At 33.2% G+C, this 69814-nt stretch overlaps 7 protein-coding genes, 1 non-coding gene and 1 pseudogene across 15 annotated transcripts in view; 5 read left to right on the top strand and 4 right to left on the bottom strand.

Annotated features, from left to right (window-relative positions):
- Positions 1–3754, bottom strand: part of LOC110605810 — a 4242-nt pseudogene extending 488 nt beyond the window's left edge.
- A 19037-nt stretch (positions 3755–22791) lies between these two features.
- On the top strand, positions 22792–28289 carry LOC110606415 (serine hydroxymethyltransferase, mitochondrial). The gene is made up of 16 exons (XM_043953566.1): positions 22792–23079; positions 23206–23256; positions 23390–23476; positions 23626–23747; positions 23917–23993; positions 24398–24522; positions 24816–24908; positions 25494–25586; positions 25705–25902; positions 26098–26202; positions 26345–26410; positions 26557–26634; positions 27057–27168; positions 27257–27367; positions 27490–27669; positions 27993–28289. The coding sequence occupies exons 1-15, from the start codon at positions 22996–22998 to the stop codon at positions 27636–27638; spliced, it is 1551 nt and encodes a 516-aa protein (XP_043809501.1). The 5' UTR covers positions 22792–22995; the 3' UTR covers positions 27639–27669; positions 27993–28289.
- Positions 28290–29680: 1391 nt separating this feature from the next.
- On the top strand, positions 29681–32670 carry LOC110606414 (putative pentatricopeptide repeat-containing protein At5g52630). Of its 2 annotated transcripts, none has more exons than XM_043953351.1 (2): positions 29681–29976; positions 30313–32670. In XM_043953351.1, the coding sequence occupies exons 1-2, from the start codon at positions 29884–29886 to the stop codon at positions 32536–32538; spliced, it is 2319 nt and encodes a 772-aa protein (XP_043809286.1). In that variant the 5' UTR covers positions 29681–29883; the 3' UTR covers positions 32539–32670. The 2 variants fall into 2 exon arrangements, with proteins under 2 accessions (XP_043809286.1, XP_043809287.1); XM_043953352.1 differs by having other exon boundaries at positions 29684–29976; positions 30331–32670.
- A 339-nt stretch (positions 32671–33009) lies between these two features.
- Positions 33010–38060, bottom strand: LOC110606416 (CBL-interacting serine/threonine-protein kinase 8). The gene is made up of 14 exons (XM_021745215.2): positions 37681–38060; positions 37259–37321; positions 37069–37140; positions 36851–36958; positions 36694–36768; positions 36543–36596; positions 36332–36457; positions 35954–36043; positions 35427–35549; positions 34575–34694; positions 34086–34202; positions 33803–33859; positions 33632–33706; positions 33010–33452 (listed from the first exon to the last, which is right to left on the bottom strand). The coding sequence occupies exons 1-14, from the start codon at positions 37837–37839 to the stop codon at positions 33351–33353; spliced, it is 1341 nt and encodes a 446-aa protein (XP_021600907.1). The 5' UTR covers positions 37840–38060; the 3' UTR covers positions 33010–33350.
- Positions 38061–38236: 176 nt separating this feature from the next.
- LOC110606867 (protein odr-4 homolog) lies at positions 38237–45306 on the top strand. Of its 5 annotated transcripts, none has more exons than XM_043953356.1 (13): positions 38237–39215; positions 39304–39840; positions 40433–40967; positions 41052–41282; positions 41369–41464; positions 41583–41680; positions 41827–41955; positions 42343–42463; positions 43172–43256; positions 43339–43448; positions 44059–44204; positions 44569–44665; positions 44794–45306. In XM_043953356.1, the coding sequence occupies exons 3-13, from the start codon at positions 40887–40889 to the stop codon at positions 45085–45087; spliced, it is 1488 nt and encodes a 495-aa protein (XP_043809291.1). In that variant the 5' UTR covers positions 38237–39215; positions 39304–39840; positions 40433–40886; the 3' UTR covers positions 45088–45306. The 5 variants fall into 5 exon arrangements, with proteins under 5 accessions (XP_043809291.1, XP_043809289.1, XP_043809292.1 ...); XM_043953354.1 differs by having other exon boundaries at positions 40190–40967; XM_043953357.1 differs by having other exon boundaries at positions 40175–40967; positions 41592–41680.
- On the bottom strand, positions 38477–38549 carry TRNAA-AGC. Its single transcript has one exon. It is a non-coding gene; the product is annotated as a tRNA-Ala (tRNA).
- Positions 45307–46031: 725 nt separating the features above from the next.
- LOC110605860 (phosphoglycerate mutase-like protein 1) lies at positions 46032–50677 on the bottom strand. Of its 2 annotated transcripts, XM_021744526.2 has the most exons (10): positions 50280–50677; positions 50068–50129; positions 49867–49974; positions 49524–49603; positions 48497–48659; positions 48206–48280; positions 47983–48071; positions 46730–46849; positions 46566–46610; positions 46032–46482 (listed from the first exon to the last, which is right to left on the bottom strand). In XM_021744526.2, exons 1-10 carry the CDS (start codon positions 50458–50460, stop codon positions 46371–46373), a joined length of 1035 nt encoding a protein of 344 aa, XP_021600218.2. In that variant the 5' UTR covers positions 50461–50677; the 3' UTR covers positions 46032–46370. The 2 variants fall into 2 exon arrangements, with proteins under 2 accessions (XP_021600218.2, XP_043809293.1); XM_043953358.1 differs by lacking the exons at positions 48497–48659; positions 49524–49603.
- Positions 50678–59299: 8622 nt separating this feature from the next.
- Positions 59300–60976, top strand: LOC110606323 (transcription factor bHLH93). The gene is made up of 4 exons (XM_021745078.2): positions 59300–59998; positions 60102–60269; positions 60365–60532; positions 60663–60976. Exons 1-4 carry the CDS (start codon positions 59372–59374, stop codon positions 60747–60749), a joined length of 1050 nt encoding a protein of 349 aa, XP_021600770.1. The 5' UTR covers positions 59300–59371; the 3' UTR covers positions 60750–60976.
- Positions 60977–67960: 6984 nt separating this feature from the next.
- Positions 67961–69814, top strand: part of LOC110606761 (auxin-responsive protein IAA9) — a 4520-nt gene continuing 2666 nt past the window's right edge. Inside the window, exons 1-3 of one of the 2 annotated variants that reach the window (XM_043953463.1) lie at positions 67961–68129; positions 69270–69718; positions 69797–69814. The exon at positions 69797–69814 is cut by the window's right edge and continues 209 nt beyond it. In XM_043953463.1, coding sequence (XP_043809398.1) covers positions 69308–69718; positions 69797–69814 — 429 coding nt within the window. In that variant the 5' untranslated portion in view covers positions 67961–68129; positions 69270–69307. The remainder of the gene's footprint in view (positions 68130–69269; positions 69719–69796) is intronic. The other variant, XM_021745737.2, reaches the window with a different exon arrangement.

The following is a 69814-nucleotide window of genomic DNA, read 5'->3' as shown; positions in this document are numbered from 1 at the left end:
CGAAGAAGACACGATCGCTGGGGCAAGTCCAAGGACTGTTCGAGGGAAGGAGATTATCTTGACATATGTTTTCAGTTCTAGTTAGAAGCAACCATGCCACACAGAGGTTGATTGTTCCAGCTATAAATGGTGCCAATGAACTGAAACAACGAAATTCCAGCTGGGACTTAGATATTCAAGAGGATCTTCTTGCAGGGTCAAAGTAAAGAAAAAAAATATAATAATAATTACCTGAACAATAAACATGGATCTTGGAGGGATCTTCATGTAATGGCCTAGCTTGAAATCGCTAAGGAAGGAAACTGCCTGAGCCATGCTTATCAATCCATAAATTTTGAAGCAGACATTGGCAATAGGCCTTCCAGGGTATATACTTCCCATTATATACTCGGAGATGACGTTAATCCCTGGTGCCTGTGTACGTTGACAGAGCATGCACGATTAGTTAATTAGTTAACCTTTCAGGCTTTGATTGAATTAACGTTCTTATATTACCATATTAGTGGTGGCAGCGATTATGCTAACAGGAAGAGTAAAGATGAAGGCAAGGCCAGCTGCAAATAGCAATCCCCACCAAGGCATTTGGACATCCTTTTTCAGGAAGATGCAAAGTGCAAGGGAGACTACAATTGTCACAAAAAGCAGCACATGAAACCACCATGCAGGTATGTCCTTGTAGTTCTTCATTAGTCTAGTGTGAATATCTTCCTTTCCCTTATAAGAGGCCTTGTATCGGTCATAAATCTCCCTGCAAGAGACATTGAAAGGCAAAATGGTCCAAGTTATAGTTACACGAGAAATGCTAGCAATAATAAGTGATTGTCTAACACTCTCCTTTCTATTGAATAAATATTTATTATATTTTTCTTCTTAATTAATTATTATTAATTGATTATTATACTTTTCAACCAAGATAGAGATTATTAAACAGTCACTCCAAAAAGTGAATGTTGTTAATATTTCTTATATGTTAGAGAAAATTATGGCATACCTTCCATGGAACAAGGCCACGTGAGTAACAGTAGCTGCAATACCGGCAAATCCAAATCCGTAGATGAGAGCAAAGAAAGTGCTCAAATGGACTCTCCCATGCCGCTCATATTGTGCCAAATCTAACTCGAACTTGTCATTAACGATGGCTGTAAGATTGTACCTTGCACCTTGTGAGTCGAACAAATGAGAAGAAAATAATGGATATCTTTTGGCATCATATAGATTTAGACCCCAGAAAGCTACTGGGGTCACCACATACATGAGCAGGACAAGTCCTATGAACACATTTACAATTGCAAAAAAGGGAGTAAGGAGAGGGCTAGGCAAGAAGGAAGCTATTGTTGACCAGTCCTGCAGTGTGAGGGCACCAAGCCCTAGTCCTCTCATACCAGACCCTAGTTGCTGGGCAGTGACGGACTTGGGGAAAGCCCAGCATACCCAGGCCATGCACTGTAATGTTTGGAACAAATAACCAGGAACCAGGTACCAGATAAAGCTACATGTTAGTGCAATCACAAAGAATTTCACTCGCGATACACGGTGCTGGTTTTCTGTGTCTTCTTTTTCATGCGATGTCCTGCAAATTCAATAGAAGTATCGCATGAAGAGGAATCAAATAGGGATTTTCCCTTTTTTTTTTATTAATATGAAAGCATTAGTGTTAGCTACCACACACACACAGACAAAAAGGAATAAGAGAGAACGACTTAGTTTGTGAAATGTCCAAGGACTACAATCCCTGAGGTAATAGTACGGTGACTAAAATTGATTTAGATAAAACTTTACTAAAAGTAAAAAGGATGATGATCTAATGTCCGGCATTGGAAGGAGAGATTATATGAGATGATCTACATGAAGACAAATATTACCGGAAGATCACATGGAGGATGAAAGGGTGATAGCTCGGATGATTAGAGTCTTGATACTAAAATTTCATGCCAATTGGTATTCACAGTGTATTACATAGTTTTTCCATCTTAAGTACTCTAAGTCTTTAACTAAAAAGGGCAATTGACAATTGCTTTTGTACTTTCTTACCCAATAATAAATATTAGTTGTGAATTTCAGTAGCAGTACAAAATTCTTATTGACTCTAAAGTATATAAACATCTAATTAATAGTAAATTACTAATCTATTTTTATAAGTGGATTTACTATATTTTTAATATATATAACACATTTTTATTATTTAAATATATAAACTCAGGTTCCAGTAAATTTTTCGGCAATAAAATTTTCTCTTCAACTTTGGCTATCAAAATTTTCAATTAGGTTAGTCATATTTTTAGCTTTGAGAGGAAACAATCCTAAAATTCTAATAAAATTTAAATATATTTGCACTCAATTTAGTCAGAACTAAAATTTAATATTTCAATAATAAATTAATTTTAAAGTGATTTTTTTCCTCTAATAAATTTTTTTTTGTGAAAAAAATAATAATTTACACAAAAAAAATAATAATTTACTTCTTCTAATCTAATTAAAATACTTTCTGAAAAGTTAATTTTATAGAAAGTGATCAATTTAAACCAAATAAGGTCTTAATTAGTTGTAAAACCTATTTATACAACCGATTAATCATAAATTATTAATATATTTTTATAAGGGATATCATTTATAATAAATGTAGTAGTTGTTAATTGATTGAGTGTATACACTTAAATACAGGAAAGATTATTAAGATGGTATGAAAATTCTGATGCATTAATATACAAGTTATTAATATATTTTTATAAGTAGGACTTAATATTTTTATCTTACATGGTTGTTGCTGATTCCTAAGTATATATGCAAGAATTATCGAGATGGTAGGAAAATCTTTAACTACAAGAGAATGTTTGTACATCTAGCCAATCATAAGTAACTAATATACTTTTATAAATAGAATCTACCATAATTTTAACATAATCTAAGGTTATAGACTAAGTTTGAGGGCAACAAGGTGGGAGTGTTTGTGTTTGGCTACATTGATATTGATGCATACCAACACTCAACCAAAGTGATCTTGGCAATGAAATTGCTAAAACAGAAAATTAGAATGTCTAATGAAATCTAAAGTTTACGTGAAAAGTGAGATTTGAACAAGGTTTCCTGGCCACCACATGTGTGCTGGCTCCACGACGTATTTTCTCAAGAGGCCAGCCCAACCATATCCCAGAACCTGCACATGCAATGTCTTGACGAAATCACAAGACTATAGAAGAAAAGTATTAGAGACTAGAATCTGAGAGGAAATGGAGAAGATGAGAAGGACCTGTGTGCTGATGATAAGAATCCATGAAGAGAAAAATGAGATATTTCTGCCATAAAACGCCTTGATGATAGTAACAATCCCAACAGCCATAGCAGAACCAGTACCAAATGCACACCCAGCATTGGCAAATATAGAAATCAAAACATGCTCTTTCACGTTAAATGGACCTGGGTTAAGAGAGAATTCCCTAGCTCCGAACCCTGGAATAGTGAACCTTTTTTTAGGAAGAACAGCTGCCATGAAACGTCCTATGGGTAGAGTAGCCACCTGGACAGTGATCTGGGTGATGATGAGAGGCTCCGTTCGATAGGCGAAGAATTGGTTCAAGAAAGAAAGAAGGCAGCAAGAGAAAAGCCCCAAGAACCACATCCTGAAAGTCCACACTGGGAGAGAAGGGTCGTCGGTGTTAGGTACGGTTAAACGGACTTGCTCTATTGGAGATATTTCATCCTCATCGTCGGCGAGTTTCTTGCTTGGTGGAGAAGCTTCAATCTCCTGAGTTCCCATTCCGAGAAAGAGAAGAGATGGAGACGGGCGGGGGATTTACGCTGCGAAGTTGGGACTGCAGATTGATCACTTTGATCGACTTTGTGCGCAAAAATCTTATGAGTAGTCCATCTTAATTAATGAATGAAAAGTTTAAATCAATTTATTGTTTTGTTAATAAAACAAAATTTTGAGGATTATGCTTTAATTAATTGTTGATCTTTCAAAAATTTAATTTAACTTTCATGTATAAAATTAGAATTAGTTAAAATTTTTAGTTATAAATATAAATTAATGCAAATATATTTTTCATATTCTTAAAAATAAAAATAAAAAGTTTCAAATCTTATATTAAATGAAAAACGTTTTAAGCTACTTTTAAAAATTAAGACCATAATTTTAAACAAAAAAATGATAAAAATTTCTCGTATTTTACATGTATGGATTTGTTATTGGGTCAAGACTTTGAGTACATTCCTAATTTCAATGGATTAACTTCAGTATTAGACAAAAAAAAAAAAAATCACGGAACTTGCATATATATTCAAACCAACTTAATTTTTTAATAATTCATTAAATTATATTATTTTAAAAAACTGTTATTTAAGTTTATAATATTTTAATGATATAATTGTTAGAGATTTAACAAGTTGATTTGTAATTTAAGTTTTAAATCATTTTTAAATATACCAAACTCTTAATTTTTAAAAAAAAAATAAAAAAAAGGCTTTAACTTTCAAAATTTAGAGGAATCTCAATTTTTCAAAATTTTAAAGGAAGTACTATTTTTGTCAAAAACTTCAGAAGGGCCTATTATCCCTTGGCCTATAAGTAGATCTTGCCCTGTTTGGATCTCTCTAAGGAAGTAATTTAGACCACATGTTAAGGCTTTTACGCAAAAATTTACATGTCATTTCTTAAATGTATGATTCAAATATGTTTTTGTAAATTTCCAATATATACAATGCATTATTTTAAATGTGAATATTTTTATGAATAAGTACTATTTTTTATCACTGTCTTTACATAGTGTTTAGTTTAATTTTACGATTAAAATTATATAAAATTTAATTGAATTTTATATAATTTCTGTTTGGTGTAATTTTAAAATTGAAATTCATTTGCTTTAAATTTTTAAATTATCCTTAAAGGTAATATATGATTTTATTTTTATGTATAATGATTTATTTAAGTGAAAAAATTATTTTTTTATTTTAAATAAGAAAATTGTAAAATATAAATTAATTGAATTAAAATTTTAAAAATTTTTTCATTCAGGTATGTAGTAATAAGAAATATAAACTTTCACCAAATACAGATTAGTATCCAATTAGATTAATAAACAACCGAGTACTACTACATAAGAAGGGCAACTCAACTAGTCTCTCCGTTGTTTATATTTATACATGAGAAGTAGGTAATTTTCACAATTTTCACGAGTAATTAGTTCTTCCATTGTATAAGGATATAATTATTTTTTTCCTTTTTATAAATTTTAAATTATAAACTATTTTTTTAATATAATAATTATTGATTGATTTTTTAATATATTAAAAAAGTAAAATCTATTAGTTTTAATGATAAATTAGTGATGAATTCATGGAAGTTAACGGTATATTAGGAAAAAAATAATATATATATAATTTATTATTATTAACTATATTAATCATATTTTTTAATATATGTGAAAAATAAATACACTTGCCTTTTTAAAAATAAATTCTTATATTTTTGAATAATAAAAGACAGTTAATTAAATGAAATGAAAGTAAAAGAAAATATTAAAAAAAATGAAATGGAAATAGCTGGATTACGCCCATGAACAGCTGACCCAACAACAATTTAATGGGACTATAATTAATTAATTTTCCGACAAAAAATTACCGCTAACTTGCATACTCTTCTTCAGTCAAATACAATCAAGTCATATTAATATATGGGAATGTGAAAATTATTATAAATATATTCTCAATTAATAAATAATATATATAAAAAAAATAAAAAAAATAGAAATTATGAGTCGGATGCAGTAGTATTTAGTCATGTATTATATAAAAAATTATTTTATTATTAAATAATATATCATTTGTTTCATAATTTTTATATATTTTTTATTTTTTAATCATTTCAAAATTATTATTTATTTTTTATTTTTATAAATAGTTAATATATAAATTGATAATTATTATTTTATTTTATTCTAAATTAATTTCTCGTTAATTATTAATATATTTTTTAAAATTTAATGTCTCTCCATAAATATAATTAAAAATTTATTTTTTAATATATATAAACGAATAAAATAAATAAAAATTATAAAAAAAAATAATAATTAACATTATAATCACACTAAAGTTTCTTTAAAGAGATTAATATCATTTCATTAAAAGAAGCCTGAAGTCAAAACAATTTCTTCCCCCCTTTTTCATTTGGGAGCCCATTGAGATTGGACTGCTCAAATCTTCCTTATTAATAAGGGACTTGTTAGTCTTGGGATTTAATCTTCAGGATTCACACAAACTTCAGAGAAATGAAATTGGAACTCCTAATTCAATAACTGGGTTCAAAATTATAAGGCTAGAGTTAACATTTTTTCTGATTAGTGAAAATAAATTGAAAGTTGAAACCACATTATTATTGGCATTTCCAATAAAATGATGATAATATGTGTCTTCTACTGCATATTGAATTGCTTAAGAACACTTTCCTTGTGTCCTTTTTTCCTGGGGGACTTCTGTAAAATTTCTTTATTCAAAAACAAAAAAAAAAAAAGAAAATCTTCTTCTTGGAGCAGTTGTCTCCAAGCATTCTTGGTTGATTTGACTTCTTGGAGCAGCTGTCTTCAAGCGTTCTTGGTTGATTTGACTTCTTGGAGCCACCATCTCTTCAAACCATTCTTGGCTGGATTTTTTTTTCTTGTGAGTAATCCTCTCCTATGGGCTATCATTTGCTCGCTTACCTGTGTAGCCAACTTATATTGAAACATTAGAAGTGCTAGAAGTGAAGCACTTTCAGCCATGCTTGAACAACAAGAACAAACACTGATTTGATCTGTTAAGATAAGTAAATCTCTAAAACCATTTGTAAGAAAAATTAAAGAAATTGTAGGGAAATTATGTAGAATTTTCAATTGACAGGTAAATCAACTTAGGTCTATAACAATAATCTACTAACCTGCAATAATAGGAGAAATGAGGTTTTATATTACTTCAATAAAAGTTGAAGGGTTTTTATGTTATAAAATGAAGTTCATGCACTTTATTGTTATATATCTAAGTGTACCATGTGTGTAAATTACCATTTTCTTTTGTCCTCTGCTTTTAGCAATACAAGGCTGTACATGGAACAAAATGTCATGTACTTTTCTACCCAATCAACAAAGAAAAAAGCACCTTCTCAGAAGATTAATCTTATAAGTTCAGATAAATCATTCTGCCATTTTAGGATTTTACATTCAAACTAAATATCAAAATATATACATTAAAATTTTGGAACTTCGAGGTCATCAATGTTAAATTCTTAAACAATGAACCATTTATATGTGATGATAAGATTGTTCTAAGGCTATCTGCAACTCTACACTAAATTTCATTTTAGCATTGGAGAAGACCTCCAACGTATGGATTTTGGTATTGTATTAAATATGGCGTAATACTGTAACAGCGTTATTAACCATTTTTTTTAATTTACCGTATAGTTCAAAATTTATAATTTTTTTTTCATAAAAGTCATTCCTTACTATTTGAATATTAAAAATTTTTCAATTAGGTCCTTATTTTTTTCACTCTCATAATTTATTATATTTTTAATTTGTTTTATATTTTTATAATTATAAAAATTTAATTTAAATTAATATATTCTCAATTATAAATAATATATATAAAAAAAATAAAAAAAATAGAAATTATGAGTCGGATGCAGTAGTATTTAGTCATGTATTATATAAAAAATTATTTTATTATTAAATAATATATCATTTGTTTCATAATTTTTATATATTTTTTATTTTTTAATCATTTCAAAATTATTATTTATTTTTTATTTTTATAAATAGTTAATATATAAATTGATAATTATTATTTTATTTTATTCTAAATTAATTTCTCGTTAATTATTAATATATTTTTTAAAATTTAATGTCTCTCCATAAATATAATTAAAAATTTATTTTTTAATATATATAAACGAATAAAATAAATAAAAATTATAAAAAAAAATAATAATTAACATTATAATCACACTAAAGTTTCTTTAAAGAGATTAATATCATTTCATTAAAAGAAGCCTGAAGTCAAAAGCCCATTGCATAGAAAAGCCTCTAAGGTTCAAAAAGAAAATAAAATCAACGTAATATCAGAACTCTGGAAAAGTTTGACTTGAATCAGACCCCATAGCAGAGAAAATAATAAAGAACAGAAACACCTCTTCGGTAGAGTTACTGTCTTTCGCTATAAAGAATTGGCAAGAAACTCCATCAACAACGAGTAAAAGCAAGTACAAGGAGAAGAAAAAGAGGGAAAAAAAAAAATTTAACATTAAAATTCAACTAACAAAATTCTTATATTCAATTCTCTAAATACCTTATCTTATTAATATTATTTTTTTTATAAAATAATATTTTAATATTTAAAAAATAGAGTTTACAATGGTTGGTAGCTCTATTTGAGTGGAGGATATCCCTCCCCTTTTATTCTCTCTCTTTTTGTCTACTATTTGACGCCTAACGTTCTCTTTGCTATAATAACGTCTATCTATATCTGATAGATCCGAACGTACAAATAGCGTCAGACATCCTCTCCATATCAGACGGCTATTTAATTTCCTTTGACGCACATGCAGACAGGATTACGAGATGATTGGACCTGCCGTCTTTCCTTATGTCACGTCATTGGACTGAGTTCAGGATTAGGACACCTGAACTTGTGAGTGACCCGACCTGCTTTATGTCTGGGTCGAAGGAGCCGGTTTGACTCGACGGAAAATTCTTAAATTTTGGACCGAAATAATTTTCGTGTGTTTGACCTATTTTTAAACGTCTGAAACCTAGCGGTGATCATAAAAAAAGCACTATTTATTATTTTCATTTTTATATTCCCATTAATATATACTGCTTATGGACGACTGTTACTACTGATCTTGAATCTATTTAACCGGACATATTATTGTTCCTTAGCCATATTAAAATTGCGCTACAAGAAGACCCCATACTGACGATCACATTTAAAACATATTCTTTATTCATATAGGTCTGATATTTATTTTTCATAATTTAAAAAATAGTCCCATGTTTATTAAAATACAAAAACTATTGAAAGTATCAATAATTTATCATTTGATGGATATGACAACTTTAATTTTGCTAATATATAAATGGATCTGAAATACTTTAATTATTTTTTATTAAAATTATTTTTAAAATTTTGTATATTGTAAAATTTTTAATTTGAGAGTGATATAGTTGAATAATTCATTATGGAGGGCTGGCCATACCTTAGCTAGGAAATTCGTTTCTAATGCTTTTTTTTAATGTAATTCTTGTAAGATTTAACTGTTTGCGTATCTGAATTTATGAAATACGAAAATTTTAAATTATATATAATAATTAGTATGAAATTATTAAATAATTTAAATTAATAATTTTAAAATAAATGAAAAGTGAATTCAAAATCTAGCTGGACAATTTTAATGGGTATTAAAGTTATTCTGAATCAGATAAATTATGCAGAATTAGTGAACTTGCGAGAAAAGAGTGTGAAATGAGGTGGAACTGTCCGAGATACCAACGAGTTATAATATCTGAAGGTCTGATTTTGATTTAGTAATTATATCCAATTCAATTATGATAAATATGTCCCAATGTAAGATGAATTTTATATTAATAAAATACGGAAATTCTGAATTATATATAATAGCCAGCACAAAATTATTAAATAATTTGAGTTATTTATTTTAAATTAAGTGAAAAGTGAATCTAAAATTTATTTGTATGAGTTCCGGTCGGAACGTTTCAATTTCTGTTTATTTAGTTGTTGTTTCAATTTCCGTCTACAGATAGTTTTTGTATAAATATTATGTTTGTTGCCTCAATTAATGAAATCTATCTTCAGTTAAAAAAAAAAAAAATCATCTATATATATATATATATATATATATATATATATATATATTATGCTGGGCTGATACGGACATATTGCTTTCTATAAGGTGTCTCTTGCTCCATGTGGTATTCACTCTTCAGGTGGACATGAGACTCTGAGAGTGAGTGCGACGTCAGATATAATGTTAGCATCTCTGTAATGACTTGAAATTTTATTTTAATTAAAATATTTTATTTAAAGTATTATTTTATTAATATTATAATAAATTGAAAATTTACATAGTGATAGAATTAAATTTCGTCTTCAATTAACGATTTGTTAAATTAGATCATTTTTTATTATGCAAATTGTATTTTTATTTTATTGATTTTATAAATTTTTAATACTTTAAATAGTAGAGATTTTAACAATATATTTACGGTTAGTATTATTAATAATTAATTAATTTTTTATATCAATAAATTATTTAAAATTATAAGACATAATAATAAATAAATGCACTATAAATAATAATTAAGATAATTATATTATTTATCATTATATAATAAAAAATTATGTATATACATGATAAATAATCATATTTTAAAATTATATTTTTAAACATTTTATTTATTATATAATAAATTAATATTTTTATATTTACTTCATTAATATAATAAATTAATACATATTCTTATTATTTATTAATATAATAATATATTTTTGTTAGTCACAGTAAAATATAATTTATCAAATACTTAAAATTTATAAGTTAAAATCAGTTTTCAGCTATTAGTTATTCACTACTTTTTATATCAGTAACTAATCATTAAATCAAACCGAGTTTAAAATAAATTTATAATTTTTTATTTATTAAATTAAAATTATTTTGAAATTTTAGTCGTAAGATAAAAAAAAAAACCAAAAGAGAAGAGAGGCGGTAGGTAACCTTTTCTCATGTCTCTTTCCCATCTTTCTTTCTCCAATTATTTCTTTCTTTCTGGACACCAACCACCAAGAATCTAGCCACCAATCATTCACTTCACTTGTCGGCGATCTCCAGCTTACTATCGACGTCCAACCAGCTGTAAAAGTCCAGCAAAAAAGACACGATTCAGTGAGAATTACGAAATGGGGGCAACAACGTTTTTCATCATTGTTTTGGCGACTCCAACCATCTTAACGAATAATGTTAAGTACTATAGATTTCTCTAGATTCAAGTTCCAATTCAAGATCAACTTTACACAATTCTGTAAATACTAATATTTTAAAATTTTTGAATTTATAATTTTTATATTTAGACATCTAAATTAAATAATAAATTAATTAAATAATTCAAACATTTCTATTTGATTTTTGAAATCGAAAACTTTGATTTGAAAGTAATTTTATAATTTTATAATATAAAAATTTTAGAAATCTCTAAATTTAGAGGTGAATTTTAGAGCTATTAAAATTGTATTTCAATAAAATAAAAATATATGCTTATTTCTAGGGTTATAGATTTTGTGTAATTACTTTTATTTTGAATAAATTTTATCGATATATAAAATAATAATTTTAGTATAGACATATAGACTTCGAAACTGACGTTCAAAATTGATCAATATTATAAATTCTTTTGCTATTTTTAAACACTTCAAATACATTACATGTTTTAATATTAGTATCGATAAATTTAAACTCAAAAATTATAGTAATACTATAATATTAATATTTAATTTGATATATAATTAAATATACTTAAATAATTATAATTGAATGAAGTTAATTGCTATGATCAGAAGACTGTAGAGAGTATTTATATAATTTTTAAAATGTATTTAATATTTTTTTAGGACACTAGGTGTTGATACCAATCATTTTTTTTCCAAAGTTCGACTATTAGCAAATAAGTGAATAAATTAGTAAGTTACATATTAAATATTTTTTCAAATTTAAATATTATTATATGTCATCACGATAAATGTTAATTTGCAGAAAAATATTAATGAATTTTTACAATTTATAAGTGGAAAAGTTTAATGTAAAATTATAAACAACATTTGTTTGTAATATGTTAATAATACAAACGGATTTAAAGGTCCAATTGTAATTTGGAAGGGAAAAAATTACTCTTAAATTTATAAATGGATTTCAAGGGAATTTTGAAATTTTTTTGTAATTTATTAATATATTTTAATCTGTTTGTAATTTTTGAAAATAAAATTAAGTAACAGATTTGCTATTTCAAAATCTCGCATTTAAAAAAGGATTTCAAATTTGTCAATTATGAATGGATTTTGAGATCCACTTTTAATTTTGAGAAAAAAAATGCTCTTTTGTTTAAAAAAATTCCGTTTTTTCCAAGTAGCAAACGGTTTTTAATTTCGTTTGTAAAATACAAACGAATTTTAAGATAAGGGAAATTTTTTTTTTAATTTTAAAATTCTGTTTTTTTTTTTTTAATTTACAATCTGATAGCAGCTTTAATTTCATTGAGTCAAACACTCAATCTGATTGCAGATTTAATCTAATTAAGTCGAATATTTACTTTTTTTTTTTTTTCCTAGGCTGTATGAAAAGTACTTTTCTTTGAGAGTTTTTTATTTATATATATTTTTTTCAGGTATTATAATATCTTATTAAATAATATATTTATTTTATTCTTAAAAATTGGCTGTTGATACTGCTGAATTATTATTGATGACCGCTGGACTTCTTTATCCCCGTTTGGGGCCAGGCCCAGGGTACCAGCCTATTATTTGGAGGTCTTCAAGTCTCCCGCATGAATCAGGTCCGGTCCGCTCAGCTTTAAGATTGGGCTCCAGTTATCTTCCTTAATCGGACCGACCTAATCCATACGGCCCATTAAACAAATCCTATCTGGGTTCAGCTTTAATCCTATCTTCAGGCCCAGTTCGACATCGGGAAGGGGATCAACCCATCTGTCTTGTGGGTCCATCCGCATGCGTGCCCGGGGAGAATTAGAGGCCGTTACGCATGGGGCAGGGATCTGATATTCTCGTACGTTCGAATCAACATGGCAGGGACAGGTGGCCCAATGAGAGATAGTTTGTTATACGTCACTAGCAGACATAAGAAAACAGATAAAAGAAAAAACACTCTCCTCAGGGAGGGGCTTTTTGGCTAAGTTTACAAAACCCATGTAAAACTCCATTTTCTGGATCTCAGACCATCAATTGGTGCCGTCTGTGGGAAACGAAGGAGACCTTTTCGTCACCGGAGTTCCACTCTAAACACACCCACTGAGATCCACGATGGCTAATCACAATGAAAACAACAATCTTAACACTCCCAATGATCTGAGCTCTGCCCAAGAGGGGCAGCAGTTCTCTTTTTCCAGTCCTACAACTCCAAATAATCAACCACCCATCCCTTTTAACCCCTCGCCAAGCCCGGCGGGGAATGTGTCCGCCGCTGCCTTGTCCAACTAGGACCTCCAAGCCATCGCCCTTCAGTTACAAAACACCGCCCACTGGCTGGGGCAGATGATGCAACAACGGGGCCTCAGTATCCCAATAAATGTGTTGCCGGTGGTAGAAGAGCCCCGGACCAATGAACCCCAGCCTACCTTCAACCATCTCCAAACCATCAGCCGAGAAATCGGAGACGGGGGAAGAAGAGCCAGAGAAGAGGAAGAGCCAGAAGCTCGAGTTCATGGAAAAAGGGTGAGAGAAATGATTGAGAATGATGAGGCCGACAGTTATTCTGCCGGAACGACCAGGTGGACGAGAAGCGAAGCGGAAGAGGAAGAGTACCACCTAGAGAAGAAGCCCAGGCAAGAGGAGGAGAGTGTAGACCAGAAGCTGCAAAAGATGAGAGAGCAGCTCTTGGCCGAGTTGGGAACGAAGGATCAGAATCAAGCTCTCCTGCCCACCTCTTCACCCTTCTCGAAGTGGGTACAGCAGGAGACCGTCCCCAAAAAATTCATGATGCCGCCCATGGCCGCATATGACGGAGCTGGGAACCTCCGGGAGCATGTCTTGAACTACAAGACTTTCATGGAGCTGCAGACTTTGTCAGATGCCTTGATGTGCAAGGTGTTCCCAACGACGCTATCGGGGCCAGCACGGGCGTGGTTTAATAGCCTCGAGACCGGAAGTATTAGAAGCTTTGGAGATCTGGCCACTCGCTTCATCAGCCGTTTCATCGCCGGGGTGCCTGCAGATAGGAAGACGAGCTACCTAGAGACAATCAGGCAGAGAAGGGACGAATCGCTCAGGAAATACGTCGCCCGTTTCAATACGGAGGCCCTACAGATCCCCGAGTTAGACGAGGGTAGAGCGGTAGAAGCCATGCAGAAGGGAACGACCTCACTTGAGTTCTTTGGCTCGCTGAGTAGGAAGCCTCCCACCTCACTGGCAGAGCTGATGAAGAGGGCTGAAAAGTATATAAGGCAGGATGATGCCTTGGTAACAAGCAGGCTTGCTAAGGGAGTGGCAGATAAGGGGAAAGCCCCGGAGGAAAGAGGCCGGAGAGACACGAGAAGAAGCACGACAGGAAACCTGAGCCCTACAGACAATCATGGGAGAGAAGAGACCAAAGATGTAATACCCGGCTCGTTCAGGCATCGAAATTCCTACCGTCCGGTGGAATCTCGGATGTCGGGCCCTTTGTTAAGGGTGAAGCCAGGGTTTAGCAAAGGTTTTCAAAAGGCTTTTTACATGTTTTAAGTAGTCTTTATGGTTTTGAAAGGTCCCCAGAGTTCAGTAGCAGGCTTGCTACGGGTCTAGGCGGCCTTAAGCTGATCTGGATCCTAGCGCCGAGCAGTGTGGAGCCGTTACAGAGGGGTATCGGTTTCCGGGCTGGTACAAAAGACCCCTCCCTCCTCGGGTCTCAGCGCAGAATCCACTCCCTCCATGGGTTCCAGAGAAGCCGACCCCACTCAATTCCTCTAGAGCCGAAGTGCTCATGGCCGTCCAGGACAAGGAGTTCCTACAATGGCCTAAACCTATGAGAACTGAAGCAGATCAGCGAAATCCTGATAAATACTGTCAGTATCACCGCACACACTACCATGATACCAATAACTACTTCCAGTTGATTGCTGAGATCAAGAGGCTGATAAAGAGAGGGCACCTCAAGAACTTCGTGAAGAAATCGGAGGGACAGAGGCCTCAGTCTGTAATACCCGGCTAGAATCCGGCATCGGGATTCCTGCCTTCCGGCGGAATCTAGGGTGTTGGCTCTCTCTTGAAGGGTAGAATGTGTTTTCTAAAATGTTTTCACATGATTTCACGGTTTTAAATGAAAATGAATTGAGTTTTGAAGAGAAAAGGCCAAGGAGGAAGAATCTAGGTTCGGCCGCCGAAGTTGATGTTCGGCCGCCGAACACGAGATGGTTTCGGATGGACTTTTGGCTTCCGAAAGTTGAGTTGGGCAGAAACCAGGTTCGGCTGCCGAACCTCAAGTTCGGCCGCCGAACATGGGGGACTTTAGGGTGCTGGTTAGGCCGCCGAAGGTGGTTCGGCCGGTCGCCTATAAAAGGCCTCAGACCGAAAATGGGCGAGTTTTTCTCCCCTTTCTCGGGCTAAGGTGAGTTCATGCCCTCCCTTGGTCGATTTCACGTTTTCCTTCAATCTTCTGTGGTTTTTATGAGTTTCATTCTTGGTTTTGAAGAGTTTTAAGCTTGGATCTCGGATTTGGAGCTTGGAGACCCCGGAGCTAGTTTCCTCCACATCTCCAAGGTTCGGGTCACACCAACCCTCGATCTCCAAGAGGTTAGTGTAGATCCTTGCTTCTCCTTATGTTTAATGAAGTTTTAAGTAAGTTTTATAGAGTTTGATGGTTAAGTTTGGGTAGAAATGCATGTTTAAGGTTTATGTGGGTTTTATACCCAATGTATGTTATGTGATATTTGTGTTGAGGAGTTTATGTTAGTTTATGCTCCTTTATGCTTGTGGGAGTGAGTATGCATGGTTGGGAGAGAGTATGTGAGGATTTGGGTATATTTGAGTTTGGTTTTTGGCTTGGCAGAATCGGACCTGTCGTCCAGAGGGGACCAGGTTCGGCCGCCGAAAGGAGTTTCGGCCGCCGAACCTGCATGGGAGGCAGTCTTTAGGCTGCCGAACGTGCCCCCGAAGGAGGGACTTTCGTTTCTGTCCTGGAGTTTCGGCCGCCGAACCTGCCGCCGAACTTACCCGAGTTTCGTCTCTGGAAGGGACTTTCGGCCGCCGAAGGTGCCGCCGAAAGTGCCCTGTCCAGCCGTTTCTTGGGTGTTTCCTATGCATGTTTTAGTGATGTTTAGAGGGGTTTTTGGGGGTATGTTTATGAGTTGTTTAGAGTATGTTTGGCACCTCATTCAAGTCCACCTGTGTAGGATCGGACCCGAGAGACCGAGGAGGCCAGTAGTGCTAGCTGTTGCCGAGTCAGTCAGCGTCGGCCAGAGGTGAGTAGAACTAAACCTAATCTTTTATTTTAAGAAATCAAATGTCTAATGCATCTTTTATTTGTTTTAAGGAATTCAAATGCCTAAAGCATATGCATGCATCATGATTTTATGTAATAGGATGATTGCACTAGTTTCACGAATATGACGCATTGCATAAATTGCTGTGTATATGATGTGATGGGTGGACCAAGGCGACCTCAATAGCCCGCAAGTCTGTCAATGAGTCTTTGTCAGTCGGGCAAGTACATGTAGGAAAGCCCTATGAAAGCTCCTTCGGGGCCAAGTTTTGACAGAGGGAATGTTGGGGTCATGTCTAACCCTGAGGGGAAGGACGTTTCGAGAACCCTCTAAAATCACCCGCAAGAGGAAGAGATTGCTAGCGTGAACTCAAGCGGGGAAGAAATGTTGATGTGTATTCGATGTGATATGACGCATTTCATGAAAGCATAAATAGTGATTATAATAATAAAATGAATAATAATATACCTAAAAATGGAGGAATTAAAGCAAATGTTTTTAGTTTAAAATGAAATCATAATTAATGAACTGTTTTCTCTGTTTCTACTCATTGGGCTCTTGTAGCTCACCCCATTCCCTTAACCCCAGTTTTGCAGGGCCAAAAGTAAGTAAGTCAGAGTTCAGTCAGAGTAAGCTATGGGCTAGAAGAGGTTCAAGCATGGGTTGCCATGTTTGGTTGTTATAGCTTAGTTGTGTTTTGTTTACGTTTAAGAGATGTTTGATGTATATGTTTATGGCTATAGTGAAGGTTATGTAAGGAAATTGTTAAAGAGATGATATGTTATGTAATGCTATGTATGTTTTGTATGCTTGTATAGTGTAGTTGTGGACATGATGTTAGATGGACATGATGATAATGATGATATCTGGTTATGATGAATGGAAAGAGTAATGAGTATGTTATAAAAGATAGAGCCAAGCTAAGAAAAGTATGTGAGATGTTAGTATAGAGTTGTGCCTTGCCTAGTGTTGGTAAATCCCATGGCTTTGCATGATCAATATGAAAGTTAAAGAAATGTTTTAAGAATGTTTTCAAGTTATATGAAATGTTTTAATGGTTTGAAGCATGTATGGCCGTGAGGGAAGAAAGGGTCTCAATCCCTTGACCCAAAGCGGATATGTTTTATAGCTAGCTTGATGACCCTGTGAGGTTCTATGTTTTCATGCATAGGCCAAGCTGAGATAAAGAAAAAGTTTTAAGGCTTTCTGAAAAAGCTTAAGTTTAATAGTTTTATGAAAATGTTGATCATGTATGGGATTATACCTAGAGTTCAGGATGTTTAGCAGGCTTGCTACGGGTTCCGGCGGCCTTAAGCCGATCTGAATCCTAGCGCCGAGCAGTTTGGAGCCGTTACAGAGGGGTACCGGTTTCCGGGCTGTTACACAGTCTAACCCGGCAGCCCAAGCATCGAGGAGAATAGGAGCCGAACCGGTGAATGATGGGTCCAGTGGGACCATCAACATGATTGTTGGAGGCACAGTGAAAGCACCAACGAAGATAAATTAAGAAACAATTTGGACTCCCCGGAGGAAGTCAGGGAGGGAGCCCAAGTCTGAACGGCCACCTATCAACAAAGAGCAACCCATTATTACAATCAAGAGGTCAGGGAAAGAAGCCTGAAGGTGGGAGACCTGGCCCTAAGAAACCTAGAAGCTATAGGAAAAAGAGCGGCAGTGGGCAAGTTGGCACTGACCTGGGAGGGCCCATTCAAAATAGCAAAGGTGGTCAAGCCAGGGGTATATCGAATTGAAGATATGCAGGGAAACCCTGAGTCCCATGCCTGGAATATCCAGCACTTGAAAAGGTACTTCCCCTGAGGTATTATCAAATGTAAAAGACCTATTGTATTTTGAAGTATGATAATAAAACAGACGTTGATTATCGTCCCAATTCATTATTTGTCTTTACTCACACTGCTTTCATGAAAGAAAAAAAAAAAAAAGAAAAATGAAACTGGCATAAATGCCCAGGACCTCAGGGAGGTAGAAGACCGGAATCCCCAAGATCTCCCGGAGCAACAAGACTAGGATCCCCAAGATCTCCTGGCACCACAAACCGACTTGAGACATAGAGACCTCAGTGAGGTAGAAGACCGGGATCCCCAAGATCTCCCGGAGCTACAAGTCCAGGATCCCCAAGATCTCCTGGCACAACAAACTGACCTGAGACATAGAGACCTCAGGGAGGTAGAAGACCGGGATCCCCAAGATCTCCCGGAGCAACAAGACCAGGATCCCCAAGATCTCCTGGCACCACAAACCGACCTGAGACATAGAGACCTCAGGGAGGTAGAAGACCGGGATCCCTAAGATCTCCCGGAGCTACAAGTCCAGGATCCCCAAGATCTCCTGGCACAACAAACCGACCTGAGATATAGAGACCTCAGGGAGGTAGAAGACTGGGATCCCCAAGATCTCCCGGAGCAACAAGATCAGGATCCCCAAGATCTCCTGGCACCACAAACCGACCTGAGACATAGAGACCTCAGGGAGGTAGAAGACTGGGATCCCCAAGATCTCCCGGAGCAACAAGTCCAGGATCCCCAAGATCTCCTGGCACAATAAACTGACCTGAGACATAGAGACCTCAGGGAGGTAGAAGACCGGGATCCCCAAGATCTCCCGGAGCTACAAGTCCAAGATCCCCAATATCTCCTGGCACAACAAACCGACCTGAGACATGGAGACCTCAGGGAGGTAGAAGACCAGGATCCCCAAGATCGCCCGGAGCAACAAGACCAGGATCCCCAAGATCTCCTGGCACCACAAACTGAATTGAGACATAGAGACCTCATGGAGGTAGAAGATCGGGATCCCCAAGATCTCCCGGAACTACAAGTCCAGGATCCCCAAGATCTCCTGGCATCACCAACCGACCTGAGACATAGAGATCTCAAGGAGGTAGAAGACCGGGATCCCCAAGATCTCCCGGAACTACAAGTCCAGGATCCCCAAGATCTCCTGGCATAACCAAACTGAGACATAGAGATCTCAGGGAGGTAGAAGACCGGAATCCCTAAGATCTCCCGGAGCAACACGTCCAGGATCTCCAAGATCTCCCGGAGCAAAAACGGCCGGTGAGATCCCCAAGATCTCCCGGAGAAAAAATGGCCCGTGAGATCCCCGAGATCTCCCAGAGCAAAGCTAGACCCCGACCTCCCTAAGGAGCTCAAGTCCTAAGATAAAGAGACTCAGATCTCACACGACAACGACCCTAAAGATTGATTGATGGCACTAAACCAGCTCAGCTAACCTAGAAGAAGATCTAAGCAACAAAGAACCTAGTCAGGGCATACCAAAAAACTGAATCATCAGATGAAAGACGACAAGAGGCCAAAAGTGCCGATCTGAAAAAACGAACTCAGAAAACCAGGCAAAAGAGAGCCGAGCTCAGAAAGCTCAAAAACAGATAAGTCAATTTTTATTAAACTAAATTTTGAATAATTTATGAGCAGATGGATTAATTTATAAATTTAATAATTTTAATTTAAAATAATTAATTTAAAATTAATTTTTGTTATTAAAGTAGTAAATTTGAGCCATCTTACAAACCAAAAAAAATTTTAAATGTTAACGGGTCAAATATTTATGAAGCTCGAATATAGTTTGCTTAAAAATTAAAATTAAAATTATTTAATTTAAAAAATAAAATAAAATAAATTATATGTGAGAGCAAATATTTATTGGTGAAATAAATACTCACTCTAATCACTTCACTATTTAATATACTGATTTAGTGTGAAAAATTGCAATACTTTTTTTTTTAAATTGCAAATTTTGCATTACATGGCCAAGAAAGCTTCAAGAACTGATTTATAACTGACTTGGGATACCCATACTTATGGTTAAACTGAGAAATAAGTTTTTTTTTTTTTTATATATATATATATAATTTATGTTTCTATCCTTTTTATTATATTATATTTATAGTAAAATGGGAAAATTACTTTTTAGTCCCTGAGGTATAGCGTAATTAACATATTCGTCCCTCTATTTTTAGAACCCAACGTTTTCATCCCTGAGATTTAATTCCATCAAAATTAGAGGTCCCTCCGTCAAAAATGCCGTTAGTGATAGAAAAAATGACCGAATTATCCTTTCTAAAACTCAATACTTTAGTCCCTGAAATTTAATTTCTACAAATTTATAGGTCTCTCTCTCAAAGAATTGAAGGAAAAAATATATTTTTGTCCCTAAAATATTACATAATTAACATATTTGTCCCTCTATTTTTTTGAATTCAACATTTTAGTCCCTAAAGTTTAATTTTGTCAAAATTCAAGGAAGAAAATCTCAAACTCAATCTCCATAAACAAATAAAAATTTTAATAAATTTAAGATTCAAATTCAGCAAAAATAATAAAAATCAAAATATATAAAATTTAAATTATTAAAAATAAAAAGTTAAAACTCAATATAAATATTTTTTGTGATACTGTTCGTCATCGATCACTGCTCGCCATTTTAAAAATTCATTAAAATGTCTCTGATATTTTAAAAAATTTACTAGTTAGTCTTTCCGTTAATTTTAGTCATTAATTGTTATAAAAAAAAAATCTAAAATTTCCATGATATACGGGGTCCCTCTCCCATCTCCCCAGCCCACACGGCCCAGAGCCTGAAGTCCGACCCTCCCGTGATCCATCCCGTTAATTTTAGTCGTTAATTGGTACTCACCCTCGTAACGCCGGGCTCTTGTTTGGAGAGGTCTTGGGTTATTGGTACTCACCCTCGTAACGCCGGGCTCTTGTTTGGAGAGGTCTTGGGTTATTGGTACTCACCCTCGTAACGCCGGGCTCTTGTTTGGAGAGGTCTTGGGTTCGAGTGGTGGGGGAGGCGACCTGATATTCCTATGTGGGGAATATTAGGCTAAATCCCATTGGCCTCGTGAGGTCTTGGGACAAATCCTGCCCGGGGGGTTGTGAGGCCAATGGGATGGATCACGGGAGGGTCGGACTTCAGGCTCTGGGCCGCTAAAATTTCCATGATATGGAGTGACTAATTAGTAAATTTTTTAATAATTTGAGGGACTAATTAATTTTTTTTTCTAAACTATAGGGACTAAATAGTAAAATATTTAGTGATAAAATTAATAGAGGAACTAACTAATAGACTTTTTAAAATGTTAGGAACATTTTAATATATTTTTCAAAATTGAGGGATTAAGTAGCTAGTTTTTCTATATTATAGGGACTAAATAGTATTTTTTTCATTTTATTATTGATAAGGGTATTTTTGGGATTATATTTATTCTCTTTCCTTTGACCAGGTGAAAATCATTGACTTAACATAAATTTTTGACGGAGGAACCTTGAATTTTGACGGAATTAAACCTCAGGGATGAAAGTGTTGGATTCTAAAAATAGAGGGACGAATCCGTTAATTACGCTATACCTCAGGAACTAAAAAGTAATTTTCCCTAGTAAAATACATCAATAAAGATTAATCATTTAAAAGATTTAATTTATTTTAGAAAGTTAATGATCATTTCTTTAAAAAAATATTATTACAAAATAATTCAAATATTCTTATCAATTTTTATTTATATCTAAAATTACAAATGTCGGATAATAAAAATAAAAATTTTCAATTTATTAAAATTATAAACAGATGATTAAATTGAATTTTGAGAATTTAACAATATATTAAATATAGTCATTGAATTTTTTTAACTAATAAAATATTATATAAAATAAATATTTTTATTTGAATACTATAATTTTTTATCAATTTTATTATTTATCCTTCTTTCCTTCTTTTATATACATATTATATTAATAAAAATTTAAAATATAAAATAAAATGAAACAAAACCTTATAAAGTGAAGTATAGAAAATTTTCTTTTATTTAATATTATTTATATGAAATTGAGTTTCTGTAAATAATTTACAGTAGTGGTAAGTAAAAATATTTAATAAAATAATACAGTATATAAAATTTATATATAATATTTTATATAATAGAAATTTATTTAAAATAGAAATTTATTATATATAATAAATATAAAATATATTCACTTATAATGTAACATTTAAAATAAAAAACTATATGTTTATTAACTAAAATTTTTTAGAAATTATATTATAAATTACTATTAATTTTGAATATAAATGTAAATTAATTTGGATACACATCTAAAAATAAAAATAAATTTAATTAAAATTTTTACTTGAGAGTTAAATAAATCAAATTTAAATTTTTTAGCCATTAATTCAAATGAGTCATGAATTAATAAAAAAATATTTTTAATAATAAAATTTTATTTTTATAATTTTAAAAATATTTATAATTTCTATATATTTTTAAAATTTTTATATTAATTGAATTACCAAATTTTTTAAATTATAAAAATGTATTTTACTATTGAAATTATATTAAATCAGAAATTATATGATTTTAAAAGTAAACTTTAAGAGTTTATTTGATAAAAAAGGAAAAACATAGTTGAATTAAGGTTATTTAGCATTGAACAAAGGTACAGTTTTCCAAAAACAAATCAGGCGTCCCGGAAAAACGAGGTCGTTGCAGGGATGACTACCAATAACCGCCACGAAGACCTCTTACCAACCCCGAAGTTTTTAGATTTGCAGCACAGGACTCGCATTTTTGTCCTTTTATCGTTCTTTTCATCTTCCGAACAAATCCAACTAGTTGCTCGCTTGCGCCATCGCCACCAACCCACTAGCTATCACACCAACCAAGAACCCCGATGCAAAATTAAAAAATCGAGAGCACCGCAGCGCAGAGCAAAGCAAGAGACGCAGTTAGGCAATGGCAATGGCTCTTCGCAGACTCTCTTCCTCCATCAAGAAGCCAATCAAACCTTGTTCCAATGGCGGTTCCCTCTACCACATGGTCTGTTTTTTTACTTGCTCCATCTCTCTCTTTCTCTGAAACCTTTTGTTCTTTTCCTTGTTCTTAATAGATTTCTTTTGCGCCATAGCTTAGATGCTCACTTCTCTCAATATCTGATTTTGGCAGTCGTCTTTGCCTAATCCAGCAGTTCCTGACAAAGAGAATGCTCGTGCTACTGTAAGCCACTTAGTTTTTTTTTTTTCCTTTTTTTTTTTTCTACAAACACACTCTATTTCTCTTGAGATCCGTAGCAGATCTCTCTCTGTTTTAATTATTTTCCTAATTCACATTCTTAACAAATTGGTTTCAGTGGATCAAGCAATTGAATGCTCCACTCCAGGAAATTGATCCCGAAATTGCCGACATCATCGAACTTGAGAAAGCAAGGCAGTGGAAGGTTTATAGTTTTACTCCATAAAGTTCTTTAGCTCTATTCTGAATTCTATACTTGAGTAATATATATGCGTGTGCTTTTTTTTCCCCTCTCTTTTTCCCCTTTGCGTTGGATGTTACTGTAATAAGGTGAATTTTGGGCTGAATGTTTAGGGACTTGAGCTTATACCGTCGGAGAATTTCACATCAGCTTCAGTGATGCAAGCAGTTGGTTCTGTTATGACAAACAAATACAGTGAAGGTTATCCTGGAGCTAGATATTATGGAGGAAATGAGTATGTGAATCTTGAAGCAACCTTGCCTTTGTCTGTTACGTTTATTTACAATTGATGATTTAAGAATGACATAATTGGCACATCGTGTAGCATTTGTTACTGCATCTACCTTGATTTCCAGTTAAAAAGGAAATTGTGTGAGATGTAACTTTCAAATTCTATTTAATAGGTACATTGACATGGCTGAGACTTTATGTCAGAAGCGTGCATTAGAAGCTTTTCAATTGGATCCTGAGAAATGGGGAGGTAAATGAATCATCTTATGCATATATTGATGTTCTATTAATTTTCTCTGGAAGTACATAATTTATTAGCATAAATGAGGATTTTAGGGTGCTTCTCAAATCCATCATGCAGGGAGATCTATTTTATTTGTCCTCCACAGGGTAGGGCTATTGGAAATCTCATTGAATTTACTTCTGATTGAAGTTGTTTACGAGTCTAAGAGACCTGTTCCCTTTTGTTATAAGTGTGTGCTTATATAAATATTTTTATTTTATCTTATTGCATAATGGATTCATTGTGCTGGATGAGAACCTGATAAATATGCTATATCATTATTTTGATGTATATATTTCATTTGTCGTACAAAGAGACTTTCTCGTTGAAGCGAAGCTTTGTGAGGCATCACATTATCTTATTTATTGCAGTGAACGTGCAGTCACTATCTGGATCCCCTTCTAACTTTCAAGTATACACTGCATTGTTGAAACCTCATGAGAGAATCATGGCACTCGATCTTCCTCATGGTGGACATCTTTCACATGGTTATCAGGTCCTTATAACTCAATTTTGTGGATTTGTGTATATGATATTGAACTCCTTCAATCTTCTCTTTTCTTGTTATTTGATATCTACAAAAATTTTCACCCTCTGATGACTTCTTTTTTCCCCTTCTTCCTTTCTTTTTTTCATTTCCTTTTCCATGTATTGCTATTAATGAAGGAACTGATTTGGAAAATTCTGAATTTATGCAAATTTCTGAATTTTAATCTGTTGTGTTTTTTATTGCTGCAGATAGTTTGTATGGACTAACACTAAGAATTATGATTTGTTGCAATTTCGCAGACTGACACAAAGAAGATATCTGCTGTGTCCATATTTTTCGAGACAATGCCTTACAGATTGAATGAAAGTACAGGCTATATTGACTATGAACAGGTATCTGCCATTTCTGTCTTTATGATACTTTTGCATGCACTCTAGAATTCCATTGGCATTACTAAAGATTGATGACATGCTTGCCAAATTATAGTAAAGTTAATTCTCAAAATAGTATGTGTAGAAATTGTATATGTTTTACTTACTATTGCAGTGCACTAAGTGAAGCCACTCAAAGAACGTAGAAGAATTGGTGGTTATATGTAATTCGGTAATATCTTGGTCTCTATTCTGCAGTTGATGTTGGAAACAGTGAATTAGTTTCAGTTTTATGCAAATTCTTTTAAGCATATTACTTAAATCTCCATGCATCACTTATTCAAAAGAGTAAATCTAGAATATGAAGTATTTGGTTACTGTTTATGCTAGGACATCTGTCCTTCCAAGGGTTGAGAATTGGGGTATGCTAATTCTGTTCTAAGTACTTGCAGTGATTGAATAAGCTTGAAAGTACATGGACAGATTGGGTTTTTAATTTTGGTGAAAATTGTGTTGCATTCTTTAAACTCTTCTCACATGGTTTTTATGGAACTATGAAGTTTTTTCTGCATAGGTTTGATTGTTAGAAGTGAAAAACATTTGCAGATGGAGAAAAGTGCCACACTCTTTAGACCAAAACTTATAGTTGCTGGTGCAAGTGCTTATGCACGCCTCTATGACTATGCACGCATCCGGAAGGTGAACTCTTTTGTTTTGAAAGACAAAAATTGCAATAATGTGGTCATATATCTTTTATGATTATCAAGTATTTAATGCTCAAACATCATGAAATCGTTAATTCTGATGGTTTCAACAGGTTTGTGACAAGCAAAAGGCAATTTTGCTGGCTGATATGGCACACATTAGCGGGTTGGTTGCTGCAGGTGTTATCCCATCTCCTTTTGAATATGCAGATATCGTGACAACCACAACACACAAGTCACTTCGCGGTCCACGTGGAGCCATGATTTTCTTCAGGAAGGGGGTAAAAGAGATTAACAAACAAGGGCAAGAAGTGAGTTCAAATCTCAAATTAAAAGAGAAAATGGATGAATGAAAGAGGAAAAAGAAAGTACACTGTTTGGTTAAAGTAGATGTGTTAATCACTTGTCTGCAACCACTTTGTCGTTCCTGGTTACTGAACATAGAAGCACTGAGATAAACCATTAGACTAAGTTATTTAATGATTGTTTCTTCCTGACCTAAACAGGTGAAATATGATTATGAGGATAAAATCAATCAGGCAGTATTTCCTGGACTTCAAGGTGGTCCACATAATCACACAATATCTGGTTTAGCAGTAGCTCTAAAGCAGGTGGGCTCCCATACAGGTCCCTGCAATTTGATGTTTTAATAATGCCAATGTAGTGAGGTTTTGGTGTTTAATGTTAAGGCTTCAATTTCTTAGAATCATTTTGCATAAGGTCATGATTTTTGCTGAATATTGGCTCTTTCAGGTCATGACTCCTGAGTACAAAGCCTATCAAGCGCAAGTTCTCAGTAACTGCTCAAAATTTGCTCAGGTATCCTGAATGATCTGTTTACATTGTGCTGATGCAAGTGTACTAGAGAAATATGAACTACTTCCAAGCCAATTTATGCTGCATCTCTTTATCTTTCTGAGTGGTATGACAGTAATAGTCATGCTCCAATTCCATTCTTTTTGCAGAGCTTATTAGAGAAGGGCTATGAACTGGTTTCTGGTGGAACAGAAAACCATTTGGTTTTGGTAAATCTGAGAAACAAGGTACAAGGAAATAAGCTTTCTCCAGTTTAACTGATTTAGCTTATAAGCATTCTGGAGTGAACTTGTCTTAAAACTGTGCTTGCATATTCTCATGTTTGATAAAGTCCACTTGAATAAGTTTCTACATTTAGTTTGAAAGTTTTTATTATGGTAGTGATTGGAAATGTTATAAAATTATGTCATCACTGGAGCTTATTACTTGATACACGAAAACTCCTAAGCAAGCTTTCAGCTGGCACTTGAGTTAAGCAAGAAACTTTTTTATCTTCGTTTTTCATATGAATTTTGCATTATTTTCAACTCTGTGGCACATATGATTGCATTATGCTGGGATTTCATAATGAAGATTTCCAACACTAATCAATGGCTGTGATATTTAGCATGCAATGGGGCTCAATCATTTTGGACATTTTGTTCAACAGGGTATCGATGGATCAAGAGTTGAAAAGGTTTTGGAATCCGTCCATATTGCAGCTAATAAAAACACCGTTCCTGGAGATGTATCCGCCATGGTGCCTGGTGGGATTCGCATGGGTAAGGCCTTCTTTGCTGATCTCTCACCTACAGATTGTTGGTTAGGTTTTCAATTTTCTCATAACTACCTTCTCTTCTGGTGCTTCAGGCACACCGGCTCTCACATCTAGGGGGTTCGTTGAGGAAGATTTTGTGGAAGTAGCCAAGTTCTTTGATGCAGCTGTGAAGTTGTCATTGAAGATCAAGGCAGATACTAAAGGTCCTTCTCTATTCACTCTCAATTTTTAGTTTGTTATTTTACATGTTCCGGTTATATCATGTTGTTCACAGTGCGGCTACCAACAATTGGACTGATGACTTACATTCTGTTACTGTGTTCAGGAACAAAGTTGAAGGATTTTGTAGCAACTATGAAGTCTGATACAAGTATTCAATCTGAGATTGCACAGCTACGTCATGATGTTGAGGAATATGCAAAACAATTCCCAACGATCGGTTTTGAGAAGGAAACAATGAAATACAAGGACTAAGAAGACCAACGGTATTGGTGTGATTTGAGAGGTATTTCTTTTGCCGTGGCCATTTCGACAACATGTCATTGAATTGTTACTTGTTTGCAGGAATTTGGGGTTTTTATGAAATTGGTGTTAAAAAATTATATATTTATGGGAGAGGGATGAGAGAAAAAATATTTATGAAATAGGGGTAGGAAGGAGAGACGGTGTGAACCTGCAGCACTTCTGACGTGTATATTAATACGTCTCTGGGGTGGAATCACATAACATAATATGATATGACATATCCCTGATATCAACATTACATTCTAGCAGTTTATATGCAATGAAATGTTCCTTAATCATCATTTTCTTGTATTCTATATGCAGATACGTTTGTCGGTGAAACTACCAAGCTTGCCTTTAATGTCAGATTGTCAGTGGGTGAACATGAGTATACTCCAGGATTAAGATTCAAACATGAGGAGCTTTTCAGGGTTCGTCTATACAAATTCCTGATTAAATTATTAGATTTTCACCAATGGTTTAAGAAACATTAATAAAAAATAAGTGACAAATGAGAGATTTAGTAAATTTAAAAGTTGTGCCAAGGGCAAGTGTGAACATTTTCAATATTCAAACACATTTCATATCAGTTATTGAAGAATTTGATTGGTTTTCTGGGAAGCTTTTCTCATCTATTGCACATATTGTTCACTAATGGCAAGTTGAGACTAATTTTTGACACAAAACTCATCGTAACCAATAATACTGTTTCATCCAGCCCACAGATGGATTGAACCGAGCATGCGAGATTTGAAAAGAAATATTTTCCATCTCGCTCTAAAGATGAGATTGAATGATGCGGGCCAAAATTGCGTTGTTCAAAACTCCACGATAGGATTATTGCAAATTCCGTTAAATTTGCAATACAGTTCTACCATATGTATTCTTGAATAATTTACGAGTTAGTTTTTTCTGAAATACGATAAGAATTATTATGAAAAAGGGTAAAGATTACAATTTAATCCTTCATTCTATTTCTAATGAAAAACATACTAGTATTAATAAAATAAGCGTTCTATTTTTGTTATTGGATTGAAAGCAATCATAACTTACTACACTCATTTCGCTTTTTAACTCACTCGTTCAATAATTTTTATTTTTTTCCTTTTTTTTATTATCCAACAATTATTACCTACATTTTTTTATATTATAATAAATATAGATAAACTATTATAATTATATTTAATTTTATTCTGTTTCTAAAATATCTTCTCATTAATTATTATTTTTTTAATTAAGTATTCAAGTTAATAAAAAATTATCTTAATATATATAAAAAATAAAATATATAAAAATTATAAAATAAAGAGAGTAATATTATTATTTTAATTTTAATTTGTTCTACTTTTAGTTGAGTAATAATAAATTTAATAAATAAAAAAATATTACTAAATATATCTTTCAAAATTAAACTATTTCTCATTAAAAATAAAAAAAATAAAAACAAAGATTTAAAAAAGAAAAAAAGAGTAAATTATAAAATACCCTCCATTGATTTATTGTATGGTGTATGATATGCAATAAATAGAAGTGACCTTGAAAGCCAATAACATGATTGGAAATATAACGTGGGCATTACTTAAGTTGAATTAAATTTTTGTAATTTTATTTAAATGCTAAATAAATTTAATTTTAAATTAATTAAGTCTTTATATTATTATTTAAGAGGGAAATAAGCCCTTCTTTAATATATTAATATTTATTTTAATAATAAAATATTATTTTTTATAATAAAAATATTTTTTATATAATAAAATTTTATTTTTGTTATTTTAATAATTATTTATTATATCTATATATTTTTTAAAAACATAGTGACCTTTTAAATTATAAATAATAATATTTTATTATTAAAAACAGTCTTATTTAATCATTAAAAAATTATAAAAATTTAATTAGATTTATTTTTGTTCACTTAATGCTAGGCTTCATAAAATGAGAAAAATTCATGTAATCCTGACCTCAAGTAAACTGGGGACTGCAACATTTGCGTTTCATTACGGTTGGGCGTTTCAAGCCTTAGACAATGGACAGTTACACAAGGGCTAAAAACTTGGGTACTGGGTAGAAATTATTAAATTCCAAAAAGATTTGATGATTTTGGCGCATCACTTCCGTCCACAATTCTATCCAATCCTAGCTTGTTACATATAGGAAGAAAGGCAGCCATACTGACCACCTCCAAAGGCCCAGACTAATCCGCTTTTCCATTTCCATGGCTTCTTTGCCTTCCGTTGCTCTTAGTGGCACTCTCAAGCTTGAACCTGAACTCAAAAAGCTTCCCTCGTCTTCTCCTGCTACCGAAAAGGTACTCTCTCTCTCTCTCTCTCTCTCTCTCTTTCTCTCTTACGGGGGTTATTTATGCAAAGGTGTTTCTCTCTGTCATGAAAGTAATCTATGGAATGGATCAGCTTTAAAATCTTATGTCAGTTTTGTTTAGACTTTCCTCGAAGTGGGACTGGTTTTATTTGATGATATACAGCGTAATAGGCAAAATCGAGCTATGAAAATTATTTTTATAGTGTTCTAGAAATGAATTTTTGGAAATGCTAACTACAAGACAGCAAATTAAAAGAATAAGAAGTAGCTTTAATCATTTTGGATTTAGCTATTGACGTTTCTATGTCTGTTTTCTTACATTAAGCTACATATGGTATCTCAGAGACCGAGCATTTCATATGACAGAAGTCGAGTAAACACCCATTTAGATGGAAGTCTGGAACCTATTAAGCCTCTGGAATTCCATGAAGCTCTTTCTTTGATAAAAGAGGAAACAAAGATTAAGCCCTCTTATTATGTTCCCCTGTTACAAAGATGCATAGACAAGGATTCAGTCTCAGAAACGCAGATTATTCATGCCCATATGATAAAGACAGGAATCTCTGAAGAGCTTTTCTTGATGACATTTCTTGTAAATGTTTATGCTAAAAGTGGAGACATGGGAAGTGCCCAAAAAGTTTTTGACAATTTGCCTAGAAGAAATGTCGTTGCTTGGACGAGCCTTATGACGGGTTATGTTCAAAATTCACAACCAGATGTAGCCATTTTAGTTTTTCAAGATATGCTGGAATCTGGGGCTTTCCCCTCGAATTTCACTCTAGGAATTGCTTTAAATGCTTGTACATCCTTTAATTCTGTCAAATTGGGGAAACAGTTGCATGCCTATATTATTAAGTACAAGATTGATTATGACCCGAGTATAGGAAATGCTCTTTGCAGCTTATACTCGAAATTTGGCAGCTTGGAATCTGCTGTCAATGTTTTTCAAGGTATTGGAGAAAAGAATGTAATTTCCTGGACTGCAGTTATTTCGGCTTGTGGTGAAAATGGTGAAGCAGCAATGGGATTAGGATTTTTCAATAAGATGCTTCTCGAGGAGATTGAGCCCAATGAATTCACGTTAACTACTGTTTTGAGCTTGTGCTGTGTGATGCTGGCTTTAGATGCAGGGCGACAGGTTCATTCATTGAGCGTTAAACTTGGCTATCAATCCAACCTACGCGTAACAAATTCTGTCATGTATTTGTACCTTAAATGCGGATGTATGAGCGAGGCACAGTATTTGTTCAATAATATGGAATCTACTAATTTGGTCACATGGAATGCAATGATTGCAGGCCATGCACAAGCAATGGATCTTGCAAATGATGATTTTTCTGCATACCAAAGCGGAACTGAGGCACTAAGCATTTTTCTGAAATTGAATCGCACAGGCCTGAAGCCTGATTTATTCACCTTGTCAAGTATCTTGACTGTATGTAGTAGATTGTCAGCCTTGGAACAGGGGGAACAACTTCATGCTCAGACCATTAAATCTGGGTTTTTGTCAGATGTTGTTGTGGGAACTGCACTTGTTAATATGTATAGTAAGTGTGGAAGCATTCAGAGAGCCAGTAAAGCCTTTGTGGAGATGCCTACAAGAACTATGATATCATGGACTACAATGATCAATAGTTTTGCACAGCATGGTCAGTATCAGCAAGCACTGCAACTTTTTGAGGATATGAGGTTAGCAGGATTTAGACCAAACCAGATTACTTTCGTGGGTGTTCTTGCCGCTTGTAGCCATGCTGGAATGGTTGATGAAGCGCTTCGATACTTCGAGATGATGCAAAAGGAATACAGAATTAAGCCTGTGATGGACCATTATGGATGCCTGATTGCCATGTTTGTGAGATTGGGTCGGCTAGAAGAAGCTTTCGATATCGTCAAGAAAATGGATTTTGACCCTAGCGAGTTTGTATGGTCGCTGTTGATTGCTGGATGCAGATATCATGGAAAGCAAGAACTAGCATTTAAAGCTGCTGAGCAGTTGCTCAAACTCAAGCCAAAAGATACCGAGACTTGTGTCCTGTTGTTGAATATGTATATCTCCGCAGAGAAATGGCAAGATGTTTCCAAGATGAGAAAATTGATGAAAGAGGAGAAACTAGGAAAATTGAAGGACTGGAGCTGGATTAGCATAAAGGACAAGGTTCATTCGTTTAAGACCAGTCACAAGTTGCATCCTCAGAATGCAGAGGTGTATGCATTGTTGGAGGAATTGCTCGATAAAGCAAAAGGTCATGGATACCAGCCACTGCAACGGATGGAGGCTATTCATGATGATGAGGAAGAAGAGGAAACCACTACATTCTCATCTGCTGAATACCACAGTGAGAGATTGGCCATTGCATTTGGGTTTTTGAATACCCAAAAGGATGCACCAATACGGGTTACCAAGAGCGTTTCCATGTGCAAGAATTGTCATGATTTTATCAAGGTAATCTCATTGCTGTGTAGTAGGGAAATCATCATTCGAGATAGCCGGCGGCTTCATAGATTTGTTGATGGACAGTGTTCATGTGCAGATTTTGGTGCTCTTCTTTAATATCTTGGTATGGTTTTGTTGGATTAATCATGATTAACATTTCTTCATACATTTGGCAAAAGTTGCGAAAATTCATCACTGTATGGTCAATAGAAATGTATCTCAGATAAATAGACCGTCTTCTTTCTTCTTTCCTTTCTCTTTCTTTTATTTCATTCCCATAAATTGTGGAAATTATTTGAGATCAAGCTCCTTGTCACTTAATGTAATAGCAATATTTATAATAATGGGGAAACATTTTTGAGAGAGAGGATAATTAGTTATTATTCACATTGCTCTTTTGTTGTTTATTGTTCAAACAAAAACAGCTGGGACTAATTTCTTACACCAAGAGGTATCTAGCTTGTCCAAAGTGAGGAAATCAGCTGGACCATCCTCGAGAAAAAATGTAGAATTTTAGATCAAGGGGCGAGGTTAAGCTCAAGAATTTATGATAATTGACTTGAAAACCTACAATCCTTGGATCAACCGTAAAGTACAAAGTTCTATTCTCATTGAAAACTGGCAAATCACATTCCCATGACTATTACCGACGATAGGTGATTAAACAAGCTCGATCGGTAAAGAATTACAAACATTACACACAAGTATTATAGATAAATATTTTCTCTCTCATTTTACCTTTACCTTTTCTCTCCTTCTCCCTCGGTGACGAGGAGAGTTTAGGAGATGTTAAAAAATACTGAAGGCATATCTATGTAAAGCTGTAGCTGCAACAAAACCTGAGAATGGTACTTGTGCAAGGAGGAAATCTCATGTCTGCACTTAAATACATGTGCCCTGAGCAGAATGATGATGTCACATGAAACAACTCAACGTCTTCTGCTCTTTGACTTGGTAATCTTAGATTTGCTTGATTCAGTAGGTGGTTTCCAGATGATATCATCAAGATTGCTACAAAAGCTCTTGTAAAACTGTGAGAATGACAAGTAGATCCCCCTCCAATTAGCATCAAAAATAGGTTCCCCCACCCCCGCAAAAAGAGGTAAAAAAAAAAAACACATGCACATACACGGCTTTCAATATGTCCATTACGAGGTTAACCCTAAAAACACATCTGACATGCAAATGAAAGATGATTTACACAACTGACCTTGAGGTAATCGGAAGCATCTCCAGCTGCTTTCTGGATGTCTACCATTAAAAATGTTGGAGCAACTTCAAACACCTTCAGCCAAACAACAGAAAAGTTCAAACGCTTTACATTAGACTTAAAAGTACGAGTAGATGGAAGTCCAGAGCAGAGTAAGGCCTGAAAACCTACTTCTAGAATAACTGAGAAATGCGCAGTCTTATTAGCCGAAAGGCCTTCCACCCTCATCTGCAAAATGAACAAATAATCACTTCTTAGATTGAACGCAACATACACTAGGTAAGTTTACTACAGTCAGTATTTGTAATATGTAAACAAGTGATAAGTGTATGATAATAGCATAGAATAATAAAATAAAAAAGATACTAGTATACAAATCAATTAATACTAAAAAAGAAACAAGAAAGCACTACTGAAACAATAACTTTATTATGGCAAATTCCAAGTTGTCTACCTTGTAATTACGAATGTGTGTCTTAAAACCCATTGACTGTGCAACAACTTCCATACTTGATAACACAACCCTTGCTGGCTTCCGTGAGATAAAGCGCGTTTGATACTTCATAGAGTCCTGTTGCAAACAATGAGAAATTCAGACATCTCAAATTGAATACTGGAACAACATATATTAAGAATATATGAGAACATGATTCATTGGAGGACAAGTCAAATCCAAACATGTTTGGAAATCCTTATAGTGCTTTTTTTTTTAAATTTATCTGGAGTAGGGGATCAAGGGAGTGGAGACTCGAACCTAGGTCTACCAGGTGAGTTATGCGCCTTTAGCCATTGGACCAAGCCATGTTAGGCCTTATAGGGCTTTGAAAGAGCACCAAAAAAATAGCTATTCTAGTATATCCCCTCATACTTAAGGTCATGATGAGAATCAGAAACTCTTCAACAGAGGAAATAGAGAGTAAAATATAATATCGATGCTTTGTACCTTTCCACGGTCAAATAGTGTTGCAAGGTTCAAGCCTTGAGATAGAATGATCATGTCAAATGCATTGAGAATCAATGGACCTGTATCCTCATTTCCACACTGTTCATCAGTCTTTTGTTCCTACAGTAAAAATTCTTATTAACAATCCTACTAGGAGATGGCACAATATTATACAAAGGTATCTCATTTGGAAACCATCAATTTCAGTTAGAAGGGACACCACAGGTATAAATCAAAAGCAATAACACGCATAAACATAGTAGTAGTTACAACTTGCATTAGCCTAAAACAAGTCAATCGGTATCTTTGCCAAGAACAAAGGAATGTCCAATATATGTGAGCTTTAGGAAATCCACGTACGTAATCAGAAGATGAGTGTACGGTGAAAGCAATACTGAGAGCTCACGTGAACAAAAAATTGTTATGAAAGTATCTCCAGTTGAAAACACCTAAAAAACCATATATCTGTCTAAATGTTCAAATAGTTTATTATAATGGAAATGTAGTATCATTATCTTAAGGACAACAGGAACCTTTCAGAATAAAGCAAAAGAAAGAAGTTATTTAAATGTTGGTAGCTGAATTATCTTCCTAATATACAACCATTCAAGACAAATGATGTTCAGCAAAAGGATCAAGGAGTATTGGCTGTTATCCTGCCAATATGTGGATGAAGAGCAGAAGCAATACCCACAATAGGAGGCTTCAGTTACTGCTAGCTGTAAATTATTCTTGTTAAAATATAATAAACTAATCAAACACCCAAATCAGCAGTAAACACCAAAAGCATTATTAAAATCATTTTAAGTTTGAAAAAAACTTGTTTTAGACAAACGGAAGCAGTGAATCAACCTCTGGATCATTAAAAGCTGCATCCACATCATCCAGGTTCACATCTTCATACTCAATAAGCCTTGCAGGAACATAGCCCTTATTAAACCACTCGTCATTCCTTATCTGCTCAATGGTTATACGCTGCATGAAGAGATAGAGAGAGCTTATCAGAAACAACCGAAACCAAATTAACCAGTTAAAGCCATTATATTTACCAGAACACTTTTGAGGGGATTACAAGCAGCACAAAAAGGTAAAGTTGCCAAATTGAAGCACAATAATCTAGATTATGACATCAAGTACACACCATATACATATATGATTCCTAACTATGAAATCATGCAAAAATTACCATAGTCCAATTTAGCAACTACATAAAAGTGAGTTCAAACTTCACAGTGAGAGAGAGAATCCAGTTTGGTTGGGTGTTGAAAAAGTGATCCTAAGGAGTCTTCTGCATCTATATTATTTTATATTCAAATTTTCTTTCATTTCAATAAAATCCACTGATAAGAACAATGCCTTGTAGCACAGTGAATACTTACAGTTTCAGGTTTTGGATCCAGAATTCTATGAATCAAAGATTTTGCTCCCACTGGAAACCATGAAGGGCATGAAAAGTCTGCATTCTCGATCTGCAGAAGACAAGTAAAAAAAAGTTTAGTAAAATGAACTCTTATATGGATAGCTTATTGATAACCAGCAGTATGCATAAACTAGAAAGCAAGAGGAATGTCCTTGAAGGGACAGCTCAAGCAGGTCTCAAGTTTGAACTACTGAGACAACTCAATTGAACAGAGAGAGATAGGGAATAAACACAAGTAATAGCAGCATCTGCTTGGAAATGCACCTAATGAAGGAAAGTAATAAATATGGTAGCCCAACAAAAATATCATAGCTGTACATGTGACATATGTTCATGCCTTGCCATATAACGTGGTGAGATCAAGTTCATCAAACGGAAGATATCCTGCCATTAAAACATAAAGGATGACCCCACAGGACCAGACATCTGCCACAGCACCATTATAACCCTTGTGACTGAGTACCTGGATGAGACAATGAAAACTTAGAGAAGTATTCCTGAAAATGGTGTTGCATTAAACACAAAAGACAAAGCACCCTCAGAGTTACCTCAGGTGCTACATAGTTAGGAGTTCCACATGTTGTCCGCAGCAAGCTAACTCCCTATACAAAAGTATCATCAAATACCCATGCCTTGTTATTTTCTTAACTACAATGATGTCAAATTGAATACAGCAACAGCTTTTGCCTAGTTTATTACCTGTTCAGGCAATGCGCTAAGACCAAAATCTGAAATTTTTAAATTTCCTTGTGAATCAAGTAGAAGATTTTCAGGCTGCACATTAAATGAAAAAGGCTTCAGGTTTCAGAGTAATAGAAACTAAGCAATAGCTTTTCAGATATCTCTCAAGCAAAACCTTCAAGTCTCTATGGTAGACTCCTTTACTGTGGCAATAATCCACCCCATCAATAAGCTGTTGAAAGTATCTCCTAGCTTCAGCCTCGCTAAGACGTCCGTGATGCACCTGCATTAATATAGTAAACATGAAACCTTATTAACATTAGTAGAGAAAAATCATCCAACGACTAAAAAACTGGCCCATCTAAACGTGTAGATTTGAATCGAACTACTCACTATTTTATCAAACAATTCACCACCTGTAATGAACTCCAAGATTATATAAATCTTAGTGCGGCTCGCTAAAACCTAAACCAAAACAATACAATTCAATTATAGAAATGAGTAGCCAACACCACATAATAAATATAAACCAACACTTAATATTCTAAGAAATTAGAAAAAATAAATAAATAAAAAACCATGCCTCATGCAATCGCACTACATAAGGATGTCTGACAAGTTTCATTATAGATATCTCCCTCTTGATCTGCAACAAAGAGAGGCGCTATAAGAAAGCATCGAAAATGGGGAAAGTTGCATAATAACCACAATTTTGAAATCATAACAGATGAACTTATTTTATTTAGTTGAAAAGCCCTGAATTTGCTCAAATTATGGAAGAGATACCAGAAAAAGTTGCCAAAATAGATCGAAGAGCATATACCACAACTATACAATTTCCAAGCTAAAATCTTCCATTTGAATACAAAAATTTACAAACAGTAAAAGGGGAAAAAAAAAGCCGGCCAATTTGCGGTTCTTCTAAAGAACTTCCTGAAATTAGTGATAATTAATTAACAGAAAATATCATATAGTTGGAAGAAACAAAAATTAAGGAAAAATTACTTGGTCGACCATCTTGTGTTTGATGATGGTGCTGCGATCGAGCACTTTCATGGCCACACTCTCACCAGTCTCGGTGTTCTGCGCGAACTTTACTTTGGCGAAGGTTCCTTCACCGATTGTCCTCCCTATCTCGTACTTGCCTACTTTCCTTACCACCATCTTTTGCTTTCTTCTTCTTCTTCTTGAGTAACAACTAATTAAAAATCTTGTTTGGTTCCTTCTCAACCAAATCTCACCATTTCAGTACTTTCTCTCTCACAGAGAGAATAAAGAAGAGTAGATTTTTCAACAAAGTATAAGGGCAGAAGAAGAAGAATAAGAAGCTTTTCGCTTTTTGGAATTTTGGAATATAAATAGAAACAGGATCGTGAAATGTTAGGTCAGCAATTACTGGATTATTAGTAGGAAAAAGCAGATGGGGCTGGGGCGTGTCTCAAAAGCGTCTTTGTCTAGGAGGTTTCAAATGAAAACTGATGACGTAATTTCTTGTCTGTGGGATGGTGGGGACACGCACTGTAATATGTGGACAATTTTTAGGTGGCTTACGCTATGGCTGGGATCTGAAAGATTGGTTTTGTTGAGATAAATTTGAGATGGGTTTTGTAGACAAATGTACCTCTGTGTTTTAACTTTTGTGGCTGCTGCTGCTTCAACTTGTACTTGGGCGCTGACTGCCGCATTGCATTTTCGATTTTCGTGGATCGATGTGTCTCCCGCATTTTACACTGTTGTCGTGTGGACTTTCGCCTGTTTTTTCCGTTGTTGTTGACAGACTCTGCTAATTGGCAGAAAAAAATGGAGATGCGGGGTATCGATCCCCGTACCTCTCGCATGCTAAGCGAGCGCTCTACCATCTGAGCTACATCCCCGATGGTCTGTGTCGTGATTCAGAATCAAACACAAAACTAGAAGAACTGGATTATAACTTGCGTGCTCCTAATGTGAGGGAAGGCGTCTGGGACGTGAACCAAAAGCCGTCAGGAATTGGGAACAGAACGCTACACGTGTTCGTTTATTCTTCTGTAGTTCCTGGTTCATTCAAGGGAAAGGGGCGTTGTAGGGTTTACCGCGACATGGTATCCATGGTGGAGTGTAATTTTGAGTGCACAGTTTGGAGTTTGAGCTTATAAATATCCACCAACACTATGGACAAGAACATGGTGGGAAGCTACAAATCTTGGTGTTTCTTTTTCTGCTTTGAATTGTAGCACAGGAGTAAAGAATCAAGGATGGAAAAGGAGCAGGAATTGGAGTGGCCTGAAGCACAGGAGATTGCAATAAGGAAAGACTAGACTTGGTAGCTGCAGCTACACAGCAGCTACGGTTCCTTGTAGAGATCGACAGGCATTGCCAACTCTATGATGGCCCTGGCTTTAGAGCGGTGATATTTATAGGGAAATAAACTAACCAAGTTCTGCAATTTTTTTCTAGATAGGACTTTTAACATGTTCAATAGTATTTGTTCGCAAATTTTCCAATTTCAGTTAAACGCTTTGAGGAAGAAGGTGGATGATTCCAAGAAAATGTTTGTGGAGGTAGTCTGAAAGAACTTTTCTACATTGCTTTCTTGAGCTTTGTTTCTAATATCAAATACGGTCCTTAAACAAAAGATGCCAATTGCAGGTGGTTGTGTGAGATGATCTTGCCACCATCAGTTGTTACATCTTAAGACTTGCGCAGTATAGACACTGATTTCTTTAAGGTTCTGTTTGAAAGTGTGGGTGTCACAGGCTTACCTTGCAGGCACAAAAAAAGACCTCTTTTTAACATTCAGTGAGAATCACCCAGATGTGTTTTTCTATGGCAAGAGAAGAATAAATATCTAGTCCGAGGCAGAGGAGAAACAAGTTGCCAATTTTCCAATGTGAGCCCATAGGAGGAACCTGGTCGGTCAACTTGTGACATAATCTTCTCCTCTGCATCTGGAAACGCCTTTTGGAGTTTTTGGGGACAGCTTCAATATCTTTAGAAGAACATACGAAACCATGTTCTCCACTCTAAGTCGAGAAGTGGTTTGAATTGAGGCCAAATTCTGGAACTGTGGGTTCACAGCCAATTAATCGAGGGATCATATCCCAGCCTATTAATCTAGGGATCATACTATCGTTCCCTCGTCCAGTCCAAGCGCCGGTCATTCTGTACCTTGTTGCTCATCAACAGGTGAATTCAATTCAGATGCATGAAATTCAAACTGTAATGTAATTCACAGCGAATATTTTTCCTTTCTCCTAGCTTCTTGGCAATTCTTTATTGACATCCATGCATAAATCTATTGATGAACAGCATAGCTTGTCTCAATTTGAAGATCGGTCCTTCTTGATCCATTTCCAAGATAGAAGTACTAGTGTGTCATTTGTTTAATTTTTTCTCAGTATACTTCGCTTTACTTCATGTATGGAATTCTGCATATGAGATGGCCTGGATTCACCAATATTTCACTTATTATCAGGAATTTTTGGAATGACCACATCTAGAGAAACTCATCTACTCGCAGATTTTGATGGAACAGGATGGTCTCTGCCAAATTATGGCCGGTGGTTTCAGATTCAGAATAATTCGACAACATGGGTCACTTCTTTGAGCTCAAGCTTCCAGGAAATGAGGATCTATTTCAACCCACCTTAACCATACATGCTTGGATGAAATTCTGACAAGTCCAGACATGGAATCTTTCTGGAAAAACCATATTAATGCATTTCCATCTTAAGATTTCTACTCTTGCTGATTTTAATATCTATTTTTTTCCCTTCAGATGCTTATTTTACTTGGTGGAATCATGAAGTACAAAAGGGAAGGTGTGAGAAGGGGGAAAATGTACAAGAAGAGATCTCAAGTAAAGGATGCGACTTTAGCTGGGTGATGATGTGCATGCAATAGCTGGGAAAGGTATTGAAGTTGCTGAGAATAGCGCATCCAACGGAGAATGTGGCACTGGGCCTGAGGCAACGTTGATTTCGGTGGAGGAGATATAGTAAAGAGCACACAGTGCGGAGGCTGCGGTGGTTGCGCTGAGGGGGCTGTAGAGGTGGTGTGTGGCTGGGCTACGACCCAACCCAATAAAAGGCCTTTATTTTCGGTTAAGTTGCTTCAAACAACGAGCGAGAAGGAGATCATAACTTTTCGCAAACACGCGCCAAAAAACAGGGGTAAGACTTCCTAGATCAATTAGCTCGTTGGAGCAGCGACTCGATAACAAAACAACAGTAATGGTGAAAGCGGTGGTGGGAGATGAAACCCAACTCAATTTAGCCGAAGATCGCCTCAGCCAATCTGGTCTCACCTCTCAGGTATCTTTCTCATCTCAGTTTATGCACATCCACGCGTGAATATAATCATCAATAAACTTGAATTGTCCCTTGTTTATTGCTTAGGTGGGTCTGGTTATAGGCAAGCTCAGCTCTTCGTTGGACCGGGGCTTCGTCTATGATTTGGTCCCTACCCCTCCCAATGATGCCGGTGAGCCAGCTTGTTCGCTTATCGAGACCACTACCGCCGCCACTTTCAAAGATGACAAGAAAAAGGGATCCAAATCCAAATCACAGCCCGCCGATTCTTCCACCTTGGCTATCGATAGAGATTGGGTCGCCGAGCATGCCCGCCAAGTCTATTCCTTTATTTCCCCATTTATCTGTTAATTTCATTTTCTTCTCGTCGTATTTCTCTATCCAATTATTGGGTTTATTTTCAGGTTTCGCGAATGCTAGTGGGTGGCATGAATGTGGTTGGCATTTATGTATGGATTAGTGATTCCTCTTTCAAGAATTCGACTATTACGCTTTGCCAGGTCGTTTTTTTTTTCCATTGCCAATTTGAAGTTTAGTGATTAGGGATTTTGTTGTAGAGATATTTTCTCTGTTAGATTGTATTCATTCTGAGCTGATACGTTACCATTAACGGGATAGCTTTTGCAGACAGTAAAGGGAGTTGCGGAAGCTGCACCCATCCAGGAGACTGATTATGATAAAAGGCTGCTTATTCATATATCTTATAGTCCAAGGAGGTATTTTTACATTTCCAAATCGATGAGAATTTATAATCTTGATTGTGACATCCGTTTATATGCTTTAGAATCCTAATTAATGAGTCATTTAGTAAAATAGCTATGCTTGTTGTTGATGACCTGACCAGCCTTTTAAACTTGTATAGGTGGACATGTCGAAACTGTATTCTCTCTTCAAATATTACGTCAAGCAGCATACGGCCTTGCGATTTCAAAATGGGAAGGGTCTTAAGTTTGCTTCAGACGTTTAAGTGCACATATAACTTCAAACTCAGGTAAATCCATTGATCAGTGTGGAATATTAAATTAAGCAATAGTTTATCTCTCTCACTCTTTCTTGACAATTTATGCTCATTACCAGTACCAGACTCTACCAAACTTCAGTTTCTGGTATATAAATTGTTTTTGTATATCGAAGGGATCATTGGCTTTGAGGCAGAAAAATGATTTATTCTCATGGAGGGGAAAAGACTTAATTTTTAGGTGCTTCAAATATTTTGAGGCTGAAAAAATGATCTATAACATGACTGATGAGCATCTCATATCAGAGGTCGAGTTGCAATTTCTCTGTTGCAAAAATCAGTCTGTATATTGCAATTTCTCTCCAATGTTTTTGGTTCTTTCATGTATCTAGCTCTAAATTTGAACTTGTATCTTTCCAGCTTGCCCATATGTCAAGAAAATACATCAAAGTCCTCAACGTTGAGTGCGATTCTGCGTCATGGAATCTCAGTTCATGCAAAAGAGTTAAGAAATGCAATTGCTTTAATTGACGGGAATCTGGTAAGAAGCAATCTGGTATTGTCAATGTTGCATTTTCTTTTCGTCTTTTATGTTTTGCATAAATTATATACATCTCGATACTATGTATCTATGCTTAAAAAGTTTAGGTAGTCACATGTTAATGTTACTTGTAACAATTCTTACACACTTGCAAATGTTTGCTTCTAATATAAACTACCAAATATATTGCACAACATTTCTCACCAAAATACTTTGCTGCAAACTAACTTTTTCTTGATTTCTATTTAAACTTCTTATAATTATAAATTTACTGGATGCTGTATCATAGTTGTCATTCATGATTCTTGGAATGAGAGTCATGAGACTGTAGAAACTAGATAAGCATTCTTCATTCATGAAGTAGATCACGCATGCAGAGCATCTCATTGTAGTTTTTTCCTTCAAAAATGAAAAACTACAATATGACTTGTAGTACATTGTGACTTGGATGAGGTTGATACCTTACCTATATAGCTGCATCTTGTGCTTCACAAAGAATTAGTGATATATTGATGTCAGTAGAGCAGACATTTGTATATTCCAATACTCTTTATATTATGTTAAACTAGATTACAGCTCATTTTGTTTGCCTAAGTGAACAAATTTTTATATACTTTGACTTAGACCTTTTCGGAATAGAAGCTTATTTAGCATTTCTGGTATTACAGCTTCCTTGAAGAGTTATTCCTTTTTTCTATATGGTTTTAGGTTGTTAATGAAGAACCTTGTAGTAATGAGGGTTTGCATGAAGTTGAATTGCTTCTACCATTCATGAAGAATACTCAGGCTGAAGGTGTGTATTTGACATGATTAGTTAGTGGTGTTTTTATTGGTCTTCAATCACTGTTTCAAACATTTTTCTTTATTCTATAAAGCATGCAGCCAAAAGGATGCCGTCGGTGTTCTCATCTTCAGTGGGTCAGTGTGCTCTTTTGCATACTTGAACCCTAAAGAACCAGTTTCACAGGCTATTGCTGATATAAAGGTATTCATTATATTGTAATTGTGGCTGTATTTCTGTAGTAGAATCAAATAATTTCTTTACATCTGCTTCAAGTATTTGGGCAGATGCTTATACAGAACTGTTGTCTCTGCACCCTAAATCTCTATGCAAGATTCACTTGGGCTTTGTCTTTATCAACTGCATTCTGAAACTTGTAGTACGAGAGCTGTAGCATGTTGTTATAATTTCGTTATAAATATGTATTCTTGACATTTTTCCCAACATTTTTACACACGTTAGTTCATGTTTATGAGGTGCATCTCATTTTTAATCAAATTACGATTGGCACACAATATCCCCTTTAGATTCATTGATCTTGGTGAAACTACGTAGCATTGATTTGATGAAGTTTGAAAACTGTTTCAAGTTTTAGTAATTAGTACAGTTAACCAGGGAGCAATTGGCTGATGCTGCCAACATATTCTTGAATTAGGATGGCATTAAGGAATATGCATTAAAAGTTTTAAACTTTAAAGTTATATAGTTGAACTTAATGTTGAAGAAGAAAGGAGATTGTAAACTGGAAGTAGATACGTGAGATTTGAACATTTTTTGCATTAATAACATATGCTCCTTTTCCCCCCTTGTTCAGGATGATATTATCAGGAGTCTACAAAGCAGACTGGACATCATCTGTGATGAAGCAGATGAAGATCCAGGCCCAATAGGTGAAGATGATAGGGAAGCAATCCAACCGTCTGAAAAACCTGTTTCTAGACTTATCTTGTGCTTGTTGAGGTTTGTCAAATGTAGTTTCTGTGGTGTTTTTGGTGTAGAAAGTGAACATCATCGAGATACTTATTGTGGACTAGTTATTTTTATACGTTTTGCATGTGAATTGCGAACTATTGTATGTCTTTCTTTTCTTATAATGTATTCTTTTACACTATACGAGGAAGATTAAATGATTAGGACATTTATTAATTAATATAACTATAGATAAATAGCACTTTATGTTCTTGGTAATATGAATGGATCTTCAGCTTGTTTGTTTGTCACAACTAATAGGTTTCATCTTTCATTTCATGAACTGCAACTTAGTAAGTTGATGTTCTTATGCTCTCTTACTCATCATATTTCTGCTGCAAAATTGATTTGACAGGAAGACATGCAGTCTTGCGTTTCCCCGAAGGTTATTTATTCCTTGGTTAGCTGGTACATTTATATGTGACTATTTGCAACCATCTGAGACGCCTGAGGTTTGTACTTTAGGCTTGTTGAGCAGAAACGCTAATTTTATTTTATGCACATCTGATCCACTGCATTTAATTTATGAGTCTTATTTTACCTCAGTTTTTTGAGTATTTGTAGTTTTCATGATTTTTAGGTCCTAAAAGATCATTGTGTTGAGTTGATGTCCATGGAAGCTCTCGCTGATGCTTCAACTATTCTCCAACCAGAAGTAGAAGCTCCTCCAATGGTTGCTAAATCTTTTTGGAATGTTGGAGTCCCAGGTCATTCTGCATCTAGCTTTTCTGTAGAGAAGAGCAGAAGGATTGACACAAGTGGTGCGCTTAGTAGCACTGGAAATATCAAATCAATAAATTTCAAAATGTTGGGTGCATTTTTCTTCCTTATTCTGTCTATCTTTGTCGGATTTCTGCTTCTCAAGCGATCATAGCTTCAGTGGATTTTTCACTTAAAAATCAGTGCTTTTCTTTTTATATAGTTCTTTTAAGGTTATGGAGTTTCCTCTTCTTAGGTGAACCCTTAAGGTTATGGAATGTCTTATTGTTCGAGTAAATTTTGACTTATAGGCAAGGATAAGAACTTTATTATTGTTATTTTCTTAAAACTGCCAACGTATGTTTGATTGTTAGAAAGTTGCTTATTACATCCCTTAATTCACTCTTCACACCTCGTTTAGGAGGGGTAAATTAAAGTAAGAAATTCTTTATGGATTTTATGCATTTATAATTTTTTTTTTTTCAGTTAGAAGGGAATTTTTTGAAAAAAAAAAATATTCAGAGATTTCTTTTAATCCATTAGTTCATTTAGAAATGAAATTTCTTTCTGGTTCTAAAAAAATTTATGCTTAGAAATGAAAATTCTTTCTTGTTTTAATTTAGAAATGAAAAATCTTGCTTTTTTTTAAAAAAAAATTATGCTTTTCTGATAAGGTCTTGAAGTTTTAAGTCTTTAGTATTTTTCTTAATCAATAAAAATAAAAAAATTGAAAAAAATATTCCTTGATTTTATTGGTTTTTTAAAAATAAAGAAAAGTATTTTTTTAAAGTCGTGCTTTTTAGGAAAAAAAAAATCCTTCTTTCAGTTTTTTAAATAATAACAAATACGCTTTTTCCTTTTTTTTTTTTTTCACCCCAAAGATGGCTGATCACAATAAGTCTCAACTCCACCCTGCAACTCAGAAAACAAACCGAATTTGTTCCCAAATGATACAGTAAAAGATGGGTCGTTTTAAGGCTCTAGCAGCTAGATCATGCGCTGCAGTGTTAAACTCCCCCTCTTAAGAAAATGCAAGGTAGATACAGGTGGTAAGCAAATCAAATCAAAAAGAAAAAATCAATTCTCCATTTAAACATCTAGCAACCCTGCTTACCATAGCCATCAAAAACATCAAAGATGTATACTTGGAAGTATCAAGTAAAACACAAATATTCGTTCTCTGTATCATAAAAGGCTGAAATGGGTCTGATAACCAAATGGACCCTTGGCTTGATTGTAGAAAAGTATCTGCGCCTATGAATCTCAGGCATCGTATGTTGTCCGCATCAACATAAAAAAGAATCTTAAAATTCCTAAAAGAGCTACTAAGCTCTCAAAATTTTGAATGGCCTACTTCTTAGGTTATTGACGTTACATTTAATAAATCACTTTGGAGTTTAACATTCTACGGAGTAGTGATATCAGAATCGTATTCATCCCTCCAGGGTCAATGATTATTTAGACACTGCCTATCTCTGGATGCTTCTCCTGTGCAACATCACTTGGGAGATCAAGTCCACTAGGAATTTTTCCAGAATAGTTGGTTGTTGCAGGATCTGATCCCATCATACTGTACATAAAGAAATATGTAAGTTTCTTGCACAAAATAAAAGATTAGGGTGTAGTCCAGATATTCCAGAAAAACATGCTCACCTTCTATCAATAATAACCACTGATCGGAGCTCACAGTTCTTAAAGCTGCATGTACAGATGAGAATAATCGGATTATCAAAGAAACAAAAAAACTGAAGCATTCAAAGTAAGATAACTGATGAACAGACATTTGAAGTTGTTCACTGCCATAACCAATAACTTACTGCGTGCATATTTCACTCTTCACAGATGGATGACAATCATTCCCAAAAGCACTTAATGTATGATATAAGAATCCACTGTGCGTAACAACTGCAATCTCCTTCTCTTTCCGACTCCACAACCTGAACCAAGTAATAAGAAGAATAAACAAACAAATAAATAAAATTCATCATTATCTGCACCCTACGCCAACATCTGCAACAGCTACTCACATATGATGCACTTTCAGAACCCATCTCAGTAAATGCGCAAAAAATGCAGAAGAACAAAAGCACACAAAAATTTCATATGGTTCATACATAATTAAGGAAAAATTTAGTCTGTTCACTTATGGAAGTTGGGATAAAGTATTCTAATAAAATTGCAAAAACTGAATTTCATGTTCACATTTCTTAGTTTTCCAAATGGAAAACTACAAAACAACTTCTTTACCACTGTTTGCTTTTATAACAAAAGTCATGTTTCAAAATGGAAAATGATGATTTTTCTGACTAAAATTTTACCATAATTTTTTATAGCCAAAATTGAATAACTTTTTAGAAAAATTAATCATTACTAAAATAATAAAAGTAATATAAGTGCCTAAATATATTTTATATTTTTTAAAATATAAAAGACGTAAATTTTTTAAAAAATTTTTTGAATGAAAAATGTTTTTTTAATTTTAATTTTGACATGATAACATGTTTTCCATGTTTTTACTTCTTTTCCATAGAAAATGCAAACTTGAGTTTTATTAGAAAATGGAAAATGAAAATAGATCCCCGTTTCCGTAAGTAAATAAACCCTTAAATATCCCATCAAATGCAACTGTTGTAATTCTCTTAGTTGGCAATTAATAGCTAGCCCAAAGAACAAAATATGGTAAAGAAACAAGAAGTGATTACACATAATTAAAAAATGAAAAGCAAACAGCAATTGCGTAGATGAAAGATGTAATATCCGCAGTTATTTAAAATCCACCAAAAACAAATAACTAAATTTACATGAGACAACTTCATGCTCTTTGTGCATATGAACTATAACAAACTGCAGAAGCTGAGAGACCAAAATTTTAAGGTCCATTTAAAAACGTAAACCAGCAATAGAACCCATGCAATCACCTCTGAAGGCAATCTACAGTAATAATGTGTGTAAATGCTCCTCTTTGGCTGATTTCAGATTTCTAAATCTAATTAGTTTTAGTCATAAGCTTTCAGTCCTTAGGTTGGCAAAAGGATTGTATAATACAGAGAGAATACAAACAAGTAATCACCAGTTCAAGAACTTCTGCCCCCTAGCTGCAACTTCTTCATTCTTCTCTCTGACGTCAGCCGTCCACAAAACGTCAGTATCATTTTCAATCTACACAAAATATCAAAACACATTGTTTTATCTCAAACCAAATTGATATGACAGCAAATCCAATGATAGTGGCACAATTTTTTATTGATTCTACAAGATAACATAAGAAGACCCTGTTATGTTGAACTACTTGCCAGTGAAAAATCAATTGCTGGAAAAAGAGGCTTATACTCGCTGATGCTTCTTCTCCTGTCACAGGGATGAACTCCCTGTAGTTTGAAATAACAATCTAAGTCAAATAAAAAGTTGCATAAAACTACATGCAATAACAAAACTACTTCTAACAATGTAGGAAATTAAGTGCTGGTTATAGAATACAATAACTTGTTCCACAAATCTGATGGATACACCAAGCCCTAGACTTTGCAAAAGTAAAAACAAATAAGTTACTCTGTGGAACTACTACAGATCATTCAAGAAAATACCAAATGTTCTCGACAAAGCTCGACTGCTACAAATGGAGGACTATTTAAACTTGAAATTGCAGGATGGTTACTTTCCCCTGCATTTGCCACCATTAATGGAGGGGCCTCTATGCCATCAGCGTACCCTTCACCACCAAATACTCCAACTGCTGTTTGCATGGTCCTACAACACATTAACTAGGTCGTATGATTTCGGATATAAAAATGCGTGAAACTCCACATTTTCCTTAGCATGTAAAACATAATGTTTCCATGCAGGCAATAGAAACCCCGCCACAAGTGTTTCCCATTTAACAGGCATTCAGTAAATAAACAAAATCCTTTGTTTATACCAGCTGACATTTCACATTAAACAAACCACTAAAAAGCCGGTACATGAGAAATCAGCCTCAACACAAAGCAACTGATAATTTTAAATGATGTAGGGAAAATTTCCTTCAAAAAATTTAAGAAAAATTTGACAATATACTCGGTAAGTTTATGCATAAAATATTAAATAATTAATTTGAGGTTTTGAGTTCATGAAAAGACATAACACATGTATTGCTCAGTACTATGATGAGAATTAGTAAGTATGCTTAAGAGTTGAGAGGAACCTGGCATTTTGGCAGCCTTTTAGCCCATTATATTATGATATGGTATGATGCTTGCATTCCTTTGTGAAATAATGGCATTTTCATTTATGCATTGCCTCGCATCAATCTTATATTTGTATACACTTCATCCTCACAGCATAAACATGTGCTGGTTATTTATTCTTATTCAGCTTCTATATTCTAATTTCTAGAAGACAATACAAAATAGTAAAATTGAAAGGGAGGGAAAAAAAACTAAGAGTACGACTTCCTAGTTGGCGATCATGATCAATAAATAAACAACTAAATTTTCTTTTCCAATAGACATTAAAAGACAAGGCTCCAATGTCCTATAATAAATAATAGTTCAGGTTAACTAAAAAAATCTATTTCTATTTACTGAAAATCATGAAATTATTAGCCAAATACATTGTGTTACAGGAACCCAATACCTTAGCAAGGGAGAAGTAATGACCAATTCAATTTTCTTGTTAAGCCCGCTTTCTCGAACATGCTTGCACAGATTATCAACCTAAAAACAAAGCAAATTACTTCCCATCCAGAGGGACATAGGGAAATTTACACACAGGTATTCTATTGACACAGGTTCCAAATACTAAAACTGAAACGAAGCCATTTTATTTGAGACCAATACATGGAAATAATATAACATAAAAAGTTCCCACATGCTCTAAAAATTCAGCCCAAAAGTGAGAAATGAAAGGGGCAAGCAAATCTTTATTTAACTGATAAAAAGGTCGAAATCTGAATCTCTTTAATTGCCCAATACAATACCTGCTGCCAACCGAGCGGAGTAAGGTGAGCATCAAACAGTGCTTCAGATAAATATGCGCTGAAGTCTTTTTCTCCTTCAACATTGTGAATCCCTTGAGCATGCCTCACCTGCAACCAATTATCAATTACTAAAAAAAATGTACAAAGTACGTAAAAAAATATAAATAAAATAAATAAATGTTCAAGATCCGCAGCACGAACCAGGTGAACAGTTTTAGTACGGTGCAACGGGTAAAGACCCTGGTCTGCTGTGGTTTCCATATCTGCAAGCATATAATTGGAAAACGAAAATGAAATAGCAATCACTGCAGTAGACGAACACAAACCAAATCGAGCCCAATCTGATCTGATATTTAATAAATAAATGAAATTGAAGAGTGATTGATAAAAAAAAAAGGGAGGATCTTATGTACCTGAGAGAGAAGAGAAGCGAAGAACAAAAGAAGAACGATTGCGAATCGAAGAAAAGTAAAGAAGATGGTGGGACGGAGGCGGTGCGAAATGAGGCTTGGTTAGCGTGGGAATGGGAATGGAGGAAGCATTCAAAAAGAGAGGAGCATGGGCGTTTGCGCTTGGGGAATAAAGAAGGGACATTTGGTGAAACTTAAATTTAGAATTGAAATTTAATAACGCTAAATTATGATTCGGCGTGGATCGAAGAACGCGAAGTTGTCCGTTTTTGCGTTCAGCCCAACAAAGAGACGCAAATGCTCTGAATCACATGCTAATAAAAGAAAAAGGTTGCAGTTTTGGACCAGACAATAGGCAGTCTAGCAGCCAGGCAGGCAATTGGCGATTTTGATTTTGCTTCATTTGCTTTTTTTATTTTTATATTTAACTATAAATTTGCAGACAAATTTCTCACGTGAAGTTCTTTTACTAATAACAAATCATTCTTTTTCTATTTTTATTGTGTAGATAGCGTATAAGTGGTCCTTCTTCTTTCTGCTAGAATAACAAGGAAGGGAAGATAGCAGGACTTTTTAGTATGCTCAACTTGAAGAAGATTCTATTCGAAAATTTGAAGTAATGGCGCCTATTATGTTTTATTTTGGTTTTTAATTAATTCAATATAATTTTGCTACATATTTTGATAATAAAATATTTTAATAATTATTTTTACAGAGTTTAATTCGATAATAAATATATTTAAATAAATTTAAAAAATTTTAAATTTTATTTTTTTAATATTTAATTTTAGAAAAAATACTATTTTCATAATAATTTATTAAAAAATAAAAATAAATTTATAATTTATTTTCTCAATTCCTAAATATCAGTGTTTAAAAGTAAGTATTTTAAGTTTTACTCTTTAATTTTTAATTTTAATTTAAAAAATAATAATAATAAGCACAGTAGAAGGCATATTCTATTATGTCCTTCCATCTTCAACCCAGTGTTCAAACATGACACGACTCCTCCAGAAATTTGGAGACTTCTTTTCTTCCAAGCGGAATGGCTAGAGATGTGCTGGATATTGAACTTGGGTCCTCTCTCAATACTTGGGCCTAGGAATTGTCAGCTTCGGAGCGAGCCACAAACCCAAAGATTAAAGCTTGAGGGATTTGGCCCAGCCCAATAATAATAAAGTCATGGACCCACTACACGATAACCAGCACAAAAGATCTTTGGGCATACGTTTGAAATTTACTTGGTCACGGGAAAAACAACCAAGGAGCACAACCTGAAACCTGAAACATATATGTTTCTGCCAACGTTAAATGATACCTTTCACATGGAGAAACCAGACCACATGATATGGTTAGGTGACATGTCTTTAGTTGAGTTTCCCTGCAAAGCAAGGCACTGAACAGTGTTCTACTTACGAGATTCTGCACTGCAATGCAAATCCCCCTGGAAAACGGAAACCCTCTTTTACGATCACGACACTCCAAATAATGGCACTACTCAATCATTAATTTCCCAACAATTTTAGACGTTTCTTCAGCTCAATTATATAACCAAGCTGAAAGAATTTTTGTATCATCGAAATTAATCACCCTTGATTAACAGATGATCATTCCCTGATTTCATTCGATTAATAAGCTGAAAGTTTGAGCTTTTCTTTTGTGCAGGGTTTTGGAATAATCTGTGATTGTGGAGTACTTAAGCGGTTACCTTAGTGAGAATAGACGTTTGAGATGTCACTTATGAGAAAATGAGAGGTGATCTGATAGCAATCACCAAAGTGTGGGTTTATTCCATTTTATCAACTACCTTGTCTAGTTAATTCCCTAAAACAAACATATTCCAATAATAATTGTTTCAAATTAATGCAAATGCAATCAAGCGCATAGCTTAATCTAGTTTTGTAATTATGCACATGCAATTTTGGGTTTATATTCTTCCTATATATGTATGTATCTGTACAGAAATTTTCTATAATATTTGTTTATTATACGTATGTACATTGTATTCGTGTATATTCTATTAATTGAATTCATTGTTATAAGATCATATATATGAAGTAAATATGATAAGCATCCATAAAAAAAATGTGAACACTACTAATATATACTAATATAATCTGGTTTCATCTAATTATTAAAAACATTTCATTTGCCCCGTATATTTAAATTCAAGTTTGCATATTCTAATTCTTTTCTCGGATTAAAAAAAAATTAATAATTGATATGGCCGAAAAAATTCTGAAAATGATTGTCACTCTATAAAATAAAGAAAGTGAGTTGGTTAGTATCTATGAACAGTCACTCCGACATTCAAGTTAGTAATTTATCAGAGACATCAAATGTAAGTAGATTATTTGAATTTAGAAAAAGTATGTAAAAATACATAAATATGTGTGTGCTCTACTTTTATACTATAAGAAAATAAGGTTAATTGATTATTTTTTAGAAATCTGATTAATATCGATTAATAGATAAAAAATTTCGTGTTTATAGACGTAATGAGATGTATTGTATAAAATCATTTAACGGTAACTTATATATCATGAAAGACTCAATTCATAAAAAAAACGAGTCTTTTATCATTCTGAATACTGATTATTATACTATCCGGGTCTTCTGTTACAAGATTTGAATAAGCGGGAGTGCTACCGTGATTTTGTTTCGTACGATAATGTTTTTATTTTTAAAAACGCACAAAAAGAAAATGTATATCCTTAACACGTACACACCATATAAGATTTTGCTTTGTAAATATTGTTATCTCAGTCAACTGAAAATATGAAAACATATTAAATTAATTAGCAGTTGGGGAAACAAAGGAAAGTAATTGAAAGCTCAAAGAAAGAAAACCTAATTACAAAGAAATACCTTTTCAGTCCATACAATAATATATATTTTCAAAGATTTTGCTTGTTGGCTTTTTATCTTGATTAGATAGTATTCAAAATTTCCAATCAATTTGCAATCAGAAATTTATAAATATAGATACAATATTTTTTAATATATAATATATATTAATTAAATCATACAAAGTCAATGTTTATGAATTCTTGTCATTTGTAATTATTATTACTGATACTATGATTATCTCCAGCTAATTAGGGTTAATAATCATAAAAAGGAAATCCCTTCAGACAGCTAATTGATTAGCAGCTAGAATACGTAATATAATTTGGTAATAATTAATAAACAACTTGAACACGTACGCCATAATTAATCAATCTTGTGTTAAGCTAATTAAACACGTAGCATCTTTCTGTCCAAAGCTCTGGTCAACTGGAAATAAGAATAATAATAAGGATTATTAATTATTAATCAAACCCATGCATTGACATATATAATATTGAAACCCTAGCTGCATAAGTACTGTACTAAAGACATATGCTTTGAAGCAAGCTGAAGATATTATAATTAGGTCAATTTCATGAAAATGAAATCAGCCAATTATGTGATTTCCTGTATTTATGGAAATTAATTAATTAATTAATTAATTTAGAACTATTGTTCTCCATTTATCTGCTGTTCTTGTCGTTGCTAGAAAGAATAATGCATAAATTAGGTTGATAAACCTAACAAGAAACTGTATTTTTAAGGCATAAATGTTGTACTAATTATAGTTTATTTACAAGTTTTTTTTAAAAAAAATTGTTACTATTGGATGATTTAATAAGATTTGATAAAAGTAAAAATAAAATAAATATAGTAAATCTATATGTGTGTATATTTTGCTTTTTTAAAAAAAAAAATTTAATGTTTTATAGATATATTATGAAATAAATGTAATAACAAGTGAGTATCATGAAGTTTTGAATTTAAATCTTAACTAATATTAATTAAAAAGAAATATATATTAATTTAGCATTGAAATAATTAAAGTAGATTATAGTTTTCTGTAATTAAGCATTCTAATTAATCTTTAAAAAGACAAACAAATAACGAGTTATGTTGATATCTGAAAATTATCCAATCTAACTCTGAATGCGGTGATGAGAGTGTTGATTCTATAACGAAACTTAATTAAACTTGATGTGATAACTTTTTTAAAAATATTCTTAGATAAATTAAAATAGACTTCACTTAATTTATATACTCTTTATTTATATCCTATTCTTCTTATATGAGATTTCATTTTTCCAACACTTCTCCAAATTTAACTGATTTAGTCTATTTGTGATCTCCCTCAAGTTTAATCGGCCTATTTGTGACTTATTTATCATTTTGGATGTGTGTTCCGTTTCGAATCTTAAAGATCTCATATTCCTCTTCTTATTTTTGTCCAAACTTATACTTTTCTTAAATTTCAGAATTCAAAAACTTTCAATATTTTTACCTTAGTGAGTCTAACCTCTAATTGTTAGTCAAACAAATTAAAAAATTTCTTAAACTTTAAATTTTCATGAGGCCATTCTATTTTAATATCACTATTGGAATTTGAAAATGAATTTGATCCAAATCTACGTGGTAATAGTATTTTGTCCAAGCTAAATGTGATAATATTCTCCAAAATATCCTTAACAATTTGAATTGGACTCCACTTGATTTATATATTGTTTTATTTTTTTTATGTAAAATTCCATTTCTCCAACAGATTATGATGTAGTGTGACTAGCAAACACAGGCTAACTTGTTATGTTTTGTATAGATTTTGAGATGAATAATCATGGAAATTATCGTAAATATATATTAATGAAAAAGAATTGTATATATAGGAGATGAATCAGTTCACGTGTGCAGATGACCTTTATAGTCAGCTAGTTTGAAGAAGATAACAAAAAGTTTACTGTTATGAAAAAAATATATGTATACAATAATCAGTTTTTGTCTTGGCATGAATGCTCATCAGAATTGGAAATTAATTTTGTGTTTGAATTTGTTACTTGAGAAGGTAGATGAGATCAATTTCTAATTAATATGTTTAAAATAAAATTATAAATTCTACTTTCTCGTTTCCAATCATTCAATGATTTTATTAGTATAAATTTAATTCTCATTCGGTTTCTTTTCTATTGGTTACGGTGATTGCGTTTCCCAACTAATTTATGATTTAACAATACAATACTTTTGAAAAGTGTTATTTTCATACTTATTTAGTATTATTTTAAAAATTGTCAGAAAATAATTTAGAATAATTATTTAAGTGTTTTAAAAAAGTTATAGTTAAAATGTATATTAGATTTAAAATAGTTAAAATTAATCCATTAGTAATATGTTAATTTTATAACATTACTGAATTTGAATTTCGTTGATATATTTATATGTGAAACCGTGAAAAATCTAAAAGGAAAATATTATTATTATTATTATTTTATGGATCCAGCAATGTTAGGTTAGAAGTTGTTAAAAGTATTTACTAATGAGAGATTGTAATCACATACAATGATATTTTCAACGTTATACCAAACATTTTATCATATGTGCATATATAATTAATATTTAATAACACGTATTCTTTCATATTTTAAAACAACCATACATAAAAATTTAATTATAATTAGATTTAATTCATTTTAAAAATTATTTTTTAAAAAAAATATTTAATCTTTACAAAGAAACTTTTATCTGATATGGAATCTAACGCTATAAGTTAATTTGCTGAAGCTTGAATCTGTTATACAAAGTCCTAATAGCAAGAAGATGCACGTGGATGGATTGCTGGCTGGATTCTTGGATTTTGTTGCCTTGCTGCAACACCTTCTTCTTCTCTCTTTCTCTCTCCATGTCCATGCCAATAATATTTTAGGTTGAACTTTTTATTGCAGAGATGGATAGCTTAACACGTCTTTTAATGAGATTGTGAATGTGATTTCTTTTGTGGGGTTAGCTTTTGGTTCTTTTGTTTCCAAGAAAGGACTCGTGATCTGGTATGTCACACATGTCCTTTCTTCTTCTTTTTTTCTTAAATTTTATAAAAAGAAACTCAGAAATACCAGAGACCCATTCGGCATTTGCCATGCAAGAAGAAGAAGAAGAAGATTAATACGCACATGCATACGTTTATACGCAGAGGCAAGCAAGGGCTCGTCTTCATTGAAAATGGCAAAACGACGATGATCCTGATCACCTCGTGAAGCCTACTCTTTCCTTGGAAGAAAGAAAGAAAGAAGGAAAGCGAAGGCTAGTAGGCTACATATACATTTTCTTACTGTGGAAACGTAGCTATGGGACCCCAACCCTACATTTGATTCTACTAGGAAACAAATACTATGAGACAAAAGTTGCAGAGACAACAGTGGAGAGTGGTTTTTAGGTGGGAACATAAAAATTGGATATTGTGGGCTGTGGAGTTGTATTAACTATTAAGAGGTAGATGGTTTGAAAACCGCTTAATGTCGGGGTGGTGGGGAGAAACAGCCCGCGGTTTTCTTCCACCACCGCTTTTGCCTTCTTCCCCTGTGCTTCTCGTGGTTTCGCGTCTTGTCTATATAAAAATTAATATGAGGGCAGCGCTGTAAACGCAGAATTCATATGATGATATTAAGTTATTGTTAAATTAATTAACTATTTTAAAATTTTTGTAATATTTTAATTAATTTTGTATAAATTTTAGAAAAAATAATTTGATAATTTATTAAAATTTTCTCTTATGGAATTGAATTTATATTAAAAAATTGATAGACTCAAGCTCGAAATGTACGGACATATGTAAAATAGTTTAGCTGTTATGTTAATTTAACTATCCATGCAAGATTTTTTTTTTTTTAATTTCATTTAGCTGTTATAAAGAAAAAAATATTTTTTTAATTAGCGGTTACAATATTTAAATTGAATAAGAATTGAGACGAAATTTCAAACCAAGACCGGCCCATAGCCGACACTAACATATTTCCTTTTTGCCTAGCGAAGAAGCAAATCCCAAAGGCAAGCCATCTGTTTCTAGAAATGCATTGAAGGAAAGGGAAAAAGCTCTGAGTGCATGAACTATAAGAGGCTGCTATAAGGAAAAATTTGTACCTCATTATTACCTGTCGCTGACCAAAAGTTTATATCTTTTTTTTCTTAAAACAATCATCGGCTCCTTCCTTTATTTATTTGTTTTATTTTATTTTTCATCATGGGTGTTCTTGTCTTATTCTAAAATCACTTCCCTTCTTCACAATTTCTAAATTTTTAGTTTAATTTCCAGCTAAATCATGCTGCTCATGGACATTATAGCTAGGTGAGTAGAGTAAACCTAAACCCCACGTCTTCATTATTACCCTTTCTATTTTCTTTAATTTATTTTTTTCCTCCCTTTTCATGTTAATATGCACATATTCTTGCCTTGGCAAAAACCATATACATCAAGCCAAAACGTATCGTTTTAAGTAATAGCATAGTTGCAATAGTATATTCAAGTGAGTAAATTACTATTTTAAGCCATACTTAATAAACAATTAATCACCAAACACAGCACAGGCATTGGAAATTTAACCAGGTGGGTTGATTATGGTTAATCATCATCATCGTCAACAGCAACCCATTACTTGAATATAATCAAACAACGAGACACGAAATAAGAAAAAAAATAAGAACAAACAAAGAGAAGAGAGGCCCACCACCACCACCTCATTTGAACTCGTGAGCTAAGCAGAAACAAAAAAGTTCTAGCCATTCGATCTTTCAGTGAGGGAAAATTTTAAAAAATAAAATAAAATAAAAAAGAGAGAAAAGGGAGAGGCCTAGCTGCCTAGCTTTTGATTTTATGATTTATGTTCATAGAAAATAATGATATTACAGAGCTTAATTGAGGATGATGTTTAGAAAGAAGCTGTCAAGGTCGACTGCGATGCCAACTTCATCGTTTTCGGTCCGGACAGATGTGAGGGGTCAAAGTAATTGAAATTTTTACACTGATTTCGGTGAAAAAGACATTAGAAAAATAAAATGGAGCAGATTCCGTTCTAATGTTAGATGAGGATTTCTTGTAATCATGTTGATTTATTGCATTATTTGAATATTGAACGAATTTTCAAATTTATAAATTATTTTTGCATTGAGTTTGGAGATTTTTTAAAGGTTTTTTTACCTATTAGATAGATTGATATTATTTGATTTCATTTATATAAATAATTAATTATAAATATAATTATTTTTATAAAATTTACACATTTTAATGTTATATTTTAAATAAATAAAACGTAAATATTTTATGAAATAATTAAAATTTCAAATTTTAATATGTTAATTTATAAAATTTATATTTTTATACCAAAACATTTGACATAGTATGTTAGATTATAATATGAATTATGTGATATTTATTAGCATTAGAAGTACTTTTCAGTTTATGATAATTTTCTAAGGTATATTATTATTTTTTTTAAAAATATTACCATTATTAATAAATTGATATATTTTATAAAATTTATAAAAAGTTTATAATTTTAATTTCCTTAGATACTATCATTTTTTAAAAAATATTTCATAAGTCATATTTTAAATAAATAATTATTAATTTTTTTAAAATTTTCTATTATTAACGCTTTCGTCTATTTTATTGCTGAAAAATATATTAAACACACTATTTTTCAGTAAGGACACTTTAGTCTCTTTCTAAATATTACTAGCTAAATAGATTAAAAGAGAAAGTGTCTAATAAAACCAAAATTCAAGGTTATTTTAATGTGTTTTAAAAATATAAGGATTTCCTTATTAATAATGTATTATTGAAAAATATTTTATAATTCATCCTTTTCTATAAAATATCTTATATTTATTATCATATAATAATTTTAAAATAACAAATATAAATTATTATCGCATATATTTAAATTACAGCAATAAATTAAAAGACGGTTTAAAAATTACTATATATTTCTATTGTAATTATTTTTTTATAACGTATAAAATATAAAATAAATTATTTATATAAATATATTGTAAAAATAATTTTAAACAGCTAATAAATTATTATTTACAAATTTGGTAAGATACTACTAGTGCTAAAAAATACAAAAATACATACTATAAACCATATCTATATGTACATTCAAGTAGAAACTCTTTGCAAATCTACCTATATAAATACACATAGTCCCCAACTTGGTGCAGCTTCTCACTATCAAGGCATCATCATTTCCCAAGAGAAAAGTGAGAGTAGAAAAAGGTGTGGAAAAATGGAGCTTAATTATCAACATGGCTTCTTAGAGGAGCTGCTTGCTCTCAGAAGAGACACTTGGGAAAACATCCCAAGCTTTTCTACAGAAATGGGTGAGCTTTTCTCTGGTGGCTGGAACTTGGATTGCTTTGATCATGGTGATAATCCTGCAGCCACACTCCCTCCCATTTCTTTCCATGAAGAATTATCTTCTCCTCTTAAACAAGACTTCAACAATTACTACTTCAATGAAGTTTCCTGCCCTTTTGGCAATGAGTTCTCATCACCGCCATTCACAGATGAGTTCTCAGCTCCACAGTTCACTGATTCTTCGTACAACAATCTTGACACGCCGCCGTATCCTGTTCAAGAAGATACTCCAATGTCCACAATGGAGGATGATCAGGAACTGGGCCTGCTTCCAAATCATACCCAAAGTTTGGAGATGTTTGATACTTGCAAAGTTGAGCCAATTCAGTCTCCTGAAGTGCCGGCTTTCAATATTGGTCCTTTCCCAGAAAGAAAAATGAGAGGTAAGAAGTTAGAGGGGCAGCCATCAAAGAATCTAATGGCTGAGAGAAGAAGAAGAAAGAGGTTAAATGATCGGCTTTCTATGCTAAGATCAATTGTTCCAAAGATAAGCAAGGTAAGAAATGATCGATTAACAATTTTGTAAGAAGTTTATATGTCTGCACAGAGGCTAATTTGCTGATTTTAATGAAAATTTCCTTTTTTTTCTTCTTCTGCAGATGGACAGAACATCAATACTTGGAGATACAATAGATTACGTGAAGGAGCTACTGGAGAGAATCCAAAACTTGCAACAAGAGATTGAAGTGGGTTCCGATCAATTGAACATGGTGGGCATTTTGAAGGACACAAAAGCAAGTGAATTGATAGTGAGAAATTCACCAAAAGTATGCAATCTGCACACATTCAAGCTACAGTATAAAGAGCTGAAATTAACATATCTTGTTCCTGATTAAATTCCCTTTCTGTATTCATTCTGCAGTTTGATGTAGAAAGAGTAAATGAGGCTACACGGATTGAGATTTGCTGTGCAGCCAAGCCAGGGCTGTTGCTATCTACAGTAAATACTCTAGAAGCCTTAGGCCTTGAGATTGAACAGTGCGTTATTAGCTGCTTCAATGACTTTGCAATGCAAGCTTCTTGCTCGGAAGTAAGAATTCCAATCATTACTTGTTAGCTTTACGCATTTTTTGGCTGCCCCTTTTCACCACCTTTCAATTTTTATACAATTCTCCATGTATGGATGTCTAATTCTGTGTTCTTTCCTGTGAGAATGACAGGAACTGGAGCAGAGTAGACTGATAAGTTCTGAAGACATAAAGCAAGCATTATTTAGAAGTGCAGGCTATGGTGGAAGATGCATGTAGAAATGAAAGCAGTAGAAAACGGAGGAAATTTACAAGGACTTCTAATAGATAGTTTTTCAAATCTCTGTTATTTGAATGAGGCTTTTAAGTGAGGCTGTAGTCACTTCAATTTTTCAAATAAGTTGCTTCTACTCATCAAAGCTTTGTACTTATCTCCTTCAATTGGAAAAACACATCATTGCAATTGCTTTAATGTAGTGGAATTCTCTGGGAAAGAGCTCATCAAACACCAGTGTTTTTCTTCATCAACAGCTAGCTTGTGGTTGTTGAATTTCCTTGCAGCTATTGTGAATCACATATCATTCTGAATTTTTCTATGAATGTACAAGACAATAGCTGTAAATCCCTGAATTTTACATCAATAATTTTAGCATATTTTCCTATCTGAGCAGCTAAATATGCAGTAAAATATAGTGGTTAGTATCTAATAGAGTAATACTATCGTGGGAACTTTTTATTTTCTCTTGCAAAGGTAATGTAGAAGAGACTCATGCACATGCACACAGGCAATGACACTTCCAAGATCTGTCAATCAAACACAATTCAGATCTTATGATGATAGAACAGCAACATTGCGGGGACAATACTGTTTTCCTGTTTTATAATGAAGTACATGTTAAAGTTGTGGATTAGACAGGTGAATAGCAAGCAAGACATATCAGCAAGTTGCATTTACAAAATAACAAAAAAATAAAAGAAGACAAACAAGGTACATAAATTATCATTGTCTAGACTCTAGACTCACCTCCTTGCTAGAGATGTAAATTTATCCCACTGCTTTTTGCGGGCAAATATACTTGTTAATAACTCAACTCCAGTAAGTTTAGTGATAACCTTGAATCAAATCCATTGTTATCCTATCAACTGACTCTGTTGTTTCACGTTTGATATGGTTCATTTTATATAAAAAGAATTCAAATAAATTTTTATAAAATCATGCATGATTTCATTTCTTTTGAAAATGAAAATTTTGTGATAAAATGGAAGTCCATAGAAAAACAAACAACTAAACCTCAATCTCAAACTAGTTGGAGTCAACCATTTGGATCCTTCATCACCGGTCAGCGGTACTAGACATATTGGTAACTATAGAATTGTAATACAATAACAGATGCATATTCTGAAAAAATCAAGGACAGAGTTAAAACACAAATCCTAGCAATCAAACAGGTTTATAATTATAAAGACAAAAGGGTAGTAGTGTCAACTGTTTGTTTTGACAACATTAACTTTATGTCCATTCCATAATATGCCAAATCCACAGCTCGGTAACAAAATAATATTTAGATTCTAAGAGTATAATAAACTCTGCTTTTCCCCTAAATGTGAAATCAAGATTGTCTTATCCTTGCTTGCTTTAAAGCTTGTTGATGGTCTTATGGAGAGCTTTGATGGGCAGTCGACGTGGCCATGATACTCACTCGCCATCTTTAACAGGTAAGAATCTTTTGCTATGACCCCAGAACATGGCCAAACTTTATTGAGAGAATAGACCCAAACCCCCACCGAATATATATATATATATATAAAAAAAAAAAAAAAGAAGCGTTATGAACTTGAGTGCAACATAAAACCTCCTACAGTATCCAGCAGGAAGAAGCCGAGATGTTTCCAAACAGGAATCAGGAAGGTGCTGAGATATTTCCATACATGGGATCCACTAGAATACCAACAAAAAGCTCTGTATTTTCTGATTCTTTTTAGACAATATAGGCGTAGACAAATGATTGTTCACTTTGGCATGCCATAAATTCCATAAAGCAGAACATGCAAAATTGCGCAATTTAGTATTCAAGTGAAAAAACACAAACTGCCAATTGCACTTGATAATCTTCAGTTTTTTTTTTTTTTTTTTGGTCCAGAAGATAAGAAGAATGTCATCAAGAGCCAACCAAAGTAGCAGAGAACTAACGTGAAGATTAGAGGCCAGCAAATACGAGTAAGGTAAACTTGGAGAAAAGGGTACCAAAGGATTTGCTCCAGGAACGCTCTCTGTCAGCAAAATTTCCAAATTCGAAGAAAGCTATGTTTTTGTAGTTCTGTTCTTTCCCTTCTCATCTTCTCTGCGGACAAATCACAAATAGGTTCCCTTCCGTTTCTGGTTAGCACCTGAAAATCAAAACGACGTCGCCCCTTGGCCCAAGCCAACAAGGCAACAGCTCTCACCTTCAGGCCCATTACAAACACTGTTCAATTTCGCTATGATGATCCCAACTGGAGAATAACAATGGCTGCCTTAAAATATCATAAGAATTCAATTTTGTTGATCTGTTTTTTGCATTTATCCTTTTTCTTTTTTCCTCTTACATAAATTGGAATTCCTCATTATTAGTAGTGCAATTTCAGTAAATTTATTGCAATAATTTATTTTTTATTATTTAGTTGTAATATTAAAAAATAACAATATTAATAAATTTATATATGGTAATATTGATAAAATTCTTAAAATTTTAAAAAAGAATTATTATATTTTTGAAAATAATAAGTCATTTAATTTTCCCTTTTAACCACGAAAAGCATTTTCTCTGGATTAAAATCTTTCTGTGAGATTTTTCATAAAATAAACAGAATATAAGTGTAAAAGTACTTTTTTTTATAGGCATTTTTTTTTATGGAAGGCTATAATACATTGATACAGGCTTTAAGCCTAAAGAAAAACACCCAGGCCAACATAAACATTCAGGCCCAAAAACAAGCCATACCAAGCAGAGAGCCTAAGAGCCCTAGCCCACAAGAAAACTCAATCCCAACCCAAAACTGACACCCAAGTTGAAGCAGGCTAAGCCCAAACCCACTCCACCCAACCACTGAAAATAAATTGTGAATTTTTAAATACATATATTTTTTTATTTTATTTAATTTAAATTAATTAATATTTAAAATTTATTAATTTAATTAATACGAATTCACATTTGAATAAACTTATTAAGAAAACAAACGGCCAGCACACATATATCTTTTTATTTTTCTCAAATTCCAATAAAATTTTTCTCTCTTTGAAATTAAAAAAAAAAATTGTGTGGGAGTTATTTTGTTTTATTAAAATGAAAGAAAATAATTGAAATAGTAGAAGGTAGCTATCAAGAGTAACGTCATAATAAAAAATGTGTCACCCGTGTGCAATGCTTGTAGGGTTGGGGTTTCATAGTCAGAAACGTCACGCTTTATTCATTACTAGTTTCTCTCTTGCATGCCCATGCCTCTCCATGTTGAAATTGTCAGATGCTTTCGTTGAGGAGTGGAAGCTTATTTTTTTAAAAATATTATTTGAACAATATTTTATAAATTGTTTAATCAATTTAAAATTATCAAAATTAAAATATATTAACCAATTTAATTCAAAAATATATATTATAATATAACAGATATCTAATAAAGTTTGTAAGGAATTTGGCGTACTCATTATTTGAATTTATTTATATAAATAATTAATTAATATAAATATATTTTATAATAATATTTATTATTTAAAAAATTAAAATTTAATTTTTTAGAAATATTAACTTTTTCAAAAGAGTTCGCATTTATTTATCCACTAACTACCAAAAAAGAGGGAATGACTACATTTTGGACGCCGGAGCAAACTGACCGTTTCCTGCCGGCATAGTACTGCAGTACACTAGCGGCAAAGGTGGCAGACAATTAAAGAGAAAAACCAAAGAGAGTTTATCTCTCTTGTTTGGTTGATGAAATTACCATAAAAATTTCTATTTGAAATGTCTTTAAATTGATTGTACTAGTAATTGTGAAGTATAGATCCTACGGCCCATTGTCCTATAAAAGACTCATGGGCCCGAGGACCAGCTTCTTTATTTTTATTTATAATCAGAGTTTGATCTGATGAGTGGAAAACCACATTTCATTTCTTTTCATATTTTAAAATTTAATAGCCTCAAAGTGAAAAAAAAAAATTGGAAATTCAGAAATATACATACATATCATAAATAAACTAAAATAAAATAAAAATAAAATATAGTCCCTTAAAACTTAACTTACTGAATTTTAATGTTATTCCTTATATTTCTTAACTGATGTCAAGTACTAATAAAATTACTTTAATGTGGATTGTCCATTAATTTACGTAATTAAATATTGTGAAATATTTTTTAAAATATAAACTAATCGCTGATTATTATTCAATTGGGGTGGTGGAGCGGAGGAATAGAGCGGAAGACGGAGGTCCGACGGGCGGCCCAAATTGGTTGATGGCGTAAGGGTGACGTGGGCAAATGAGAGAGTAAAGAGATGATGATGATGTTGGCAAAGGAAGGATGAGCATGGTGGTCTATAGATGTGCACTATATATGTATGGTTTAGAGGCAGGCAAGGGCAAGGCGTGCAAAAGCTGGTGGCGTGGCAGTTAATCATGGTTACTTAAATCTCCTTTCTTTTTAAAACAACATTTCTCTTCCCTCAACCAGAATGAACGCGCGTGTACCCCAATTTTCCCTCGCGCTCGGACATAATTATTTACTTTTTACGTTTGTTATAATTGAAAAGGAAAAATCATTTGTGTTCAGAAGTAAAAATGATTTTTTTTTTTAACCTTTCATTTCATATTAAGAAATTTATAAGAATTTAATTTAATTAATTTTTAATAATTTTTTTAAATAAAATAATTCAATGTTATAAATTATGCTGAATAAAAGATAGAAGAAAAAAGTTTACTTTTTTTTAAATAGTGTTAATATTTTCACTATTAGGCTTTGTTATTTTAAGAAAAATATTTATATACAAAAAATGTGTAAATAATATTTTTATCAAAATAATTAATATTCTAGTAATTAATTTTTTAATGTTTTCAATACTAAAAAATGTGGAAGTTATTTTTATATAAAAATATTTTTTTAAACAAAATGCAATCTTATATTTCATTTATTTTTTGAATAAAATATTTTTTAAACAACATATTTTATATTTTTAATTTTTGAGATGCTGAAAAAAAATTAATCAATAAAACATATTTCTCCATGAAATGTAAACTTAAGTTATTTTTAAATAAAAATAGTTTTCATTTTTTAAGTTATTTTTTTTGAATTTTATAAATCGTATTAACATATAAACATCTTTTACTTTTTTTAACGTTATAATCAAATAATAAAAAAAAAAATCCAACCACAAACATATTTCTAGGAAACAAGTGGAATTTTAAATTTCATTGTTTCATGAAAAACATTATCTATATATTTTGATATTTGGAGTCTCGAAAAATTTGAGTGAACAGAAATTATTTTTTAGTTAAAAAAAATCAAATTATTTTTAAAATAGTTTTTTTTTTTAAGAGGAAGCCATATTTTAAGTAATTTATTAAAACATTTCTATATAAATAAGTTAATATATTTTATTTTTAAATTAAAATTAAACAATAAAAAAATTATTTTATTAAAAAATATATCTCATAACAAGATTTTTTAAATATAAATTATTTTATTAATTCTGTTTTTTTATCTATCCTTTTGTGAGTTTTCTTTTATAAAATTTTAAATTTGATGGATATACAATATTGAAGTGTGCGTGTGTATATATAATAATAATTTTATTTATTTAAAAGCACTTACATTACATGAGGTGTTTGGCAATGGTATGTGCGAGTGGATGATGGGAAATGATTATCGGATAGAAAGAAATGCAACTCGTGTTTAGGCAAAATGTAACAAATTCAACAACTCCACTCCCTACAAAACTCTACATCTATACAATTTAATCAACCAAGGAGACATCCCAATCCTGCATTGCCTCATTACACATGCCATTTGCTATTTTTTCTCACATCAGTGATCCCAAGTGGATCTCCCACCTTGTGTCACATGCTTCTATTCAAAAAGGCAAAAAATAAAGTTTGGTTTAGATATATTTATAGTATTTTTTATGAAATTATATAACATGAAAAAAGGAAAAAAATAATAATAAGAGGGAGGAAAATTAGATGGATAGAAAAGTGAAGTGTTTGTATTAATTAGTTTGGAGGGGAGGGGGAGATAGGGAGGGGACAAAGGGGAGATGAAGTTGAAGGGAAATGATGTATCTGGGGGACAAGAAAGCGGCTTTTAATTTTGGATTGCCGGCCACAGAACGCGACATGTAACTTCCTTCACTGACTGTCTGCCTCCTTTGGTTATTGCTTTCCCCCACGCTCTCTTTTCCATTTTTGTACTCCACGTCCCAATCACGTTTCCCATTTTCATGTTTTTCTGTTTCAATGTAATCCACACTCCTCTTCATTTTTCCCTTTCCCTCAGGTGTTACCCACCAATACGCCATTTTCACTCTTTTCTTTCCCCCTTTTTTTTAATTAAAAAGAAATTACTCCCTTTCCACACGTATCACAAATTATAACCTTTTTTAATTATATATATTTTAAATACATTAAATTTATTAAATATTAAAAAATATTTAATTATAATATTCTTAATTTGCTACTTAATTTATAAAATATAAAAAATGTCTTTTATATTTTTTTGGCTGAAAATCGATTTTATATAGTCTGAAATTTATCATTGGCTGCTTTTTTATTTTTAATAATCTCAGCTTTTTAAAGAAATGTGTTTAATACTTTTGTGCGTGTGCCGCATGCACGCCTTAATCTCAAGTGGACACACAACTCATAAGTATTATATTCTAAATGTCACTCGATGGATAGTATTATCATGAGTAATCTATTCTTACAGTGAATAAAATCATTCACTATTTTTCACATTATCAAAATATTAATATGTTTTTTTATAATTTTTGAAAATAAATATTTTTTAAAGATCACTGTATATATGTAAATTATATGAGCTAAATTATTTGTTTTTTATAGAATAATAAAAAATAAATTAATAAATATAATATTTAATTCAATTCGGTTGTTTGAAATTTACTAAAAATTAAATAAATTAAACTTTCTATTTTATTAAATTTCTAAAACCAATTCATTTTATAAAGAAAATAATAAAGACAATTAAGAGCAGCATTTATTTTGTTTTGGATGAAGTTATTTATTTATATTATTTGAGTTTGACTATCCCTTTCCTCCACGCATGGCCATGGCCCAAGGGTTCCAATAAAGAAATAAACATTTTTAAAACTTGAAATTCCTAAACTACCCTCAATGTGATCAACGGTTTTCCTTTAACCATAAAATATCCTCAGCCACTGATGCGTGTTCCCCCGAATCGACTCGTTCGGCGGATTATTATTATTTTTAAAGTGCTTATTTTAATGCATAGAGTTTCACATCAGACAGCAAATAAGCTTTTGTTGCTTTGTGCCAAATGTAGGATCCTTACTGCTCGCTCTCCCTCTGAATTTCTCTTATTCTCTGCTCAAATCAAAGCAAAAGAGAAAAAAGCTTCAATCGATCATCTTCTTCAGCTTCAAATCCACAAATCTAAGCAGGTATATCTATCAATTTCTACTACTGTATAAGTTATTCACTTAATTTGTTTCTTTCTGATTCTTTTCTTTTCCAGTGATTTCTCACTGTTGTTTTTATGCTTGATGTTACGTGCTGTGGTTGTTGTTACTAAGAGTCTGTTTGTTACTTGAGATTGCCGAGGAAAATCAAAGTCGAAACAGAAAATGTTGTGATCTTTTTGTTTATTTGAGTTTTAGCTTTGGTTTTGGAATCTGTACATTGAAAAACCCCAGTGGCTTTTTTAAGCTGAGCTCAGAATTGATTTTTGTGGGCGATTTCAGAAAAGTTAGTTCTATTTCCTCTTCCTTTCTTGGCACCCAAACAAACCTTCCGTGTTCGCATAATTTTTTCGCCGTTTTTCTTCAACGTTTCTAAATATTATTGGCGTTGTTTTCTCTTTCTTTTGTTTTTTTTTTGGACATGTAATTAGTATTATTGGCTGCAATTACTTAAAGTTATCCGCTGCTCAGGATTTTTACGTTTTAAAAAAATGTGTTATACTTTCAGTTCGGAGAACAAATTTTTATTAGCAGCAAAAGGAATTTAGACCTTTCCCGCTTTGAATATATATCGAAGGTCTTTTTGTTCTACACAGTTTTATTTTAGCTTATCTTGACGTCTGCAATTGTTTATGCAAGTGATTCATGCAATTCAAATCGTTGGATTATTTACCATCATTTAGTAATAAATCGAGATTTAGAGTTCTTTTACCTTTTTTTGAGAACATTTTCATATTTTCTTGTGAAAGAAAAGCTACTATTGCTATGTGTTTATCTATGCTTCTTGGACGTGTTAACTTCTAAATGCTTTAATAACTCTTAAAGATCTGGTAATATGTGCAGTTTTTTTGCTTCTAGTTTGTCCCTACTGTTTTTAGTATGGTACCTTACATACAAATTTGTGATCCAAAGGAAGTTTGATTAGATTAGGCCAATCAATTCTGTTTTTGTTGAGTTGATTGCTTTACTAGGGCGGTCAGCTGTTCAATGAATGCATTACTATTTACTTGTTTGTCTTTTGTTTAAAAAGATTCAGTGAGTTTGTTTTATGATCAGCTTCTTTGAATTCGAGTGATTGTATATTTTTTCTTAAAAGAACGTGGCATGCAATTCCCTTTACAGGTTACAGAGATTTCTGAGTGTTTTTCTTCTTAAATCTGATGTCTCCACCACTACTTGGTGTTGTGGAGGAGGGTGGTCAGAGCAATGTCACTCTACTGGCTTCTTCAACCTCTGCAGAAAGCATATGCCAGAATAGCTCTAACTTGAAAGAGCGAAACTATATGGGACTGTCAGATTGTTCTTCTGTGGACAGTTCAGTAGTTCCTGCTGCATCTGATGACAGCAAGACTCGTCTCAATCTGAAAGCTACAGAACTGCGACTTGGTCTTCCCGGGTCTCAATCTCCTCGAAGGAATTCAGATCTTAGCCTGTTGAGCTCTACACAACTTGATGAGAAGCCCTTCTTTCCCTTGCACCCCTCTAATGATGTTCACTGCTCTTCAGCACAGAAAAATGTGGTTTTGGGTAACAAAAGAGGGTTCTCTGACACCATGGATGGCTTCTCAGAGGTGTGAACAATTAGTAGCTTTACTTGTTGGAACAGAAAGATTCCTGTTGAACTGATATTTTACTAATCTGTGGTGCAGGGTAAATTTATTTCAAAT

Source organism: Manihot esculenta, chromosome 18 (genome assembly GCF_001659605.2).
Source record: "Manihot esculenta cultivar AM560-2 chromosome 18, M.esculenta_v8, whole genome shotgun sequence".
In the NCBI taxonomy this organism is placed as follows: Eukaryota; Viridiplantae; Streptophyta; class Magnoliopsida; order Malpighiales; family Euphorbiaceae; genus Manihot; species Manihot esculenta.
The sequence above is the reverse complement of the archived record's forward strand: the minus strand, read 5'-3'. Positions and strand labels throughout refer to the sequence as shown.

What these genes read in the sequence shown, in the direction of transcription:
- LOC110606415 (XM_043953566.1), top strand. Translation starts at nt 22,996, where the DNA reads ATGGCAATGGCTCTTCGCAGACTCTCTTCCTCCATCAAGAAGCCAATC. An exon ending in GGATCCTGAGAAATGGGGAG is followed by an intron (nt 23,994 to 24,397) that starts GTAAATGAATCA and finishes TATTTATTGCAG; the next exon opens with TGAACGTGCAGTCACTATCT. An exon ending in ATCTTTCACATGGTTATCAG is followed by an intron (nt 24,523 to 24,815) that starts GTCCTTATAACT and finishes GCAATTTCGCAG; the next exon opens with ACTGACACAAAGAAGATATC.
- LOC110606414 (XM_043953351.1), top strand. Translation starts at nt 29,884, where the DNA reads ATGGCTTCTTTGCCTTCCGTTGCTCTTAGTGGCACTCTCAAGCTTGAA. An exon ending in CTTCTCCTGCTACCGAAAAG is followed by an intron (nt 29,977 to 30,312) that starts GTACTCTCTCTC and finishes TCTTACATTAAG; the next exon opens with CTACATATGGTATCTCAGAG.
- LOC110606867 (XM_043953356.1), top strand. Translation starts at nt 40,887, where the DNA reads ATGGTGAAAGCGGTGGTGGGAGATGAAACCCAACTCAATTTAGCCGAA. An exon ending in ATATCTTATAGTCCAAGGAG is followed by an intron (nt 41,681 to 41,826) that starts GTATTTTTACAT and finishes AAACTTGTATAG; the next exon opens with GTGGACATGTCGAAACTGTA. An exon ending in CTTATCTTGTGCTTGTTGAG is followed by an intron (nt 44,205 to 44,568) that starts GTTTGTCAAATG and finishes TTGATTTGACAG; the next exon opens with GAAGACATGCAGTCTTGCGT.
- LOC110605860 (XM_021744526.2), bottom strand. Translation starts at nt 50,460, where the DNA reads ATGTCCCTTCTTTATTCCCCAAGCGCAAACGCCCATGCTCCTCTCTTT. An exon ending in CTCCGCTCGGTTGGCAGCAG is followed by an intron (nt 49,604 to 49,866) that starts GTATTGTATTGG and finishes CTTTGTTTTTAG; the next exon opens with GTTGATAATCTGTGCAAGCA. An exon ending in GTGGTTATTATTGATAGAAG is followed by an intron (nt 46,483 to 46,565) that starts GTGAGCATGTTT and finishes CTTTATGTACAG; the next exon opens with TATGATGGGATCAGATCCTG.
- LOC110606323 (XM_021745078.2), top strand. Translation starts at nt 59,372, where the DNA reads ATGGAGCTTAATTATCAACATGGCTTCTTAGAGGAGCTGCTTGCTCTC. An exon ending in TTGTTCCAAAGATAAGCAAG is followed by an intron (nt 59,999 to 60,101) that starts GTAAGAAATGAT and finishes CTTCTTCTGCAG; the next exon opens with ATGGACAGAACATCAATACT. An exon ending in TAGTGAGAAATTCACCAAAA is followed by an intron (nt 60,270 to 60,364) that starts GTATGCAATCTG and finishes TTCATTCTGCAG; the next exon opens with TTTGATGTAGAAAGAGTAAA.
- LOC110606416 (XM_021745215.2), bottom strand. Translation starts at nt 37,839, where the DNA reads ATGGTGGTAAGGAAAGTAGGCAAGTACGAGATAGGGAGGACAATCGGT. An exon ending in GTGAATTGTTTGATAAAATA is followed by an intron (nt 36,959 to 37,068) that starts GTGAGTAGTTCG and finishes ATATTAATGCAG; the next exon opens with GTGCATCACGGACGTCTTAG. An exon ending in CACTATTTGACCGTGGAAAG is followed by an intron (nt 34,203 to 34,574) that starts GTACAAAGCATC and finishes TGTTTGCAACAG; the next exon opens with GACTCTATGAAGTATCAAAC.